This window comes from Ursus americanus, chromosome X (assembly GCF_024610735.1).
Source record: "Ursus americanus isolate L20-20 chromosome X, mUrsAme1.1.p, whole genome shotgun sequence".
In the NCBI taxonomy this organism is placed as follows: Eukaryota; Metazoa; Chordata; class Mammalia; order Carnivora; family Ursidae; genus Ursus; species Ursus americanus.
Window position 1 is genome coordinate 76384107 of NC_142164.1, and position 72089 is coordinate 76456195.

General features: G+C 39.5%; 1 pseudogene; it reads left to right on the top strand.

The window, feature by feature from the left end:
* Positions 1 to 15904: 15904 nt before the first annotated feature.
* On the top strand, positions 15905 to 16237 carry LOC123786218 (ribosomal biogenesis factor pseudogene; annotated as a pseudogene).
* Positions 16238 to 72089: the final 55852 nt, after the last annotated feature.

Consider the following 72089-nt stretch of genomic DNA (forward strand, 5'->3'; position numbering starts at 1 on the left):
CATGGTGCACTAGGTGTTCTACGCAATAAATGAATCATGGAACGCTACATCAAAAACTAATGATGTACTGTATGGTGACTAACATATCATAATAAAAAAAAGAATAATACCAGTTTTTCCCAAAGTCTTTCAGAAAAAAACATAATAAGAGGGAACATTTTTAAACTTAATATACGAGACAAGTATTACTCTAATACTAAAAGCAGATAAAGACATAAAAAAAACAAATAACAGACCATATATATCCACTATGAGTATAGACAAAAAATCTTCAACCAGACACAGCAAATCAAATCTAGGCAATATATTAAAGGGATTATATACCAAGATCAAGTGGGATATTATTCATGAATGCAAGGTTGAATTATCACATGAAAATCAACATGTTACTTTATATTAATATAAAAAAGGACAAAAACCACATGATTGCCTCAACTGATGCAGGAAAAAAACATTTGACAAAATCCAACACCCTTTTATGATAAAACCAGGCAACAAGTAGGAATAGAAAGGAGTTTCCTGAATCTGATAAAGTTCATATACAGAAAATCCACAGCTAACATCATATTTAATGGTAAAAGACTGAATGCATTCACCATAAGATCAAGAACAAAACAAGGATGTTCACTCTCATCACTTCTCCTAAACATTTCACTGGAAGTTCTGGCCAGAACATCCAGGCAAGAAAAAGAAATAAAGAACTTCAGACTGGAAGAAAAAATGAAACCAATTTTTTTGTTGTTGTTGGCTAATATGATCTTGCATATAGAAAATTGTAAGGAATTCACACATATAAACAAAATATTAGAGATAATGAACACACATGGTTGCCGGATACAAGACCAATACACATAAGCCAATTATATTTCTATTTGTTAATAACAAGCAAACTGAGAATAAAATTAAGTAAACTGTTCCAATTATGATAACATGAAAAAATAATAAAATGCACATGAATACATTTAAGAAAATAAGTAGAAGACTCTTACAGTTAAAACTATATGACATTGTTGAAAGAAATTAAGAGATTTAAATAAATAGAAAGAAGCTCCATTTTCATAGATCAGAAACTTATTGTTAAAAAGCAATAATCCATAAATTAATGTACAAATTAAACACAATTCTTATTAAAATCCCAAATTGTTTATCTACAGAAGTTGACAAGGCAACCTTAAAATTCGTATGAAAATGGAAGGGGCCCAGAATAGCCATAACAACCTTGAAAACACTTCGTATAAAGTTTTCAAGGTTCATCCATGTTGTAGAATATTTCTTTTCATGGTCAAATCATATTCCATTATTTGGAATAATATATTTGGAATAATAATATTTCCAATATATTCATATTTTGTTTACCCATTCATCAGTTGATAGACTTTTGAGTTGTTCTAACTTTGACTATTATGATTACTGCTGCTATGAGTATTCATGTACAAGTTTTTGTGAGGACTTGTTTTCATTTCTCTTGGAGTGGAATTTCTGGGTCATATGGTAACTCTATGTTTAACCTTTTGAAGAACTAACAGACTTTTCCAAAGTAGCTGCACTATTTTACGTCCCTACCAACCAACAGTGTGTGAGGGTTCCAATGTCTCCAGATCCTCACCAATACTTGTTACTCTCTGACTCTTTTTTTTTAAAGTTTTGTTTATTTATTTGACAGAGTGAGAGAGTAAAAGCAGAGGGAGTGGCAGGCAAATGGAGAAGCAGGCTCCCCACTGAGCAGAGAGCACCAGATGGGGCTCAATCCCAGGACCCTGATGTGGCTCGATCCCAGGACCTTGGGATCATGACCTGAGCTGAAGGCAGATGCTTAACCAACTAATCCACCCAGGAGCCCCTATCTGACTCTTTGATTATGACTATCTTATTGGGTATGAAATGGTGTCTCATTGCGGTTTTGATTTGTATTTCTCTGATGGCTAATGATGGGAACATCTTCTCATGTGCATATTGGCCATTTGTTTATCTTCATTAGAGAAATGTCTGATCAGATCCTTTGCTCATTTTTAAATTGTCTTTTATTTACATTCAATTAGCCAACTTTTAGTACATCATTAGTTTTTGATAAGTTGTCTTTTTATTATTGAGTTATTTAAATACTCTAGCTATAAGTCCCTTGTTAGATATATGCTTTACAAATTTTTCCCATTTAATATGGGTTGCCTTTTCACTTTATTGATGGTGTTCTTTGAAATACAAAAGTTAGAGAAAGATAAATACCATACGATTTCACTCATATGTGGAATTTAAGAAACAAAGCAAATGAGCAAAGGGGGAAAAACAGAGAGAGGCAAACCAATGAACAGACCCTTAACTATAGAGAACAAAGTGATGGTTGGTTACCAGAGGGAAGGGGGCTGGGGAGACGGGTGAAAAAGACGATGGGGATTAAGGAGTGGACTTATTTTTTTGAGCACTGAGTGTTGTATGCAAGTGTTGAATCACTATATTATACATCTGAAACTAATATTATGCTGTATGTTAACTGGCATTTAAATAAAAGTTTAAATTTTTGTTGGTGTACAAGTTTTTTGTTTTTCAACTCCCCTCTCTTTTTCTTAATATTTATTTATTTATTTTTGAGAAAAAGAGAGAGGGAAAGAAAGAGAGAGTGGGGGAGGGGCAGTGGGGGAGGGAGAGAGAAACTCAGGCAGACCCCTTACTGAGCGTGGAGCCCAATGAGGGGCTCAATCTCACCACCTTGAGATAACAACCTGAGCTGAAACCAAGAGTCAGACACTTACCAACTGTGCCATCCAGGCACCCCTAACTCCACTCTGTTTTTAAAAATAGAGTATACCTCATTTTGTTTGTATCTGAATTTCCCTTCTATTGAGATTGTGGCTTTGCATTCTTGGCCTGAGTACTGTATAGGTAATGTCATGTTCTTCTCAGTGTATGTGGAGCCACATGATGTCCTTGTGTCCTCTATTGGAGATGACAATTCTGATTTTTAAAAATATTTTGTTTATTTATTTGAAAGAGAAATAGAGAGTGCATGAGTGGGGGCAGGGCGAGAGAGAAGCAGGCTCCCTGCTGAGCCTGACATGGGGCCCAATCCCACGACCCTGGGATCATGACCTCAGCTGAAGGCAGATGCTTAACCAACCAAGTCACCCAGGTGCCCTGATAATTCTGATAATTTGATCAAGGTATTGCCTGATTTCCCTTCTGTATAATTATTAGATATTTCTTCCTCATTCATGATTTTTTAAAGTTTTTATTTTACTTCCACTTAGTTAACATACAGTGTTATATTAATTTCAGTTGTACAATATGGTGATTCAACAATTCCATGCATCACCTGGTGCTCATCAGAGGTGCACTCCTTAATCCCCACCCCTATTTAACCCATTCCCTCACTCCATCCCTTCTGGTAACCATCAGTTTGTTCTCTATAATTAAGAGTCTGTTTCTTACTTTGTCTCTTCACTTTTAACTTCACTTGATAGTGTCTTTTGAAGCAAAGAAGACTTTAATTACGACAATATCCAATTTACTCTTTTTTTTTCTGGTTGGTTGTACTTTAAAGTGAAAAGTGAAGTGAAAAGACAGAGAAAAGACAAACCACAGAATGGGAGAAAATATTTGAAAATCATATATGTGATGAGTCTAGAATTCATGATTAAAACCCTTCAGAGTGTAGGGATAGAGGGTACATTCCTCAATCTCATAAAAACCATCTATGAAAGGCCTACAGCAAATACCATTCTCAATGGGGAAAAGCTTGAAGCCTTTCCCTTAAGATCAGGAACATGACAAGGATGCCCACTCTTGCCACTGTTATTCAACATAGTACTAGAAGTCCTTGCAACAGCAATCAGACAACAAAAAGGGATAAAAGGTATCCAAATTGGCAAAGAAGAAGTCAAAATGTCTGTCTTCACAGATGACATGATACTCTATATGGAAAACCCAAAAGAATCCACTCCCAAAATATTAGAACTTATAGAGCAATTCAGTAATGTGGAGGGATACAAAATCAATGTTCAGAAATCAGTTGCATTTCTATACATGAATAATGAGACTGAAGAAAGAGAAATTAGGGAACCCATCCCATTTACAATAGCACCAAAAACCATACGTTACCTTGGAATTAACTTAACCAGAGATGTAAAGGACCTATATTCCATAAACTATAAATCACTCTTAAAAGACATTGAGGAAGACACAAAAAGATGGAAAAAGATTCCATGCTCATGGATCGGAAGAATTAACATAGTTAAAATGTCCATGCTACCCAGAGCAATCTACACTTTCAATGCTATCCCGATTAAAATACCGATGACATTTTTCAAAGAACTGGAACAAATAGTCCTTAAATTTGTATGGAACCAGAAAAGGCCCCAAATCGCCAAGGAACTGTTGAAAAGGAAAAACAAAGCTGGGGGCATCACAATGCCGGATTTTGAGCTGTACTACAAAGCTGTGATCACCAAGACAGCATGGTACTGACACAAAAACAGACACATAGACCAATGGAACAGAATAGAGAACCCAGAAATGGACCCTCAGCTCTTTGGGCAACTAATCTCTGACAAAGCAGGAAAAAATATCCAGTGGGAAAAAGACAGTCTCTTCAATAAATGGTGCTGGGAAATTGGACAGCTACATACAAAAGAATGAAACTTGACCACTCTCTCACACCATATACAAAGATAAACTCCAAATGGATGAAAGACCTGGATGTGAGACAGGAATCCATCAAAATCCTAGAGGAGAACATAGGCAGCAACCTCTACGACATCGGCCAAAGCAAACTTTTTCATGACCCACTTCCAAAGGCAAGAGAAATAAAAGATAAAATGAACTTATGGGACTTCATCAAGATAAAAAGCTTCTGCACAGCCAAGGAAACAGTCAAAAAAACTTAGAGGCAGCCCAGGGAATGGGAGGATATATTTACAAATGCTGCTACAGATAAAAGACTGGTATCCAAGATCTACAAAGAACTTCTCTCAAACTCAATATGTGAGAAACAAATAAAAAATCATAAAATGGGCAGAAGATATGAACAGACACTTTTCCAATGATGATATACAAATGGCTAACAGACACATGAAAAAATGTTCAAAATCATTAGCCATCAGGGAAATTCAAATCAAAACCACACTAAGATGCCACCTTACGCCAGTTAGAATGGCAAAAATTGACAAGGCAAGAAACAACAATATTTGGAGAGGATGTGGAGAAAGGGGATCCCTCCTACATTGTTGGTGGGAATGCAAGTTGGTACAGCCACTCTGGAAAACAGTGTGGAGGTCCCTTAAAAAGTTAAAAATTGAGCTACCCTATGACTCAGCCATTGCACTACTGGGTATTTACCCCAAAGATACAGACGTAGTGAAGAGAAGGCCATATGCACCCCAATGTTCATAGCAGCATTGTCCACAATAGCTAAATCGTGGAAGGAGCTGATCTGCCCTTCAACAGATGACTGGATTAAGAATTTGTGGTCCATATATACAGGTAACATTACTCAGCTATCAGAAAGAACGAGTTCTCAACATTTGGTGCAACATGGACGGCACTGGATGAGATAATGCTAAGTGAAATAAGTCAAGCAGAGAAACACAATTATCATATGATTTCTCTAATCTATGGAACATAAGAACTTGGAAGTTCGGTAGGGGAAGAAAGGGATAAAGAAGGGGGGTAATCAGAAGGGGGAATGAAGCATGCGAGACTATGGACTCTGAGAAACAAACTGAGGGCTTCAGAGGGGAGGGGATGGGGGAATGAGATAGACTGGTGATGGGTAGTAAGGAGGGCATGTATTGCATGGCGCACTGGGTGTTAAGCGCAACTAATGAATCATCGAACTTTACATCAGAAATTAGGGATGTACTGTATGGTGACTAACATAATATAATAAAAAGACATTAAAAAAAGAGGAGTGAATGATTTGAATAAACATTTATTCAAAGAAGATATACAAGTGCCCAATAAACATGAATAGATATTTAGGATCATTTGTCTTTGGGGGGAATTTTGGAATAAATTCAAAATTTAATTGCAATAAAATCACAATAAAATACTACTTCCAACCACTCAGTAGTATGATTATAATAAAAAAGACAGATAATGACAAAAGTTCAAAAGAATGTGAAGAAATCGGAACTTCTATACACTGAGTTTGGGAATGTAAATGATGCAGCTGCTTGGGAAGTTTGGAAGTTCCTCAAAAAATTAATAGTGTTACCGCATGGCTAGATATATACCCAAGGGAATTCAAAACACAAAATCTTCACATACAAATGCGTACATAAATGTTTATAGCACCATAAAACACAATTTATGAAATGTGAAAACAACCCAAATTTTGAATAGGTAACAATCAAGTGATAAATGGAAACACAAAAGGAATATTATTCATACAAAGTGATATTATTCAGCCATAAGAAGGAATGAAATACTAACACTAACTACAAAGTGAATGAACTTTGCAAACACCATGATCAGTGAAAGAAGCGAGACACCAAAGGCTATATATTGCCTGATTTCTTTTATAAGAATTATCCAGAATAAGCCAATCTATAGGTGCAGAAACAGATTCTCTTATTATGGGGAATGGGGAATCAATTGCTAATGAAAGTGTTTCCTTGTGGGGTGATAGAAATGTTTGTAAATTGGTTCGCAGTGATCATTGCATAATTCTCTGAAAACAGAAAAACAATTAATTTTGCACTTTAAAAAAGGCAAATTCTATGGTATGTTAATCACTTCTCAATAAAAAATAATAAGCTGGTTAGGAGTTTATTTTCTATTTTCTGTCCATCTTCATATGTGAAGTCCCTGTTCAATATCCTTTGCTGGTAGTCTGCAAAGCTCTGCTTGAAAACTCTAGCAATAGGAGCTCACTTGTATATTTTTTGGTCAACAGAAATACACCAAGATGATTGCAGTTTTATTTTTTAGTAGTTGAAAGACAAAAGGAAAATAATTCATTTTTTAAACTTTTTTCTGTACTGTTTGAATTTCATAACTATGTGAATGGCTTACCTTTTTGTCAACAGGAGTTATATGAGCCATTTCACTTGGTTTCTGGTACTTTTTGTATTAAAAAAAGATAATGCATGCTACTTTAAAATATTTATTTTTAAAGTTATGATAAAATGTACATAACATGAAATTTACCACTTTAACCATTTTTAAGTGTACAGTTCAGTGGCATTAAGTATAACCATATTGTTCTCATTTTAATTCCAGGATAACTAACATACAGTTTTGTATTAGGGTCGGGTGTACAATATAGTGATTCAACAAGTCTGTATATCACCTAGTGTTGCTCAGGACAAGTGGACTCCTTTATTCCCATCACCTACTTAAGCCATTCTCCCACCCATCTTCCCTCTGGTAACATCAGTTTGTTCTCAGTAGTTAAAAGTCTGTTTCTTGGCTTGTCTTCCTCTTTTTTTCTTTTTGGTCATTTGTTTTGCTTCTTAAATTCCACATATCAGTGAAATCTGACTGATTCGTTTCACTTAGAACTATACTCTCTAGCTCCATTGATGTCATTGCAAATGGCAAGATTTTATTCTTTTTTGTGGCTAATATTCCACTACACACACACACACACACACACACACACACACACACACACACACACATATATATATATATATATATATATATATATATATATATATATATATATATATACCACCTCTTCATTATCCATTCATCAATTGATGGACACTTGGGCTGCTTCCATAATTTGTTTATTATAAATAGTGTTGCAATAAACACAGGGGTGCATATATCTCTTTGAATTAGTGTTTTAGTATTTTTTGGGTAAATATCTATTAGCACAATTATTGATTCATAGGGTAGTTCTATTTTTAACTTTTTGAACCTCTATACTCTTTCCACAGTGGCTATACCAGTTTCCATTCCCACCAACAGTGCAAGAAGGTTCCCCTTTCTCCACATCCTTACCAACACCTGTTGTTTCTTGTGTTGCTGATTTTAGTTATTCTGACAGGTGTGAGGAAATATCTAATTGTTTTGATTTTCATTTCCCTGATGATGAGTGATATTGAGCATTTTTTCATGTCTGTTGGCCATCCATATGTCTTCTTTGGAAAGATGTCTATTCATGTCTTCTGCCCAATTTTTAGTTGGATTATTTGCTTTTGGATGTTGAGTTCTGTAAGTTCTTTCTATATTTTGAATATTAACCCTTTATAAGATATATCGTTTGCAATTATCTTCTCCCATTCAGTAGGTTGCCTTTAAGTTTTGTTGGTTTGTTTCCTTCACTGTGAAGACGCTTTTTATTTTGATGTACTCCCAATACTTTACTTTTGCTTTTTTCCCCCTTGCCTCAGGAGACATATCTATAAAGAAGTAGCTACAGTCAATGTCAAAGATGTTAATGCTTGTGTCCTTCTCTGGGATTTTAAGGTCTCACATTTAGGTCTTTAATTCATTTTCAATTTATTTTTCTGTGTGGTATAAGAAAGTGGTCTAGTTTCATTCTTTTGCATATAGTTGTCCAGTTTTCCCAACACCATTTGTTGAAAAGCCTGTCTTTTTTCCATCAGATATTCTTTCTTCCTTTTTTGAAAATTAATTGACCATATAGCTGTGGGTTAATTTCTTGGCTTTCTATTCTGGTCCTTTGATCTATGTGTCTGTTTTGGTACCAGTACCATATTGTTTTGATTACTACAGCTTTGTAATAGAACTTGAAGTCTGGAATTGTGATGTCTCCATCTTTGCTTTTGTTTTTCAAGGTTGCTTTGGCTATTTGGGGTGTTTTGTGGTTTTGGAAATTGTAAATTTTAAATTTTAGTATTGTTTGTTTTAGTTATGTGAAAAAATGCTATTGGTATATTGAGAGGGATTGCATTAAATGTGTAGACTGCTTTAGGTTGTGTAAACATTTTCACATTTGTTCTGCCAATTCATGAGCATGGAATGTCTTTCCATTTCTTTGTGTTGTCTTTAATTTCTTTCATCAGTGTTTTATAATTTTCAGAGTACAGTTCTTTCACCTTTTTGTTTAGGTTTATTCTTAGGTATCTTATTATTTTTGCTGCAATTGTAAATGGGATTATTTTCTCAGTTTCTCTTTCTGATGCTTCACTGCAATGCAACAGATTTCTGTACATTGATTTTGTATCCTGTGATTTTACTGACTTTGTTTATCAGTTCTAGCAGTGCCTTGATGGAGTCTTTCAGGTTTTCTATCTATAGCATGTCATCTACAATAGTGAAGATTTTATTTCTTCCAAAGGTATCCAATTTGGATACCTTTTGGTATACATTTAATTTTTAAGCTTTTCTTACACTAGTGAAAATTCAAGATATGGAGACTTCTGAAGATTTATGTTAATGATTTTTTATTTTCTTTTTCTTTTTGCCTTGTTTATTATTTTCATCCTCAGAAATTTAACAACTTGGGAGGAGGAGTTAAGATGGCGGAGGAGTAGGGGACCCCTTTTTCAGCCGGTCCCCTGAGTCGAGCTGGATAGGTACCAGACCAGCCTAAATAACCACGGAATCAGCCTGAGACACAGGATGATGCATCTGGATCTCTACAAATGAACATCTCCAGCGCTGAGTATTGAGGTACGAAGAGGGGAGCTGTAAACCGTGCACGGATATCGGAAGATAAAAGGAAGGGGGAGGGAGCCGCCGCGTTTGGGCTCTGGGAAGCGGCAGCCACCTGCACGAGGGAGCGGGCGGACTCACAGAGGGCACCCGCAAGAGAGCGGACTGAGACCGGTGAGCCGTGAACGCGCGCGCCACCAGGCATCTCCCGGAACACCTGAATCCCGGTGTGCTCACGGGATCCAGACTGAGACCGGGAACTCCCGGAGCGCGTGCGGGGTGGCTGGCGGCTGGCGGGCCACCTGCACGGGGGAGCGGGCGGACTCGCGGTCGGCACCCGCGAAACAGCAGACTGAGACCCTGAACCGGGTGCGCGCGCCACCAGGCTTCTCCCGAAACTCCGGAATCGAGGTGTGCTCACCGGGCATAGACTGAGACCAGGAGACCCGGGAGCGCGCGGGGCGGCCGGTGGCTGGCGGCATTAGAAACACAAAGGACAGAGACGCACAGGACTTGGAAGTGAGGGCAGGGACGCCGGGTTGGTGCGCACATCCCGGGACGCTGCAGGGTTGAGCAGCACCAACAGTAACAGAGTTAAAGTGGCCAGAACATCAGTGGAGAACGGGCCGCAATCCCTCTGTTCTGCGACAATGCAGCCTCTGCTGCTCTGACCCTCAGAAGAGGCATAGCCGGCTGCCAGGGAAAGCCGCCAGAGAACAAAAGCCTGGAAATACCTGCTCAGAGAGTGCCCATCCGCATCCTCCCTCGCAGGGGACACGGAGACTCTAACCAAACAGGGTTGCCTGAGTATCGGCGCGGCAGGCCCCTCCCCCAGAACACAGAAGGCGGGGTGAAAAATCAAGAAGCCCACAACCGGAGGCGCCTGGGTGGCGCCTTCATTGAGCACCTGTCTTCAGCTTAGGGCGTGATCCCAGCATTCCGGAAAGGAGTCCCTCATCGGGCTCCTCCGCTGGGAGCCTTCTTCTTCCTCTCTCACTCCCCTGCTTCTGTTTCGTTCTTGCTGACTGTCTGTCTCCCTCTCTCAGATAAGTAAATAAGTAAAATCTTTAAAGAAGAAGCCCACATCTCTAAGATCCCTATAAAACAAGGGGCACGGCCTGGGACCCAGTCAATAATTTTGGGCTCTGGAAACCCCGCAACCTCTCTTCATCAGATTGACAAGAAGGAGAAGCCCCCCCCCCCCCAGCAAAGAAAAGACAGTGAGTCAGTGGCCTCTGCCACAGAAGTAACGGATATGGATGTAACCAAATTATCAGAAATGGAATTCAGAGTAACAATGGTCAAGATAATGAGTAGACTTGAAAAAAGTATTCAGGAAAATATTACTGAGAATATACAATCCCTAAGGGCGGAAATGAGAGCGAATTTGACAGAAATTAAAAATTCTATGAGCCAAATGCAGGCAAAACTAGAGGCTCTGACGGCCAGGGTCATGGAAGCGGAGGAAAGGGTTAGTGAATTGGAGGATGGGTTAATAGAGGAAAAAATAAAAATATAAGATGGTCTTAAAAAAATCCACGCCCACGAATGTTTGCTACGGGAGATTACTGACTCAACGAAACGATCCAATGTTAGAATCATCGGCATCCCCGAGGGGGTGGAGAAAAACAGAGGTCTAGAAGAGATATTTGAACAAATTGTAGCTGAAAACTTCCCTAATCTAGCAAGGGAAACAAACATTCGTGTCCAAGAGGCAGAGAGGACCCCTCCCAAGCTCAACCATGACAGACCTACACCACGTCACGTCATAGTGCAATTCGCAAATATGAGATCCAAGGATACAGTATTGAAAGCGGCCAGGGCAAAGAAATTTCTCACGTACCAAGGCAAAGGCATCAGAATTACGTCAGACCTGTCTACACAGACCTGGAATGAGAGAAAGGGTTGGGGGAGCATTTTTAAAGCTCTTTCAGAGAAAAACATGCAGCCAAGGATCCTTTATCCAGCAAGGCTGTCATTCAGAATTGATGGAGAAATAAAGACATTTCAGAATCGACAGTCACTAGCCAATTTCGTAACCACGAAACCAGCCCTACAGGAGGTATTACAGGGGGTTCTATAAAAGTAAAAAGGCCCCAAGAGTGATACAAAACAGAAAGTCACAGCCAATACAAAGACGTTACTGACAACATGGCAGAATTAAAAGCATATCTCTCAGTACTCAGCCTGAACATTAATGGTTTAAATTCTGGCTTCAAACGCCACAGGGTTGCAGATTGGATAAAAAGAAATGACCCATCCATTTGCTGTCTACAAGAGACTCATTTCGAACCCAAAGATGCATTCAGACTGAGAGTAAGGGGATGGAGTACCATCTTTCACGCAAATGGACCTCAAAAGAAAGCTGGGGTAGCAATTTTCATATCAGATAAACTGGATTTTAAACTACAGACTATAGTTAGAGACACAGAAGGGCACTATATTATTCTTAAAGGAAGTATTCAACAAGTGGATATGACCATTATAAATAATATGCCCCCAACAGGGGAGCAGCAAGATACACAAGCCAACTCTTAACCAGAATAAAGAGACATATAGATAAAAATACATTAATAGTAGGGGACCTCAACACTCCACTCTCAGAAATAGACAGAACACCCTGGCAAAAACTAAGCAAAGAATCAAAGGCTTTGAATGCCATACTCGACGAGTTGGACCTCTTAGATATATATAGAACACTACACCCCAGAACCAAAGAACACTCATTCTATTCTAATGCCCATGGAACATTTTCAAGAATAGACCATGTTCTGGGACACAAAACAGGTCTCAGCCGATACCAAAAGATTGAAATTATCCCCTGCATATTCTCAGACCACAATGCTCTGAAATTGGAACTCAACCACAAGGAAAAATTTGGAAGAAACTCAAACACTTGGAGACTAAGAACCATCCTGCTCAGGAATGACTCGATAAACCAGGAAATCAAAAATCAAATTAAACAATTTATGGAGACCAATGAGAATGAAAATACAACAGTCCAAAACCTATGGGATACTGCAAAGGCAGTCCTAAGGGGGAAATACATAGCCATCCAAGCCTCACTCAAAAGAATAGAAAAATCTAAAATGCAGTTTTTATATTCTCACCTCAAGAAGCTGGAACAGCAACAGAGGGACAGGCCTAATCCACGCACAAGGAAGCAGTTGACCAAAATTAAAGCTGAAATCAATGAATCAGAAACCAGAAGTACAGTAGAGCAGATCAACAGGACTAGAAGCTGGTTCTTGGAGAGAATCAATAAAATTGACAGACCACTGGCAAGACTTATCCAAAAGAAAAGAGAAAGGACCCAGATTATTAAAATTATGAATGAAAAAGGAGAGGTCACGACGAACACCATTGAAATTGGAAGGATTATTAGAAATTTTTATCAACAGCTATATGCCAATAAACTAAGCAATCTGGAAGAGATGGAATCCTTCCTGGAAACCTATAAACTACCAAGATTGAAAAAGGAAGAAATTGATTTCTTAAACAGGCCAATTAATTATGAAGAAATTGAGTCAGTGATAAACAACCTTCCAAATCACAAAACTCCAGGCCCGGACGGTTTTCCTGGGGAATTCTACCAAACATTCAAAGAAGAAATCATACCTATTCTCCTAAAGCTATTTCAAAAAATAGAAACAGAAGGAAAGCTACCAAACTCATTCTATGAGGCCAATATTACCTTGATCCCCAAACCAGGCAAAGACCCCCTCAAAAAGGAGAATTACAGACCGATTTCCCTAATGAAGATGGACGCCAAAATCCTCAACAAGATACTTGCTAATAGAATCCAACAGTACATTAAAAGGATTATCCACCACGATCAAGTGGGATTCATACCTGGGATGCAAGCGTGGTTCAATATTCGCAAATCAATCAGCGTGATACATCATATCAACAAGAAAAGACTCAAGAACCATATGATCCTCTAAATCGATGCCGAAAAAGCATTTGACAAAATACAGCATCCTTTCCTGATTAAAACCCTTCAGAGTGTAGGAATAGAAGGTACATTTCTCAATCTCATAAAAGCCATCTATGAAAAGCCTACTGCAAATATTATTCTCAATGGGGAAAAGCTGGAAGCCTTTCCCTTAAGATCAGGAACACGACAAGGGTGCCCACTCTCGCCACTATTATTCAACATAGTACTAGAAGTCCTTGCAACAGCAATCAGACAACAAAAAGGGATCAAAGGTATTCAAATCGGCAAAGAAGAAGTCAAAATGTCTCTCTTCGCAGACGACATGATACTCTATATGGAAAACCCAAAAGAAGCCACTCCCAAACTATTAGAAGTCATAGAGCAATTCAGTAACGTGGTGGGATACAAAATCAATGCTCAGAAATCAGTTGCATTTCTGTACACGAATAACGAGAACGAAGAAAGAGAAATCAGGGAATCCATCCCATTTACAATAGCACCAAGAACCATATGTTACCTTGGAATTAACTTAACCAGAGACGTAAAGGTCCTTTATTCTAGAAACTATAAATCACTCTTAAAAGACATTGAGGAAGACATAAAAAGATGGAAAGATATTCCATGCTCATGGATCGGAAGAATTAACATAGTTAAAATGTCCATGCTACCCAGAGCAATCTACACTTTCAATGCTATCCCGATCAAAATACCGAGAACGTTTTTCAAAGAACTGGAATAGTCCTTAAATTTGTATGGAATCAGAAAAGACCCCGAATCTCCAAGGAACTGTTGAAAAGGAAAAACAAAGCTGGGGGCATCACAATGCCAGATTTCGAGCTGTACTACAAAGCTGTGATCACAAAGACAGCATGGTACTGACACAAAAACAGACACATAGACCAATGGAACAGAATAGAGAGCCCAGAAATGGACCCTCAGCTCTTTGGGCAACTAATATTTGATAAAGCAGGAAAAAACATCCGGTGGGAAAAAGACAGTCTCTTCAATAAATGGTGCTGGGAAAATTGGACAGCTACATGCAAAAGAATGAAACTTGACCACTATCTCACACCATACACAAAAATAAACTCCAAATGGATGAAAGACCTCGATGTGAGACAGGAATCCATCAAAATTCTAGAGGAGAACATAGGCAGCAACCTCTACGACATCAGCCAAAGCAACCTTTTTCATGACACATCCCCAAAGGCAAGAGAAACAAAAGATAAAATGAATTTATGGGACTTCATCAAGATTAAAAGTTTCTGCACATCCAAGGAAACAGTCAGAAAAACTAAGAGGCAGCCCACGGAATGGGAGAATATATTTGCAAATGACACTACAGATAAAGGACTGGTATCCAAGATCTACAAAGAACTTCTCAAACTCAATACACGAGAAACAAATAAACAAATCAAAAAATGGGCAGAAGATATGAACAGACACTTTTCCAATGAAGACATACAAATGGCTAACAGACACATGAAAAAATGTTCAAAATCATTAGCCATCAAGGAAATTCAAATCAAAACCACACTGAGATACCACCTTATGCCAGTTAGAATGGCAAAAATAGACAAGGCAAGAGACAACAATTGTTGGAGAGGATGTGGAGAAAGGGGATCCCTCCTACATTGTTGGTGGGAATGCAAGTTGGTACAGCCACTCTGGAAAACCGTGTGGAGGTCCCTTAAAAAGTTAAAAATTGAGCTACCCTATGATCCAGCCATTGCACTACTGGGTGTTTACCCCAAAGATACAGACGTAGTGAAGAGAAGGGCCATATGCACCCCAATGTTCATAGCAGCAATGTCCACAATAGCTAAATCGTGGAAGGAGCCGAGATGCCCTGCAACAGATGACTGGATTAAGAACTTGTGGTCCATATATACAATGGAATATTACTCAGCAATCAGAAAGAATGAGTTCTCAACATTTGCTACAACATGGACGGCACTGGAGGAGATAATGCTTAGTGAAATAAGTCAAGCAGAGAAAGACAACTATCATATGATTTCTCTCATCTATGGAACATAAGAACTAGAATGATCAGTAGGGGAAGAAAGGGATAAAGAAAGGGGGGGTAATCAGAAGGGGGAATGAAACATGAGAGACTATGGACTATGAGAAACAAACTGAGGGCTACAGAGGGGAGGGGGGTGGGGGAATGGGATAGACCGGTGATGGGTAGTAAGGAGGGCACATATTGCATGGTGCACTGGGTGTTATACACAACTAATGAATCATCGAGCCTTACATCGAAAACCGGGGATGTACTGTATGGTGACTAACATAATATAATAAAAAATCATTATTAATAAAAAAAAAGAAATTTAACAACTTTTAGAAGAATCAGGGTGTAATTTAGAAAATAAAGGCCGGGCGTGTAGATGGCGTCACTGGAGCGTGAGTTGCTGCACGAGGGTATTGAAGACAATGGCCAAGAACAAACTAAGAGGGCAGAAGTCCAGGAAAGTATTTCATATAGCCAGCCAAAAAAACCTTAAGTCTAAAAACAAAGCAAAACCAGTTACCACTAATCTTAAGAAGATAAACATTGTGAATGATGAAAAAGTTAACAGAGTGAATAAAGCTTTTGTAGATATACAAAAGGAACTTTCACATTTCTCAAAAGGCCTTTCCCTTGAACCTCTGCAGAAACAGGTGATTCCTCAGCAGTGTCATGTAAACGAACCAGTTAATGTTGATGAAGCAACAAGGTTATTGGCTCAGTTGTAATACGCTGGAGATACATCAAATACCCAAAAAAGACCAATAAATTAAATGTTTTACATAGTTTTATTTTTAAAAATCTTGTTAATGTACACGCATTGGCACATTTTTAAAGCAAACTACATAAACAGATCTTTCCTATAATCTAGGAAAATGGAATGTCAGAAGTCAACAAAATGTGATAAACAAAGTGCTAAAACAGAAGGCACTTCACAAAATCTGTTCACTGAAACAGTTAATATATCCTACTTACACCCTTCACTTTATAAGTGGCAGTGAATGTGTGTTTGAATTGGAGGACACACAGAAATACGGAGTTTCGTGGCAGTAAAAAAAATACAAGTGATGAGCCATTGGCCAACTTTTTTTGTTTTTGATAGCCTTAAGTCTACTTTAACTTTCCTCTCATAAGAGGAAAAAAAACAGAAGGATTCAGAATTGGAAGAAAAGCTGAAATCCCAGAATGTAATTACTTGAGGGTGAAGGGGATTTGTGGGTATTAAATCACCTTTTCCCCTGGAAAAAAGAAAAAAGAAAAAAAAGGCCTGCTAGATTTCTTCTTTCCCTTTTTTCTCCATCACAAACACTTTTTTAAATAAGTACTCATTTGCACTAAACAACTTTCCCTGTGTCTTTTTCTATATCCTTGTTCCAGTGTTTAGTCATTATTTTCTTAAAACTCAGTTACCTCCTTCATCATTCTTTTTCTTTCTTCATTGATTTTTTTAATGTTTTTTTTTATTATATTATGTTAGTCACCATACAGTACATCCCTGGTTTCTGATGTAAAGTTCGATGATTCATTAGTTACGTATAACACCCAGTGCACCATGCAATACATGCCATGCTTACTACCCATCACCAGTCTATCTCATTCCCCCACCCCTTCCCCTCTGAAGCCCTCAGTTTGTTTCTCAGAGTCCATAGTCTCTCATGCTTCATTCCCCATTCTGATTAAACCCCCCTTTCTTTATCCCTTTCTTCTCATACTGATCTTCCTAGATCTTATATTCCATAGATGAGAGAAATCATATGATAATTGTTTTTCTCTGCTTGACTTATTTCACTTAGCATTATCTCCTCCAGTGCCGTCCAAGTTGCAGCAAATGTTGAGAACTCGTTCTTTCTGATAGCTGAGTAATATTCTGTTGTATATATGGACCACAACTTCTTAATCCAGTCATCTGTTGAAGGGCATCTCGGTTCCTTCCACGATTTAGCTATTGTGGACAGAGCTGCTATGAACATTGGGGTGCGTATGGCCCTTCTCTTCACTACGTCTGTATCTTTGGGGTAAATACCCAGTAGTGCAATGGCGGGGTCATAGGGTAGCTCTATTTTTAACTTTTTAAGGGATCTACACACTGTTTTCCAAAGTGGGTGTACCAACTTGCATTCCCACCAGCAGTGTAAGAGGGATCCCCTTTCTCCACACCCTCTCCAACATTTGTTGTTTCCTGCCTTGTCAATTTTTGCCATTCTAACTGGCAAAAGGTGATACCTTAAGGTAGTTTTGATTTGAATTTCCCTGATGGCTAATGATTTTGAACATTTTTTCACTGTCTGTTCGCCATTTCTATGTCTTCATTGGAGAAGGGTCTGTTCATATCTTCTGCCCATTTTTAGATTTGATTATTTGTTTTTCATGTATTGAGGTTGAGTTCTTTATAGATCTTGGATACCAGTCTTTTATCTGTAGTGTCATTTGCAAATATCTTCTCCCATTCCGTGGGCTCCCTCCTAGTTTTTTTGACTGTTTCCTTGGCTGTGCAGAAGTTTTTATCTTGATGAAGACCCACAAGTTCATTTTTTCTTTTGTTTCTCTTGCCTTTGGAGAGGTGTCATGAAAGAAGTTGCTGTGGCTGATGTCAAAGAGGTTGCTGCCTATGTTCTCCTCTAGGATTTTGATGGATTCCTGTCTCACATCAAGGTCTTTCATCCATTTGGAGTTTATCTTTGTTTATGGTGTGAGAGAGTGGTCAAGTTTCATTCTTTTGCATATAGCTGTCCAATTTTCCCAGCACCATTTATTGAAGAGACTGTCTTTTTTCTACTGGATATTTTTTCCTGCTTTGTCAGAGATTAGTTGCCCATAGAGCCGAGGGTCCATTTCTTTTTTTTTTATTAAAGGTTTTATTCATTTATTTAACAGAGATAGAGACAGCCAGAGAGAGAGGGAACACAAGCAGGGGGAATGGGAGAGGAAGAAGCAGGCTCATAGCGGAGGAGCCTGATGTGGGTCTCGATCCCATAATGCCAGGATCACGCCTGAGCTAAAGCAGACGCTTAACGCCTTCGCCACCCAGGCGCCCCTGAGGGTCCATTTCTTGGTTCTCTAATCTATTCCATTGGTCTATGTGTCGTGGTTTTTGTACCAATACCATGCTGTCTTTGCGATCACACCTTTGTAGTACAGCTTGAAATCAGGCAGCGTGATGTCCCCAGCTTTGTTTTTCCTTTTCAACAATTCCTTGGTGATTCGGAGCCTTTTCTGGTTCCACACAAATTTAAGGGCTGTTCCATTTCTTTGAAAAATGTCATTGGTATTTTGATCGGGATAGCATTGAAAGTGTAGATTGCTCTGGGTAGCATGGACATTTTAACTATGTTAATTCTTCCGATCCATGAGCATGGAATATTTTTCTATCTTTTTGTGTCTTCTTCAGTGCGTTTCAAGAGTGATTTATAGTTTCTAGAATATAGGTACTTTACGTCTCTGGTTAAGTTAATTCCAAGATAACGTATGATTTTTGGTGTTAATGTAAATGGAATGGATTCCCTAATTTCTCTTTCTTCAGTCTCATTGTTAGTGTATAGAAATTCAATTGATTTCTGAGCATTTATTTTTTTATCCCACCGCATTACTGAATTGCTCTATAACTTCTAGTAGTTTGGGGGTGGATTCTTTTGGGTTTTCCATATAGAGTATCATGTCATTTATGAAGGGAGACAGTTTGACTTCTTCTTTGCTGATTTGGATACCTTTTATCCATTTTTGTTGTCTGATTGCTGTTGCAAGGACTTCTACTACTATGTTGAATATTAATAGTGAGAGTGGGCATCCTTGTCGTATTCCTGATCTTTAGGGAAAGGTTTCCAGCCTTTTGCCAATGAGAACCATATTCGCTGTAGGCTTTTCATTGATGGTTTTTATGAAATTGAGGAATGTACCCTTTATCCCTACACTCTGAAGGGTTTCAATCAGGAAAGGATGCTGTTTTTTGTCAAATGCTTTTTCTGCATCAATTGAGAGGATCATGTAGTTGTTGACTCTTTTCTTGTTGATATGATCTATCACAGTGATAAATTTGCAAATGTTGAACCACCCTTACATCACAGGGATGAATCTCACTTGGTCATGATGGATAATCCTTTGAATGTACTGTTGGATTCTATTAGCAAGGATCTTGTTGAGAATTTTGGCGTCCATATTCATCAGGGATATCAGTGTGTAATTTTCCTTTTTGATGGGGTCTTTGCCTGATTTCGGTATCAAGGTAATATTGGCCTCAGAGAATGAGATTGGTAGCTTTCCTTCTGTTTCTATTTTTTGAAATAGCTTTAGGAGAATGGGTATTTTTTCTTCTTTGAATGTTTGGTAGAATTCCACGGGAAATCCATCAGGCCCTGGCATGTTTTTTTTTTTTTTGGAAAGTTTTTAATCACCCTTTCAATCTCTTCAAAATTTATTGGCCTGTTTAAAAAATCACTTTCTTCCTGTTTCAGTTTTGGTAGTTTATAGGTTTCCAGGAAGGCCTCCATCTCTTCCAGAATGCTTAATTTATTGGCATATAGCTGTTGATAAAAGTTTCTAACAATCCTTCCAATTTCATTGGTGTTGGTGGTGACCTCTCCCTTTTCATTCATAATTTTATTAATTTGCGTCCATTCTCTATTCTTTTGGAAAAGTCTTGCCAGTGGTTTGTCAATTTTATTTATTCTTTCAAAGAACCAGCTTCTTGTTCTGTTGATCTGCTCTACTGTACTCCTGGTTTCTAATTCATTGACCTCTGCTCTAATCTTGATCAACTGCTTTCTCGTGCATGGATTAGGCCTGTTCCTCTGCTGCTGTTTCAGCTTCTTGAGGTGAGAATATAAAAACTGCATTTTAGATTTTTCTATTCTTTTGAGTGAGGTTTGGATGGCTATGTATTTCCCTCTTAGGAATGCCTTTGCTGTGTCCCGTAGGTTTTGGACCATTGTGTTTTCATTCTCGTTGGTCTCCATAAACTGTTTAAATTGATTTTTGATTTTGGTTTATTTAATCATTCTTTAGCAAGGTGGTTCTTAGTTTCCAAGTGTTTGAGTTTCTTCCAAATTTTTCCTTGTGATTGAGTTCCAATTTCAAAGCATTGTGTTCTGAGAATATGCAGGGAATAACCCTCAGACTTTTGGTATCAGTTGAGACCTGTTTTGTGACCTAGAACATCGTCTATTCTTGAGAATGTTCCATGTGCATTCCAATAGAATGAGTCTTCTTTTGTTCTGGTGTGTAGTGTTCTATATATATCTATGAGGTCCATCTTGACTAGTATGGCATTCAAAGCTCTTATTTCTTTGTTGATTTTCTGCTTAGGTGATCTATCTATTGCTGATAGTGGAGTGTTGAGATCCCCTACTATTATCGTATTTTTTACTATATGTCTTTTTATTCGGGTTAAGAGTTGGCTTGTGCATTTTGCTGCTACCCTGTTGGGGGCATAGATATTTATAATTGTCATATCCACTTGTTGGATACACCCTTTAGGAATAATATAGTGCCCTTCTGTATCTCTAACTATAGTCTTTAGTTTAAAATCCAATCTGTCTGATATGAGAATTGCTACCCCAGCTTTCTTTTGAGGTCCGTTGGCATGAAAGATGGTTTTCTATCTCTTTACTTTCAGTCTGGACGTATCTTTAAGTTCAAAATGAGTCTCTTGTAGACAGCAAATGGATGGGTTGTGTCTTTTTATAATCTGCAACCCTTTGGCTTCTTATGGGAGCATTTAGGCCATTCAAATTGAGAGTGATTACTGAGAGATATGATTTTAATGATGTCATGTTGTCTGTAAAATCTTTGTTTCTATAGATTGTAACTTTTGTTCTGTATCACTCTTGGGGCCTTTTTACTTTTATAGAAACCCCCCTTAATATCATTGGTCAGTGACTGGTGATTCTGGAAGGTCCTTCTCTCTCCATCCATTCTGAATGACAGCCTTGCTGGTTAAAGGATCCTTGGCTGCATGTTTTTCTCTGAGAGAGCTTTAAAAATGCCCACCCAACCCTTTCTCTCATTCCAGGTCTGTGTAGACAGGTCTGACGTAATCCTGATACTTTTGCCTTGGTACATGAGAAATTTCTTTGCCCTGGCAGCTTTCAATACTGTATCCTTGGATCTAATGTTTTCGAATTGCACTTTGATGTGACGTGGCATAGGTTTGTCATTGTGAGCTTGGGAGGGGTCCTCTCTGCCTCTTGGATATGAATGCTTGTTTCCTTTGCTAGATTAAGGAAGTTTTCAGCTACAATTTGTTCAAATATCTCTTCTAAACCTCTGTTTTTCTCCACCCCCTTAGGGATGTCGATGATTCTGACATTGGAACGTTTCATTGAGTCAGTAATCTTCCGTAACCTACATTTTTGAGGTTGGATTTTTTTTTGACCCAAGTTTCTGTTTTAGCTTTCTCTTCTACCAACTCATCCTCCAATTTGCTGATTTGTTCTTCTGCCTCATTTATCCTGGCTGTCAGAGCATCTCATTTTGACTGCATTTAATTCATAGAATTTTTAATTTCTGCCAGATTCGCTCTCATTTCCACCCTTAGAGATTCTATATTCTTGTTAATATTTTTGTTAATATTTTTTTCAAGTCTGCACATCATCTTGACTATTGTTACTCTGAACTCCATTTTTGATAATTTGGTTATATCCATATGCATCAGTTCTGTGGCAGAGGCCACAGACTCATTTTCTTTTTTGTGCAGGGGGGGAATTTCTCCTTCTCATCATTCTAATGAGGAGAGGTTGCGGGGTTGTCTAGAGCCAAAATTATTGACAAGGACCCATGCAGTGTGCACTTGTTTTTTAGGGACCTTAGGGATGTGGGCTTCTTGATTTTTCAGCCTGCCTTCTGGGGGAGGGGCCTGCCACGCTGATACTCAGGCAACCTTGTTTGGGTAGAGTCTCCCTATCCCCTGGAGGTGGGATGGGGATATGCACACTGTGAGCTGGTCTTTCCAGGCTTTTTTCCTCTGGTGGCTTTCCCTGATGGTTTGCCCTGCCTCTTCTGAGAGTCAGAGCAACAGTGGCTGAATCCCAGCCTCTGTCTCAGAACAGAGAGATCGCAGTCCGCTCTCCACTCAGCTCTTCTAGCCACTTTAACTCTGCTTCTGTTGGTGCTGCTCAACCCCACTGTGTCCCGGGATGTGTGCCCCACAGCCAGCGTCCCAGCCCTCACTTCCAGGGCTGGCACTTCTCTGTCCTTTGTATTTCTAATACCACCAGCTGCCAGCCACCAGCTGCCCCCGTGTGCTCCAGAACTCCATTTCAGTGTGGTTCATGGGCACTCTGGAGCTCCGGTTTTCAGACTGGTTGCACCCATTCCCAGGCTCCCAGGCTCAGTCTGCTCTGTTGCAGGTGCCGGTCCACCACTCAGCCTGCTCCCCAGTGCAGGTGGCTACCTCTTCCCAGCACCCAAGCCTGGCGGCTCCCTCCCCCTTCCATTTATCTTCCGATATCTGTGCAGGGATTCATGGCTCCCCACTTCGTACCTCAATAGTCAGTGTTGGAGATGTTCATTTGTAGAGATCCAGATGTATCTTCCTGTGTCTCAGGCTGATTCCATGAGTGTTCAGGTTGGTCTGGTACCTATCCAGCTCAACTCAGGGGATCAGCTGAAAAAGGGGACCCCTACTCATCCACCATCTTAAGTCCCAGGATGTAGTGTCTTCTAACACAGAGAACAAAATTCAATCAGGAACAAGGGGATCAGCCTGCATTGTCTACCCTGTGAGATTATAGTCTTCCCCTCGCCTTTTGTTTGTTTTTTTGTTTCATTCTTGTTCTGTTTGCTTTTCTATTGTGACCTCTGACCACTTCATATTTGTCTAGGTTGTATTTTGCTTGGGTGGTTGTTGACATTTTGGACTCTAATCATTTGTTCACCCATCCTTCTCTGGACAAAATGACTAAAAGGAGGAATTCACAACAAAATAAAGAACCAGAAGCAATGTTCTCTGCCACAGAGCTATTCGATATGGATATAAGTAAGATGTCAGAGATGGAATTCAGGATAGCAATTATAAAATGAATAGCTAGGCCTGAAAAAAGCATAAACAGCAGTACAAAATTTCTAAGGGCAGAAATGAGATCTAATCAAACTGAACTCAAAAATGCTATGAATGAGTTGCAGTCTAAATGCAGTGTAAGCTAAGGTTAATGAGACAGAAAAGAGAATAAGTGATCTAGAAGACATCCTGATGGACAGGAAGTTGAGGAAAAGAGAGAAAGACAACTAATAGCTCATGAAGAAAGGCTTCAAGAAATTAATGATGCCTTGAAATGAACCAATGTTTGAATTATTGGGGTTACTGAGGAGGTGGGAAAGAGAGAGGGTGAGAAGGTATATTTGAGTAAATCAAAGCTGAAAACTTCCCTAATCTGGGGAAGCATTCATGTCCAAGAGGCAGAGAGGAACTCTACCAAAATCAATAAACTAGATCAGCAACCTGATATATAATAGTGAAAATTGCAAATCTTGGAGAAAAAGAAGGTATACTGAGAGCTGCTGGGGAGAGGGTGTTCTGTACATATGGAGAGAGGAATATCAGAATAACATCAGACCAATCCACAGAAACCTGGCAGGCCAGAAGTTACTGGCAAGATATATTCAGCATACTAAATGAAAAGAACATGAAGCCAAGAATATTTTATCCAGCAAGACTGTCATTCAGAATAGAAGAAGAGAGAAAGAGCTTCCAGGAGAGACAGAAACAGAAAGAACATGTGACCACCAAGACAGCCCTTCAAGAAATATTAAGAGGGGGTCCTATAAATGAAGAAAGACCCCAAGAGTAACATACACAAGAAAGAAAAAGAGGCAATTTACAGAAACAGGGACTTGACAGGCAATACAATGGAACTAAATTCATATCTTTCAATAGGTACTCTGAATGTAAATGGGATGAATGCTCCAATAAAAAGACAAAGGAAATCTGATTGGATAAAAAAGCAAGAATCATCCGTATGCTGTCTACAAGAGACTCATGTTGAACCTAAAGACGCAACTAGATTGAAAGGGAAGGGGTGGAATACCACTTACCACACTAAAGGACTTCAAAAGAAAGCTGAGGTAGCAATCCTCTTATCACACAAATTAGATTTTAAACCAGAGACCATAGTAAGAGATGTAGAGGGACACTATATCATACTTAAAGTGTCTATCCAGCAAGAAGATATAAAAACAAGAAGATATGCCCCCAATGTGGGAGGAGCCAATTATATAAACCAATTAATAATCAAAGTAAAGAAACACATTGATAATGATAGATTAATAGTAGGGGACTTCAGGGGTGCCTGGGTGGCACAGCAGTTAAGCGTCTGCCTTCGGCTCAGGACATGATCCCGGCGTTGTGGGATCGAGCCCTGCATCAGGCTCCTCTGCTATGAGCCTGCTTCTTCCTCTCTCACTCCCCCTGCTTGTGTTCCCTCTCTCGCTGGCTGTCTCTATCTCTGTCAAATAAATAAGTAAAATCTTTAAAAAAAAATAGTAGGGGACTTCAACATCCCACTTACAGCAATGGACAGATCATCTAAGCAGAAGATCAACAAAGAAACAAGGGCTTTTGATGACACTCTGGACCAGATGGACCTCAGAGATATATATGGAACATTCCATCCTAAAACAACAGAATATTCATACTTCTCGAGTGCACATGGAACTTTATCAAGAATAGAAGACAAGCTGGGTCACAAATCGAGTCTCAACTGATACCAAAATATTGAGATTATCCCTTGCATATTTTCAGACCAAAGTGCTTTGAAATTTGGAAGGAACTCAAACACATGGAGTTTAAAGAGCACATTGTGAGAGGAGTTAAGATGGCGGAGGAGTGGGGGACCCCTTTTTCAGCTGGTCCCCTGAGTCGAGCTGGATAGGTACCAGAACAGCCTGAACATCCACGGAATCAGCCTGAGACGCAGGAAGATACATCTGGATCTCCACAAATGAACATCTCCAGGGCTGAGTATTGAGGTACAAAGCGGGGAGGCATGAAACCACGCACAGATATCGGAAGATAAACAGAAGGGGGAGGGAGCCGCTGCGTTCAGGCTCCAGGAAGCAGTAGCCACCTGCACGGTGGAGCAGGCAGACTCGAGGACCAGCACCCGCAAGAGAGCAGACTGAAAACGTGAGCTGGGAGCGCACGCTACCAGACTTCTCACAGAACGCTGGGACTCCGGTGTGCTCACTAGAAGCAGACTGAGACTGGGAGCTCCAGAGCACGCGGGGGCAGCTAGCGGCTGGCGGTGTTAGAAACACAAAGGACAGAGACACACCGGCCTTGGAAGTGAGTGCTGGGACGCCTGGTGTGGGGCGCATATCCTAAGACACTGCAGGGTTGAGCAGCACCAACAGAAACAGAGTTAAAGTGGTCAGAACATCAGTGGAGAACGGTCCACAATCCCTCTGTTCTAAGACAGAGGGTGAGATTCGGCCACTGCTGCTCTGACTCTCAGAAGAGGCATAGCAAGCTGCCCGGGAAAGCCGCCAGAGAACATAAGCCTGGAAATACCGGCTCACAGCGTGCCCATCCCCATCCCCCCTCGCAGGGGATGCGGAGACTCTACCCAAACAGGATTGCCTGAGTATCTGCGCGGCAGACCCCATCCCCAGAAGGCAGGCTGAAAAATCAAGAAGGCCACATCCCAGGGCACCTGGGTGGCGCAGTCATTAAGCGTCTGTCTTCAGTTCAGGGCGTGATCTCAACGTTCCAGAAAGGAGTCCCTCATTGGGCTCCTCCACTGGGAGCCTGCTTCTTCCTCTCCCACTCACCTGCTTCTGTTCCATCTCTCGCTGGTTGTCTCTCTGCCACATAAATAAATAAAATCTTTAAAGAAGAAGCCCACATCCCTAAGATCCCTATAAAACAAGGGTGCACGGCCTGGGTCCCGGTCAATAATTTGGGCTCTGGACAACCCTGCAACCTCTCCTCATCAGAATGGCGAGAAAGAGAAATCCCCCCCCAGCAAAGAAAAGAAAATGAGTCTGTGGCCTCTGCCAAAGAGCTAATGGATATGGATGCAACCAAATTATCAGAAATGGAATTCAGAGTAACAATGGTCAAGATGATGTGTACACTTGAAAAAAGTATTAACAAAAATGTTAATGAGAATATAGAATCTGTAAGGGCAGAAATGAGAGTGAATCTGGCAGAAATTAAAAATTCTATGAGCCACTGAGATACCACCTTACGCCAGTTAGAATGGCAAAAATAGACAAGGCAAGAGACAACAATTGTTGGAGAGGATGTGGAGAAAGGGGATCCCTCCTACATTGTTGGTGGGAATGCAAGTTGGTACAGCCACTCTGGAAGACAGTGTGGAGGTCCCTTAAAAAGTTAAAAATTGAGCTACCCTAGGATCCAGCCATTGCACTACTGGGTATTTACCCCAAAGATACAGACGTAGTAAAGAGAAGGGCCATATGCGCCTAAATGTTCATAGCAGCAATGTCCCCAATAGCTAAATCGTGGAAGGAGCCGAGATGCCCTTCAACAGATGACTGGATTAAGAACTTGTGGTCCATATATACAATGGAATATTACTCAGCTATCAGAAAGAACGAGTTCTCAACATTTGCTACAACATGGACGGCACTGGAGGAGATAATGCTAAGTGAAATAAGTCAAGCAGAGAAAGACAACTATCATATGATTTCTCTCATCTATGGAACATAAGAACTAGGATGATCAGTAGGGGAAGAAAGGGATAAAGAAAGGGGGGGTAATCAGAAGGGGGAATGAAACATGAGAGACTATGGACTCTGAGAAACAAACTGAGGGCCTCAGAGGGGAGGGGGGTGGGGGAATGGGATTGGCCGGTGATGGTTAGTAAGGAGGGCACGTATTGCATGGTGCACTGGGTGTTATACACAACTAATGAATCATCGAGTCTTACATCGAAAACCGGGGATGTACTGTATGGTGACTAACATAATATAATAAAAAATTATTATAAAGAAAAAAAAAAGAATTTGTGAGTTGAGACATGGAGTCTCAACAGTGTTCTTCTATAGAGTTAAGCAAAGCACTTTCTGTTGATGTGTTCACACAGACTTTTGCACATGCTTCCGTTTTCAGGACAGAATCCTGTGAGATGCAAGATGCTTTCTCTATGGTGTTCTTTCTTAGACTTCAGTCTATGGCACTTTCCTTATGTTTTCTTATACCTCTGTGCAAATGCTTTCATCTTCACGACCAAAGACGTGACCAGAAAGACGGCTTTGATACAATGTTCTGTCTTACAGATCGGTTAATGGCCCTTTCCTTATGCTTCCATTCACAATGTGAAACAGGCTTTCATCATCAAGACAGACGATGCCGTTTGGAAGACACTTTCCATACCCTGTTCTTACTGAGAGTTACGTCTATTTCAGTTTCCTTAAGATTCAATGCACTTATTTGGAACCACGTGTATATTCATGGGTCACGATGTTAGAATGATGTTGCTCTTCTATCAAAAGTCTCGGTTCTCTCCATTACTTAGATTCAACCTCTTTATGTTTTCTCTCACACTTCTGCAATTACTTCCATCTTCCGTCCCGAAGCTGTGAGTTGGAAGACCTTTCAAAAGGGTGTTCTTCTTTAAGCATACAGCACGTTCCTTATGTTTGCATACACACTACTGGAAATTATACCATCTTCATGAAGGTAGATGTGATTTGGAAAGTTGTCTCTAGATGGTGCTCTTTCTTACTCTTAAGTGTAAGGCACTTCTCTTTCAGTTCAACACTGATATTTGAAAAAGCTTCTCTCTTCATGCATCAGGATGTTTGAAGTGGCATTCTCTCTACAGAGGCTTGGTGCTCATAGTTTAGTAAACCGCACTTCTTTACACATTCCCTCACCCTGTAGCCCATGCCTCCATCTGCATGAGAGTAGATGTGAGTTTCAGATGCTTTTCGATGTAGTTCATAATGTTAAGTGCACCATAATTTCCTTATGCTGAAAAACGCTCTTTAATAATGCTTCCAACTTCATAAAAGAAGACGTGTGTTGAAGGATGGATCGGTACACTACTTTCTTGAAGCTACGTCTCTGCCACTTTCCTTTTGCTTTCAACACAACGTTGCAAATGTTTCCATCTTCATGACAGACGTTGTGGGTTGTAAGATGCTATCTATCCAGAATTCACATCTACTATTAAGTTGATGGCACTTTCCTTAAGGTTCAGCGCACAAGGAAGAAAACCCTGGTTGATTCATTCATCAGGAGGTGGGTTCGGTGTTGTATGCTCTCTGCACAGATTCGGTTGTCAGAATTTAGGAGACGGCACGTTCTTTACACGCTCCCCCGTCGCACTCTTGCCATAGCTTCCATCTTCATGACAGAAGTTGTGAGTTGAGAGAAGCCCCCCCCCCAGTAAAGAAAAGACAGTGAGTCTGTGGCCTCTGCCACAGAAATAACAGATATGGATGTAACCAAATTATCAGAAATGGAATTCAGAGTAACAATGGTCAAGATGATGAGTAGACTTGAAAAAAGTATTAAGGAAAATGTTACTGAGAATATAGAATCCCTAAGGGCGGAAATGAGAGCGAATTTGACAGAAATTAAAAATTCTATGAGCCAAATGCAGGCAAAACTAGAGGCTCTGACGGCCAGGGTCACAGAAGCAGAGGAAAGGGTTAGTGAATTGGAGGATGGGTTAATAGAGGAAAAAATGAAAATATAAGATGCTTTTAAAAAAATCCACACCCACGAATGTTGGCTACGGGAGATTACTGACTCAACGAAACGATCCAATGTTAGAATCATCGGCATCCCCGAGGGGGTGGAGAAAAACAGAGGTCTAGAAGAGATATTTGAACAAATTGTAGCTGAAAACTTCCCTGATCTAGCAAGGGAAACAAACATTCGTGTCCAAGAGGCAGAGAGGACCCCTCCCAAGCTCAACCACGACAAACCTATGCGACGTCACGTCATAGTGCAATTCGCAAATATTAGATCCAAGGATACAGTATTGAAAGCGGCCAGGGCAAAAAAAATTCTCACGTACCAAGGCAAAGGCATCAGAATTCCGTCAGACCTGTCTACACAGACGTGGAATGAGAGAAAGGGTTGGGGGAGCATTTTTAAAGCTCTTTCAGAGAAAAACATGCAGCCAAGGATCCTTTATCCAGCAAGGCTGTCATTCAGAATTGATGGAGAAATAAAGACATTTCAGAATCGCCAGTCACTAACCAATTTCGTAACCAAGAAACCAGCCCTACAGGAGGTATTATGGGGGGTTCTATAAAAGTAAAAAGGCCCCAAGAGTGATACAGAACAGAAAGTCACAGCCAATACAAACAAAGACTTTACTGACAACATGGCATCATTAAAAGCATATCTCTCAGTACTCAGTCTTAATATTAATGGCTTAAATTCTTCCTTAAAATGCCACAGGGTTGCAGATTGGATAAAAAGAAATGACCCATCCATTTGCTGTCTACAAGAAATTCATTTCAAACCCAAAGATGCATTCAGACTGAGAGTAAGGGGATGGAGTACCATCTTTCACGCAAATGGACCTCAAAAGAAAGCTGGGGTAGCAATTTTCATATCAGATAAACTGGATTTTAAACTACAGACTATAGTTAGAGACGCAGAAGGGCACTATATTATTCTTAAAGGAAGTATTCAACAAGTGGATATGACAATTATAAATATATATGCCCCCAACAGGGGAGCAGCAAGATACACAAGCCAACTCTTAACCAGAATAAAGAGACATATAAATAAAAATACATTAAAAGTAGGGGACCTCAACACTCCACTCTCAGAAATAGACAGAACACCCTGGCAAAAACTAAGCAAAGAATCAAAGGCTTTGAATGCCATACTCGACTAGTTGGACCTCATAGATATATATAGAACACTACACCCCAGAACCAAAGAATACTCATTCTATTCTAATGCCCATGGAACATTCTCAAGAATAGACCATGTTCTGGGACACAAAACAGGTCTCAGCCGATACCAAAGGATTGAAATTATCCCCTGCATATTCTCAGACCACAACACTCTGAAATTGAAACTCAACCACAAGGAAAAATTTGGAAGAAACTCAAACACTTGGAGACTAAGAACCAATCTGCTCAGGAATGACTTGATAAACCAGGAAATCAAAAATCAAATTAAACAATTTATGGAGACCAAGGAGAATGAAAATACAACTGTCCAAAATCTATGGGATACTGCAAAGGCAGTCCTAAGGGGGAAATACATAGCCATCCAAGCCTCACTCAAAAGAATAGAAAAATCTAAAATGCAGTTTTTATATTCTCACCTCAAGAAGCTGGAACAGCAACAAAGGGACAGGCCTAATCCACACACGAGGAAGCAGTTGACCAAAGTTAGAGCTGAAATCAATGAATCAGAAACCAGAAGTACAGTAGAGCAGATCAACAGGACTAGAAGCTGGTTCTTGGAGAGAATCAATAAAATTGACAGACCACTGGCAAGACTTATCCAAAAGAAAAGAGAAAGGACCCAGATTATTAAAATTATGAATGAAAAAGGAGAGGTCACAATGGATACCATTGAAATTGGAAGGATTATTAGAAATTTTTATCAACGGCTATATGCCAATAAACTAAGCAATCTGGAAGAGATGGAATCCTTCCTGGAAACCTATAAACCACCAAGATTGAAACAGGAAGAAATTGATTTCTTAAACAGGCCAATTAATTATGAAGAAATTGAGTCAGTGATAAACAACCTTCCAAATAACAAAACTCCAGGCCCGGACGGTTTTCCTGGGGAATTCTACCAAACATTCAAAGAAGAAATCATACCTATTCTCCTAAAGCTATTTCAAAAAATAGAAACAGAAGGAAAGCTACCAAACTCATTCTATGAGGCCAATATTACCTTGATCCCCAAACCAGGCAAAGACCCCCTCAAAAAGGAGAATTACAGACCGATTTCCCTAATGAATATGGACGCCAAAATCCTCAACAAGATACTTGCTAATAGAATCCAACAGTTCATTAAAAGGATTATCCACCACGATCAAGTGGGATTCATACCTGGGATGCAAGCGTGGTTCGATATTCGCAAATCAATCAGCGTGATACATCATATCAACAAGAAAAGACTCAGGAACCATATGATCCTCTCAATCGATGCCGAAAAACATTTGACAAAATACAGCATCCTTTCCTGATTAAAACCCTTCAGAGTGTAGGAATAGAAGGTACATTTCTCAATCTCATAAAAGCCATCTATGAAAAGCCTACCGCAAATATTATTCTCAATGGGGAAAAGCTGGAAGCCTTTCCCTTAAGATCAGGAACATGACAAGGATGCCCACTCTCGCCACTATTATTCAACATAGTACTAGAAGTCCTTGCAACAGCAATCAGACAACAAAAAGGGATCAAAGGTATTCAAATCGGCAAAGAAGAAGTCAAAATGTCTCTCTTCACAGATGACATGATACTCTATATGGAAAACCCAAAAGAAGCCACTCCCAAATTATTAGAAGTTATAGAGCAATTCAGTAACGTGGCGGGATACAAAATCAATGCTCAGAAATCAGTTGCATTTCTGTACACGAATAACGAGAACGAAGAAAGAGAAATTAGGGAATCCATCCCATTTACAATAGCACCAAAAACCATACGTTACCTTGGAATTAACTTAACCAGAGACGTAAAGGACCTATATTCTAGAAACTATAAATCACTCTTAAAAGACATTGAGGAAGACATAAAAAAGATGGAAAGATATTCCATGCTCATGGATCGGAAGAATTAACATAGTTAAAATGTCCATGCTACCCAGAGCAATCTACACTTTCAATGCTATCCCGATCAAAATACCGAGGACATTTTTCAAAGAACTGGAACAAATAGTCCTTAAATTTGTATGGAAACAGAAAAGGCCCCGAATCTCCAAGGAACTGTTGAAAAGGAAAAACAAAGCTGGGGGCATCACAATGCCGGATTTCGAGCTGTACTACAAAGCTGTGATCACAAAGACAGCATGGTACTGGCACAAAAACAGACACATAGACCAATGGAACAGAATAGAGAGCCCAGAAATTGACCCTTGGCTCTTTGGGCAACTAATATTTGATAAAGCAGGAAAAAACATCCGGTGGGAAAAAGACAGTCTCTTCAATAAATGGTGCTGGGAAAATTGGACAGCTACATGCAAAAGAATGAAATTTGACCACTATCTCACACCATACACAAAAATAAACTCCAAATGGATGAAAGACCTCGATGTGAGACAGGAATCCATCAAAATCCTAGAGGAGAACATAGGCAGCAACCTCTACGACATCGGCCAAAGCAACCTTTTTCATGACACATCCCCAAAGGCAAGAGAAACAAAAGACAAAATGAATTTATGGTACTTCATCGAGGTTGGGTGTTCTTATGACGCTTCTGCCTTTTGCTGATCCCCTGTCAGGAAAGCAGTTGCACTACCATGCAGTAGTTTGCAGTTTATGGCAACACAGAGCAGAAAGCCAACACCTAGACTCACTGTTTTCAGCTTGCCTCCCCCTTCTTGTGCCTGGGAACACTGCCACACTCAGGCACCCCCATTCTTCTTATGACCTGGGCATCCTGAGACCACACTGTCACACCTAGGATTCCATTTTGCTTTGCCACCCGAGCATCTTTAAGCCCGCTGTAGTAGACTTCCAGGAGTTTCCATTTTGCACTCTGCGGCTTATAATACTTTGTGGTAGACTCCTTAAGCAGGTTCCCTCCCCTCTGCCATATCAACAGATGCATTACCCCAGATTCAAATATCCGCACCACCTGCCTTCCAAAAAGGTGGCAGCTTTTCTACTTGTAGAGTTGTAACACTTCTTTCCTCAGATCTCCAATTGATTTCAGAGGTGTTCGGAATGATTTGATGACTATCTAGCTGTATTCAAAGGACCAGACAAAGTTACAGTCCCCTATTCCTCTGCCATCTTAACTTCATATAGTGTTCTTTGTCTCTTGTTACAGTCTTTGTCTTAAAGTCCATTTTTTTTCTGATATAGGTATTGGTACCCTGGCTTTTTTCTTCACATCTGTTTGCATGACAATTTTAAAAATTTTTTAAATTTAAATTCAATTAGCCAACATATAGTACATCATTAGTTTCAGATGTAGTGTTCAATAATTTATCAGTTGTGTATAACATCCAGTGCTCATCAGATCAAGTGCCCTACTTAATGCCTATCCCATAGTTACCCCTTTCCCCCACACCTCCTATCCAGCAACCCTCAGTTTGTTTCCTAGAGTTAAAAGTCTTTAATGTTTTTTCTCCCTCTCTGATGACTTCCTCTTCAGTTTTCCCTCCCTTCCCCTATGATCCTCTGTGCTATTACTTATATTCCACATATGAATGAAACCATACGATAAATTTGACAAATATTTTTCAATCACTTACTTTTTAATCTGCCTGTGTCTTTGTATCTATAATGAGTCTCTTGTAGGCAGCATATAGACGGGTCTTTTTTATGCATTCTGTCATCCTATGTCTTCATTGGAGCATTTTGTTCATTTACCATTGAAAGTAATGATTGGTAGGTATGCATTTATTGTCATTTTGTTATTTGTTTTATGATTGTATTTGTAATTCTTCGCTGTTCCTTTCTTCTCTTGCTCTCTTCTTTCATGATTACTTGGATCTCTTTAGTGATATATTTGGATTCCATTCTCTTTATGCTTTGCATATCTATTACCGGTTTCTGCTTTGTGAATTCCATTAGGTTTGCAAACAACATCTTCTGCATATAGCAGTCTATCTGAAGCTCATGGTCTCTTAAATTTGAATGCCTCCTTTACTCTTTTCACTCCTACATTTTTGGTATATGGTGCCATACTTTACATTATTTTGCAAGTCGCATGATTGATTTTTACAGATACACTTACTTTTACTGCTGCTGTGCTCCCTAAGTTTCTTACTTTTAGTTATGGTAGTTCTTTTCCACTGAAAGAGTGCCCTTTAACATTTCTTGTAAGATTGGGTTAGTGGTTATAAATTCATTTAGCTTTTCTTTTCCCATGAAATTCTGTCTCCTTATGTTCTGAATGATAACCTTCCTGGATATAGTATTCTTAGTTTCACTTTTCTTTTTCTTTTAGTACTTCGAATATATCATGCCACCCCATTCTCTTCTGCAGTTTCTGCTGAAGAATCCACTGATAGCCTTGTTCGATTTCTCTTGTATGTAACTGTCTTATTTTCTCTTGCTGCTTTTAAAATTCTTTTTCACTTCTTTTTGTAATTTTAATTACTATGTGTCTTGGTGTGGACCTCTTGAGTTCGTTTTGTTGGGGGAATTCTGTGCTTCCTATATCTTAATTTCTGTTTCCTTCACCAGATTTGGGAAGGTTTCAGCTATTATTTTCTCAAATAAATTTTCTGACCCCTTTTCCCTCACTCTTCTTCTGGGATCCCTATAAAGCAAATACTTTTTACACTTGATTGGGTCACTGAATCCCCTAAGTCTGTTTTCATTTTGCAGATTTTTTTTCTCTCACTTGTCCAGTTTGATTATTTTCTATTACTCTGACCTCCAGGTTGGTGATTTATTTTTCTGTTTCTTCTAGTCTGCTATTTGTTCCATTTAGTGTGTGTGTGTGTGTGTGTGTGTGTGTGTGTGTGTTTTATTTCATTTATTGTGTTCTTCATCTCCCATTGGTTCTTTTTTTTATCTCTTTTTAAGGGTCTCATTTATGTCCTTCACTCTTTTTTTTAAGTCCAGTGAGTATCTTTTTTATCATTACTTTATTTTTTTCATTTCTCTCTTTTTTTATTATGTTATGCTAGTCGCCATACAGTACATCATACAGTGTTTGATGTAATGTTCCATGATTCATTGTTTGTGTATAACACGCAGTGCTCCATGCAATACATGCCCTCCTTAATACCCATCACTGGCCTATCCCAATCCCCCTACCCCCTCCCCTCTGAAGCCCTCAGTTTGTTTCCCAGAGTCCATAGTCTCTCATGATCAATACTTTAAATTCTCTATCAGTCATATTATTTAACTCCATTTTGCTTAGGTCTCTTACTGTGATTTTGTCCTGTTCTTTCATTTGGGATATATTCTTCTGTCTCCTCATTTTGTTTACTTCTCTGTGTCTGTTTCTCTGCATTAGGAAAGTCATACATGTTTTCTGCTCTTTAAAATAGAGGCCTTATGAAGAATAGGTTCTGTAGTGTTCTGCAGTGAGCTATCCTCTTTTTAGTGGAAACTGCTACTTCGGGGATGTCTTCAATGTGTGTTGTGTGTGCCCTGATATTGTGGTTGAGCCACTTTCTTTTGCTGTTCAGATGTCTGAAACGGCTCTCTTTACCTGTTGTGGGCAGTGTTTGGTCCCTGTGATGTTAGTGAGTCAGTCTGGGGCTGCCTTGGGCTTGAGTTGAGTCAGACCAGACATTTGCCAGTGATGCACTAGCACCAAAATTTGGGTCACTTTCCCTGTGTTTCTCCTAAGAAACTTTTGTTGGTGGCCAGGGCCTACAATCAGACTAGGTGTCTGCCACCAGTCCAACACTGAGGCCACAGTTTTATGGTGTGTGTGAGTGTGGTTATCTTTCTGTCTCTCCAGGATATGAGTCACTTTTGAGTTGTGCTGGCCCCTGTCTGGGCTGCTCACACAGTGTTAAGCTTGTGGTCCCAGTTTGAACAGGCTTAGGCCAAAAGGGTACAGAGGAGGAGGATCTTCAACATGCTTGGGTGCAGAGTACACAGTGCCTACAATATATGTGTGCACACAAGAGGAGACATGCCACTGCCACTAGGACCAGGGCAGGTGGGCCAATCCACAAAGCATGCAGGAGTGGGTGGTGTGGTTGTAACAAAGTGTGAATTGGTCTGAAAAAGAGACCTTCCGCTTCTGCTGTTGCCTGACTGGCTTATCAGCAAAACATGTGGGGTTGGGGAAGGCAGTTTTAACATGGTGTGTGCTGGTCCTCCTTGGAAGGCCTTCCCACTGCCACCACTGGAGCCAGGATGAAGACTTTGCAAAGTGTGGATTAGGAATAATGGTGTTGGCAATGATTGGGCTGGTCTTCTGGGGAAGGCACCAACAGTGTCAGGTTTGAGGCAAGCATGACTGGATAGGGCACATCCACTGAAGCCTCAGGGTATGGGTCACAGCATAACTTGGGTAATGAATGTCTGCACCAAGCTGGTTCCCAATGATGGTTGTGTGTTTATCCTGTCGGTGGGGAGGGTAAATGGCACCTGCTAGATCCTTTTTTTCCTAAAGAAGTCCTCCAACAATCTTTGTTCCACTGGAACACTCTCTGAGATTAGTAAATATCTTTCAATCCCATATGCCCCAAGAGTTTTTCAAACTGCTGCTTCTACCTAGTATCTTCACAGGCTGTTTGTTTTGCTGTCTCTTTAAGTGTGGGTACTCAATTTCCTCTGGCTCTACCAGCTCTCCCAAAACCGAACCTGCTGATTTTGTTTGTTGGTGTGTTTCAAGTTTTTATTTAAATTCCAGTTAGTTAACATATAGTGAAATATTGGTTTCAGAAGTAAAATTTAGTTATTCATAACTTACATATAACACCCAGTGCTCACCACAAGTGCCCTCTCTAATACTCATCACCCATTTAACACATCCATCCGCCCACTTCCCCTCCAGCAATCCTCAGTTTGTTCTCTATTGTTAAGAGTCTGTTTTATGGTTTGCCTCTTTTTCCCCCTATGTTCATTTGTTTTGTTTCTTAAATTCCATAGATGAGTGAAATCACATGATATTTGTCTTCCTCTGACATTTCATTTAGCATAATACACTCTAGCTCCATCCATGACATTGCAAATGGCAAGATTTCTTTTTTTAATGGATGAATAATATTCCATTATATACACCACAACACCTTTATCCATTCATCAGCCAATGGACATTTGGATTCTTTCCATAATTTGGCTATTGTTGGTAATGCTGCTTTATGTTTCATGGTTGTAAGAATCCTAAAAATTTGGCCTCTCTAGTTTTCAAATCCAGATGTTATGGGAATTTGTCTTCCCACTGCAGGCTTCCTGGTATAACAGTCTGTTTCTATCCCTCCTCTGCATCCACAGGTTTTTTCCCCTCATTGACAGTCACATGGTCTGTTTAGTTCCCCAGCATATCTCCATCCTTTCTACCTTCTCCAATGTGGCCTCTATTTTACATTTAATTGTGGAGGTTTTTCTGCCAGTCTTTGGGTCATTTTCTGTTTTGTTTGTGTTTTTACACTGATATGAGTGTTATCTAGTTGTACCCCTGGGACAAGGTGAGCTTAGCGTCCTACTTTGCTATCTTCCAACCACTCACTTCTTTTTCACTTTGGTTATATACTAGAAATGGCACTGTCATCCTGAAACCACATACTCAGTGATTTTATGATTTGTCTTTAGTTCATTTAAATGGATCATTAGGGGGTGCCTGGGTGGCACAGTCAGGTAAGTGTCCAACTCTTGACTTTGGCTCAGGTTATGATCTCAGGGTCATGAGATCAAGCCCCATGTTGGGCTCCATGCTCAGGATGGAGTCAGCTTGAGATTTTCTCTCCCTCTTCCCCTCCCACTCATGCTCTCTCTTTCTCTCAAATAAACAAATCTTTAAAATTTGTATCATTATTTGATTTAAATCACAACAAATATTAGATTGGTCAACATATTTTTAACAAGAATCACCATGGAAAATACTCGTGATGCAATCACATGACAAGTGTATAAAAGCAATGGGAATGCATTGCATGTGTGTGTATAAATAAAGTTTATATATATGTAATATTATATATGTGTGTGTATAGCACTATATATATAACATATATGTAATATACACAATTTGGATCATATTACACCTATTCTTTATCTATATGCACATGCACATGCACATGCACACACAACACACTGGAAGGAAATAACATAATGAAAATAGCAATTTATCTTAACACCAGCAACAATGTAGAAAATCAAACAAGTGTAGGGGTGAACTATCAACTGAGTTCTGTTGGTCCAAAGTTTTAGTCCATGACAGAAATTATATAAAAATATATAATGTGGGAGGGCTCAAAAAGATGGCAGAGGAGTAGGGGACCGTATTTCAGCTGGTGCCCTGAATTGAGCTGGATATCTACCAGACAATCCTGAACACCCATGAAATCATCCTGAGACGTAAGAAGATACATCTGGATCTCTACAAATGAACATTTCTGGGGCTGGGTATCAAGGTGCGAGGTAAGAAGCAGGGAGCCAAAGATACAGACATAGTGAAGAGAAGGGCCATATGCACCCCAATGTTCATAGCAGCATTGTCCACAATAGCTAAATCGTGGAGGGAGCCAAGATGCCCCTCAACAGATGACTGGATTAAGAAGATGTGGTCCATATATACAATAGAATATTACTCAGCCATCAAAAAGAATGATTTCTTAACATTTGCTGCAATATGGACGGGACTGGAGGAGATAATGCTAAGTGAAATAAGTCAAGCAGAGAAGGACAATTTTATCGTATGGTTTCATTCATTTATGGAACATAAGAAGTAGGAAGATCAGTAGGAGAAGAAAGGGAAGAAGAAAGGGGGGGTAAACAGAAGGGGGAATGAACATGAGAGACTATGGACTCTGGGAAACAAACTGAGGGCTTCAGAGGGGAGGGGGGTGGGGCAATGGGATAGGCTGGTGATGGGTGTTAAGGAGGACACGTATTGCATGGTGCACTGGGTGTTATACACAAGTAATGAATCATGGAACTTTACATCAAAAACTAGGGATGTACTGTATGGTGACTAACATAATATAATAAAAAAATATTATTAAAAAAGAAAAAGAAGCATGGAGCCGAGAGTCTGTGCACAGATATGGGAAGATAAACAGAACGGGGAGGGAGCTGCCACGCTCATGTACTGGGAAGTAGAAGCCTCCTGTGCAAGGGAGCAGGACTGGTAGCCTCCAGGAAACCAGACTGAAAGGAGGAGATCAGCAGGTGCGTGAACCTGGTAGGCTGGCGATTTTAGAAACACAAAAGGGCAGGTGTGCTGGCCCTGGGAGCAAGGACTGGGAGAAAGGCTGTAAAGTGCACAATCTGGGACACTGCGGGTTTTTAACAACACCAACAGAAACAGAGTCAGTGTGGCCTGGAGAGCTTGGTGAAGAGCAGACTGCGATCTCTCTGTTCTGAGACAGAGGTTTGAATACATTCACTGCTGCTCTGACTCTCAGAGGAGTCACAGAAAAGCACCAGAGATAGCCCCCAGAGAACAAAAGTCCACAAAAACCAGTTATCACTGTGCTCATCACCCCACACAGGGGGCAGGACAACTCTGCCAAAAAGGGTTGCCTGAGTATCAGCACAGCAGGCCCATCCCCCAGAAGGCAGACTGAAAGAACAAGAAGACCACATCCCTAAGGTCCCTATAAAACAGGTGCATCTTGCTTGGGTCCTGGTCAATAATTTGGGCTCTGTACATCCCTGCAACCACACCTCATCAGAATGATAAGGAGGAGGAACCCCCAACAAAGGAAAGACCCAGAGACTGTGGCCTCTGCCACAGAACTAATGGATATGGATATAACCAAATAGTCAGAAATGGAATTCAGGGTAACAATTGTCAAGATGATGTATAGGCTTGAAAAAAATATTAACAAAAATATAGAATCTCTAAGGGCTGAAATGAGAACAAATCTGGTGGAAATTAAGAATGCTATGAATCAAATACAGTATAAACTGGGTGCTCTGAAGGCCAGGGTAAATGAGGCAGAAGAACGAATTAGTGAATTAGAGGATGAGATGATAGTAAAGAAGGAAAGAAAAGAAACATGGCTAAAGAAATTCCATTTTAAAGAAAAAAGGCTACGGGAGATTACTGACTCAATGAAATGTTCCAATGTCAGAATCATCAGCATTCCGAGGGGGTGGAGAAAGAGAGAGCTCTAGAAGAGATATCTGAAAAAAATTGTAGCAGAGAACTTCCCTAATCTGGCAAAGGAAACAAGCATTCATGTCCAAGAGGCAGAGGACCCCTCCCAAGATCAATGTGAACAGACCTATGCTACAATATATAAATAGTACAATTCGCAAATCTTAGATACAAGGAAACAATCTTGAAAGTGGCAGGGGGAAGAGATTCCTCATGTACAGAGGGAGGAACACCAGAATAACATCAGACCTGTCTACAGAGACCTGGCAAGCCAGAAAAGGCTGGCAACATATATTTAGAGCACTAAGTGAGAAGAACATGCAGCCAAGGATACTTTACCAAGCAAGGTTGTCATTCAGAGTAGATGGAGAGACAAGGAGCTTCCAGGACTGGCACAAACTGAAAGAATATGTGACCACCCAGCCAGCCCTACAAGAAATATTAACGGGGGGGGGGTGTCTATAAAAGTAAAAACACCCAAAGAGTGATACATAACAGAAATTTACAGAGACAGTCTACAGAAACAAGGACTTCACAGGCAACATGACAACATTAAAACCATATCTCTCAATAATCATTCTCGATATGAATGGCCTAAATGCTCCCATAAAACGTCATGGGGTTGCAGATTGGATAAAAAGACATGACCCACCCACATGCTGTCTACAAGAGACTCATTTTGAACCTAAAGATACATCCAGACTGAACATGAAGGGATGGAGAAACATTTTTCATGCCAACGAACGTCAAAAGAAAGCTGGGGTAGCAATTCTCATAACAGACAGATTAAAATTTAAGATAAAACTATAGTTAGAGTTACAGAAGGACACTATATTATTCTTAAAGGGTGTATCCAACAGGGGGATCTAACAATTATACATATCTATGCCCCCAACAGGGGAGCAGCCAGCTACATAAGCCAACTCTTAATTAGAATAATGAGACATATAGATAATAATACATAAATAGTAAGGGACCTCAACACTCCACTCTCAGCAATAGACAGATCACCTAAGCAGAAAATCAACAAAGAAACAAAAGCTTTGAATGACACACTTGACCAGATGGACTTCATAGGTATATACAGAACACTACTCCCTAGAACAACAGAACACTCATTCTTTCCTAATGCATAAGGACTTTCTCCAGAATAGACCATATTCTGGGTCACAATACAGGTCTCAACTGATACCAAAAGACTGAGATTTTTCCCTGCATATTCTCAGACCACATTGCTTTGAAACTGGAACTCAAGCACAGGGAAAAATTTGGAAGAAACTCAAACACTTGGAAACTAAGAACTATTCTGCTTAAGAATGATTGGGTATACAAGATCTACAAAGAATTCTCAAACTCAATACACAAGAAACAAATGAACAAATCATAAAATGGCAGAAGATATGAATAGACACTTTTCCAATGAAGACATACAAATGGCTAACAGACACATGAAAAAATGTTCAAAATCATTAGCCATCAGGGAAATTCAAATCAAAACCACAGTGAGATGCCATGGGCATGGTTGAAGATCTGATGAGAGTTCATTGTACTGCAGTTGACAAGGAAATTCAGTTATTTCTGTGACCCTCAACATTTCAAAAATTAGAATTTCAAGTGATGACATTATACCAGGACATATCGAAACTTTAGGAATTTCATAAAATTTCTGGAACGATAATAGCATTTACCCACACAATATAACCTAAGAAGGTTTACCATCTTCTGTTTCACAAGGCTTACCATGTAATTTAACATACCAATTAAACATGTCTAATTAGTCAAAAAGACTTTATTTAAAAATTGGAGATATGGCAAGTTGGTTTAAAATATAAGAAGGTTTAAAACGTATGTTTAAATGGGATTATAGATCATTATATGCCTTAATATTTAATTATATATTTAACCAAGGTGGCAACAAGAGATTCGGAAAGCAAATACATAGGATTGCATAGCTGTTAGCCACACTTAACTCCCTTAATATTGAGAACATTTAAGTTTCCTTAAGTAATCAAAGACCTGATAAAAACAAAACATAGAAAAATTGTTTTTCAAGGCAGATAACTTTCAGGATGAGGAAAAATGTTGGTTTATGATTTCTTATTAAATGTAGAACAATAATCAAAGGCAACTGTCATCATAATAGAGAGAAAAAACAAATGCCAATCTTATACCAATAGCATCTTACATTTTTAAAATTCGTTCCTTTCAATTTCAGTCAGCCCTGAGCACACGTAAATTTCTTTTCCAAAAATTTCCCTTCACAAACCTTCTGAATTTAAAACAAATGAACAAAGGTACAACTTTTTTCTTCATTTAGACTTTGTCCTAACCATTCCCTCTCTATTTTTTTGATACTAGGTATTTATTTATTTTAATTTGTTTTATTATGCTATGCTAGTCACCGTACAGTACTTCATTAATTCCATGATTCATTGTTTGTGTATAACACCTCCCCTCCCTAAACAAAGTTTCATTTTAGGACAAAATTAGTTCCCCTCAACAAAATCATATTCTCATTCCTCGTACCTTTCTTACCAAAAACACGTTTCTGACTTTCTCTACATACAGAGTTGCTTTCATGATCATTTCCGACAGAATCAATTACCTTTATTAGAATTTTAACTCCTAGAAATTCAGTGTCCAATGAAAACTAAGTAGTAACCAATTGTGAACTATTACACCATAATTCTTTAGAATGGCAAGTTTATGAATGTACTTCATAATTTCTAGAAATGTACTTTTTCATAACACAACTTTTAAATAAAGCATAGAAATGTTTACTAATAGACCCATGTATCTTAAGCTTCTCTGTAATATGACAAAAGCAGACAAACCTGTGTTCAGAAATTAATGTTTCTGTATTATATTTTATTTTATTTGAAAAAGACTTAGATGTACAAAGAATTCAATGCAATTTACCATTTAACCTAACAAAGCTTCACAATTCTAGGTTACCAAAGATTGGAAAGCTATTTAGAAGTTTACCTATAAACATTTATTTATTCAACCTACTTGCTCTTAATAATCACCCATGAAAATTTTAGGAGACAGAATCAACCATCATTTTAAGTCATCTTTGCTGATAAATTGCAACAGAGATAGCATGAGCTTATTCGGCCATCAGTAAAACTTGGTGGAATAAAAGTTTTATATTTGACGCTGATAACTCTAAAGACACGTCTATTTAAATTGAAGCAGAAACCTTGAATTTTAATCCACCAAAGATTATCCCTTGAAAAGCATTTGTGTTAGTTTCTGCCTTTCTGAGTTTCAGCATGCCCAAATTTTACAAGTGCTTGTCATTAAAGCAATTAAATACAGCTCTTTTACAAGTTAATTCTAGCAATACCATCCAGAGTTAGAGAAACTATCTCACATTTATAACACATATGGATACATATATACAAACAAGATGCACACAAAATCTAACCTCTATTTCATTAACATTTGTGGAGAGGACATTAAAGGTCCAATTTCTAAATATCTCCCCTTTATAAAACAAATCTAATTTCAAGATAGCATTATACTATATGGATCTGTTGATCAGTCGTTTCCCATTTTCCAAATAGAACATGACTGTTTTTAACCAAATATACCAAAAGCTGCAACAACAGACAAACCAAATGAGCATTGGTTTCTCCCCCAAAGCCAGGGGCTTCACCAACTGAACCACATGGCTTCTTACTTTTGCATTTCTGCCCAAAAGTTGGAGTTTCAGCAACAGAAGCAAACAGCCACCCAGACAAGCTAAGAGAGCCTAATCAAAACCCCCTATTTGGCGGTAACCATATGTGAGAAAGAAATCTAAGAGAGCCAAACCAAACATGAGGAAGAAATAAGCTCATGTGCCATTGCACATGAGTATTCACAAAAGAAGACATCTGTCCAAACCAAACCTAAGTTACCGAAAACTGCAGCTACAAACAAACCAAATGTGGATGAACTGGTTAACAAACAAATCAGGTAAAAGTCCAACAACTATATGTCTCTCCAACAGGGCACCCAAGACAGGAAAACAAAATGGCTTTCCCCAAGGAAAAGCCCACATGGAGGGGAAGGGAGTTGCTGGTTGTACACTCTTGAACAACTTACCCTACTTTTGAATCTGTCAACTCAAAGAGGTTATTATACCCAGCCCAAACCAAACAACAAAAACAAACAAACAGAAAAAACCCTGTTTCGTTGCTGCAAGAACTCACCATTGGACTCCCACAGCTGGCGGGGGGTGGGGAGATGATGAACCATAGACAAAGAGCGTCTGACCAAATTTGTAACGAACTCCAAGTCCAACTGCCTGATGAACAGCAAAGCCAATCACTGAGATGTCAGATTGGCAGCAAGGAAAGGGCTTATTCAAAAGGCAGCGAGATGATGAAACAGGAGGCAAAGTCTCAAATATGCCTCCTGGAAGGGGGAGAGAACAAGTTTTTCTATAATCATAAGTGTTGAGATTGCATACAAATTGATGGACAAGGCAGGGAAACTTATGACCATTCATGAGGAAAGATGGAGCATGCACCCTGAGCAAACATATACGTAACATACACCCTCCGCTTACACTGGGGGGGGGGACAATATCAGAATGAGGCAAAATTCAGCCCCTGACATCAGGAAGTTATCTTATGGCAAGGAAAATGGTCTATGGGCATGCTCTGAGAGCTAGTATAAACTGGTTGGGGCCTTGGGATCATTATCTCGGGTAAGGAATGCAGGGCCTGGCTTGTTCATAGGCTGAAACCATATCAGTTGACCATGAGTCCAGGCTTCTGCAGAGACAGTTATTGGGTTTGTTAATGGGGTCTGAAAAGGCACAATGGCTGATTGGGGGAACAGATTTCTGAAAATCAAGCTGCAAATTTTCTGCTAGTTTCAACCTCATTAATCCCATGGGGCACGGTTTCAGTTTCTTCAGCCATTTTACTTTCTTCTATGTTTTTGAAACTATTTTAAAATAGTTTATGGTCACTTTGGTTAAATAGGTAGTAAAATGCTGTTTCAAAGTAAACATGATCCTATTTAATTAAATAATCAATTATATGCCAGTGCCTATTTTGATTTTGCCTTCCCATGAGTCTATCCTACATTTAGAAAAAAAAAATCAGGATATATTTTACACTTACAACTATCTTTGAGATTTCCCAGAGGGCTTCTGAAAAAATGACAAACATTTGTTCTTTCCCCTTATAAAAAAAAAGAAGATAGAAATAACTAGTTTGGGGAAAAAAAAGGAAAAAAGAAATGAAATACCTACGTTGACTCTTCTGTGAAGACGGAAAAGTAAGAGGATCTTAGCTCACCTCGTTTCACAGACACACATAGATAACAGCCACAGAATTGCAAATAATGCAGAGCACAAACCAAAAACTGCCAGAACAGACTTTCCACAGTAAATCATAGAGAGGAGGACACATAGAAAAGGGTAAGAGGGGTGGGGATACTTTTGGGAGCCAATCTCTTGGTGAGGCTAACCATAAATGAGAGGAGCACCACAAGCACAGAGAATGGTGAGGGGCAGACCTGACACCAGGTGCCCCAGACATAGGGGACCTGCACTAAAATGAGTCCCCATGGCATTTGGCTTTGAAAACCAGAGGTGTTTAACATTGCAAGGTTTGTTTTCATTTTTGTTTTTTTAAACCAAGTGAAGCTTAACTCCGAGTACTATAAAAATCAGAAGGTTTAGCTTTAGGAGAGCCAAAGGGCAATAGAAAACTGAGTCCCTGCCCATAAAGAGAAAACATAATACACAATCTTGATGAGATACAGCATAGAAGCAGCAGTTTGAAACGTTCCTAGGGTAAACATGAAGGAGATTTATTTACTGATCCCTGAACATGTACTGTAGGGAAAGAGATTTTTAAAAGGGTTTTATTTATTTATTTATTTGGGTGTGTGTCTGTGCGTGAGAGAGAGAGAGACAAAGAGAGAGAGAGCACAAGCAGGGGGAGTGGCAGGCAAAGGGAGAAGCAGGCTCCCTGCTGAGCAAGGAACCCCATGTTGGACTTGATCGCAGGACCCTGAGATCATGACCCAAACTGAAGTCAGGTGCTTACCCAACTGAGCAGCCCAGGTGTCCAGCGAGGGGTTTTTAAAATTTATTTATTTATTTGAGAGAGAGAGAGAGTGCACGGGCTGAAGGAGCAGAGGGAGAGGGAGAGAGACAATCAAGCAGACTCTATGATGAGCACAGACCCCATGTGGAGCTCAATCTCATGACTCTGAGATCATGACCTGAGCCAAAACCAAGAGTTGGATGCCTAACCGACTGTGCCCACGCCCAGGCGCCCCCCAGGACAAGGGGTTTTTAAGAAAATTCTCCAAGAACAAAAGAGTTGTAGGGTACCAATTCTCCCACGACCCCTCAACTTAGATAGCTGGACACTTTTGGGAACCAGCATGAATGCTCTCCACCTATCTTGCTAACACCTCACACACCACCTCTGTGTCCTCCTGGGGATCCATTCCATCCAACCTGCCCCACTCAGTAGAAGTCCCCCCAAAGTGGCTCCTGCCACATCTCATCCTGCAAGCAGCCCTGGCAGTGACCAGCACCACTCCAAAGTGACCTTTGTCCAAGGGACAGAAGAGAACCACACACACACCAGTTTGAGTGCAGTCCCGGCAGCTGAATCTTATAACTGAATCTTATAACTGAAATTAAAAATACACTAGAGGGAATCTTATAACTGGTACCCTGCTGATCTATGTGGTGCAACCCAGCAGAGTGACTGAAGGTAGGCATCTGACCTGACTGCTGGCTCCACCCACCAACAAAAATCTCTCAGGGGAAACACAGGGAGAGACCCCTGCAATCTGTGGTCACTGGAACAGGGAAGATGAATTGAAGGTAGGTATCTGGTCTAAATGCTGGCCCAAGCCACCAACAAAAGTCTCTCAGAAGACAAGGAATGGAGAGGAATCTGCATTTCAGTGTGACTGGAGCCCCAGCAAATGGGCTGAAGACAGGCATCTGGTCTGACCACTCACACTGCCTAACTACAAGCCCACAATGGCTCCAGACAGGTCCCTTATGATCACAAAGACCAAACCAGGCCCATGACAGGCAAAGTGGAATGAAGGCAAACGAGGCTTAGCCACACTAGCGGTGCACACATGACTCATGTAAGAGACACCCCTGAAGCACCTGGTTCTGGTGAACAGGGGACATTGCACTACAGGACAGCACAAGACCTTTTCTTCATAAGGCCACTACTTTCAATATCAAGAGATGTAACTAACTTTCCAATACATAGAAACAAACACAGAGAGTTAGGTAAAATGACAAAACAAAATGTGTCCCAAATGAAAGAACAAAATAACACCACAGAAAAAAGAGTTAAATGAAATGGAGATAAGCAATAAAGAATTCAAATGATGGTAATGGTCATAAAGATACTCCCTGGGTTTGAGAAAAGAGTGGAGGATATCAGTGAGACCTTCAACAAGGAAAGAGATAAGGAATTAAAAAAACAATCAGAGTTGAAGTATTCAATAGCTGGAATTAAAATTACACTAGAAAGAATCAATAACATGTTAGAGGAGGCAGAGGAATGGATCAGTGAGCTGGAAGACAGAGTAATAGAAGGCAACCAAGCTGGATAGGAAAATAAAAAGAGAATAATAAGAAATGAGAATAGGTTTAAAGAACTCAGCCATATCCTCAAGAGTAATAATATTCACAGTATAGGGATCCCAGGAGAAGAGAGAGGGGGGAAAAAAGGCAGAAAATTTATTTGAAGAAATAATAGCTGAAAACTTCCCTAGTCTGGGGAAGGAAACAAGCATCCAGATCCAAGAGGCACAGAGAGCCCCAGCAAAATCAACCCTAGGAGGTCCATACCAATACACATAATAATTAACATGGCAAAAATAATGATAAAGAGAATTTTAAAAGCAGCAAGAGAAAAGAGAGCAGTTGCATACAAGGGAAAGCTCATAAAGTTATCAGTTGATTTTTCAGCAGAGATTTTCCAAGTGAGAAGGGAGTGGCATGATATATTCAAAGTGCTAAAGGGTGAGTGGGTGGGGGGGGGGACCTGCAACCAAGAATACTCTACCCAGTAAGGCTATCACTCAGAATGAAAGGAGAGATGATGAGTTTCCCAGACAAACAAAAGTTAAAGGAGTTCATCACCACTAAACCAGCCTTAGAAGAAACATTAAAGAGAGTTATTTGAATGGAGAGAAGAGGCCATAGTCAAAAGTAAAAAAATGATGAAAGGAAAAATTTTCACAGGTCAACACAAGCGTAATAAAAGTAGTGGATGAGTCACTAAGACCAGTGTGGAAGTTAAAGCACAAAAACAGAAAAAGTAATTAAATCTAATAAAGTCAGGCTAGGGGAGACACCTGGGCGCTCAGTTGTTTAAGCATCGGACTCTTGATTTCAACTCAGATCATGATCTCAGCGTTGTGGGATTGAGCCCTGTATCACGCTCCACACTCAGCATGGAGTCGGCTTGAGATTCTTTCTCTTCCTCTGCCTCTGCCACTCCCCTGGCTTGTGGGTGTTCTCTCCTCTCTCTTTTTCTCTCAATAAATATATAAAATCTTTAAAAAAATCAGTCCCGGGATTCACAAAGGTTTTAAAGTGTGACATCATAAACATAAAACGTGTGGGGTGGAGTACAAATTTAGTGCAATTAGAATGAGTTCAAACTTAATATAGACTCCTATATGAATAAGATGTGATATATGAGACTCATGGTAACCACAAATCAAAAACCTATAATAGACATACCAAAAAGGAGATAAAGTAATCCAAGCCTATCACTAAAGGAAGCCATCAAATCACAAGAGAATAGAGGAAAAGAAGAAAGGAACAGAGAAATATTACAGAAAGAACCATAAAACATGTAGCAAACTTGTGATAAGTACATACTTATCAATAATTAATTTGAATGTAAATGAACAAAACCCTCCAATCAAAAGACATGAAGTGACTGAATGGATAGAAGAGCAAAACCCATCTACATGCTGCCTACAAGAGACTCACTTGAGATTCAAAGACACATGCATATTGAAAGTGAAGGGGAAAATATAAAAATGGAAGGGAAAAGAAACTGGGATAGCAATACTTTTACAGATGAAATAGATTTTTAAAACAAAGACTGCAAGAAGAGACAAAGAAGGACCCTACATAATGATAAGGGGAACAATCCAACAAGAGGATAGAACAATTGTAAATATGTATGCACCCAGCATGGGAGCACCTAAATACATAAAGCAACTATTAAAAGACATAAAAAAGAAAATGATAGTAATACGATAATAATAAGGGAGTTTATCACCTCACTTACATCAGTGGATGGATCATTCAGGCACAAAATCAACAAAGGACATGGTGGCTCTGAATGACACATTTGACCAGAGGGACCTAACAGATATATTCAGAACATTCCATCCCAAAACAGCAAAATCCCACATTGTTTTCAAGCATGCACAGAGTGTATTCCAGAGTAGATCACCTGTCAGGCCACAAAACAAGTCTGAAGGCATTCAGAAAGATTTAACTCATATCATGCATATTTTCTGACCACAATGCTATGAAACTAGAATCAATTGCAAGAGAAAATATGGAAAAAAACACAAATATAAGGGAGGCTAAATAACATGTTAAAAATAAACGATCAGTCAATCAGGGAGGGAAAAATAACACAAGACAAAATCAGAGAGGAGACAAACCTAAGAGACTCTTAACCATAGGAAACAAACTGAGGGTTTCTGGAGGGGAGGGTGGGTGGGAGGAAGGGGTAACTGGCATGTGATGTAATGAACACTGGGCGTTATATACAACTGATGAATCACTGAACTCTACCTCTGAAACTAATAATAAACTATATGTTAATTAAAAAAAACAAAAACAAAACAAAAACACACAGTTCTTGCCCTCAGTCAATGTTTACACACAGAACAATAATAATAGTAATAGTAATAATAATAATAATAAAACATGTATACATGGCAAAAAACAAAACATGGACTCAAATGAAAATGAAAACACAATGGTCCAAATTCTTTCAGATTCAACAAAACTGTTCAAAGGGAAGATTATAGGAATACAAGCCTACCTCAAGAAGCAAGAAAAATCTCAAATAAGAAACCTAACCTTAAACCTAAAAGAGCTAGTAAAAGAAGAACAAACACATTCCAAAGCCAGTAGAAGGAAAAATAATAACAAGGATTAGATCAGCAATAAATGATATAGAGAGGTTAAAAATAAAACAAACAAACAAACAAACAAACAAACAAACAGAACAGGTCAACAAAACCAGAAGCTGGATCTTTGAAAAGATCAACAAAATTAATAAACCTTGAGCAAGACCCATCATGAAGAAAAGAAAAAGAATGATGTTTCCAATAAATAAAATCAGAGATGAAGGAGAGAAATAGCACCTGACACCACAGAAATACAAAGGATCATGAGGATATTATAACAAATTATATGCCAACAAATTGGATAACCTACAAAAAATAAATAAATTCTAAGAAGCATGTAAACTTCCCAAACTGAATCAGGAAGAAATTAAAAAAAAAAATTGAACAGGCCGGTCAATAGCAATGAAATTGAATCAGCAACCAAAAAACTCCAAAGAAACAAATGCCCAGGACTGGATGACTTCACAGGTGACTTTTGCCAAACATGCAAAGAAGAGGTAATACCTATTCACAAACTATTCCAAAAACTATAGAATAGGAAGGAAAACTTCCAAACTTATTCTATGAAGCCAACGTTACCCTGATGACAAGACCAGAAAAAGACACTACCAAAAAAATACAGACCATTGTCTCTGATGAACGTAGATTCAGAAATCCCCAAGAAAATATTATGAAACCAAATCCAACAATACATTTAAAAAAAATCATTCACCATGACAAAGTGAGATTTATTCCAAGGATGCAAGGGCGGTTCAATATTCACAAATCAATCAACATGATATATCACATTAACAAGAGAAAGGGTAAAAACCATGGGATCATCTCAATAGATACAGAAAGAGCATTTGACAAAGTGCAACATCCATTCATGATAACAACTATCAACAAGTAGGGTTAGAGGGAATATACCTTGACATAATAAAGGCCATATATGAAAAACTCACAGCCAGCATCACACTCAGTGGTGAAAAAGTGAGTTCCCCCCTGCTAAATTCAGAAACAGAGGAATGTCCACTCTCATCACTTTTATTCAACATGATACTGGAATCCCTAGTCACAGCAATCAGACAAGAGAAAGAAATAAAAGACATCCAAATTGGTAAAGAAGAAGTAAAACTTTCACTATCTGCAGGTGACAAAATAGTATATATGGAAAACCCTAAAGACTGCATCAAAACACTACAACTGATAAATGAATTCTGTAAAGTCATAGGATACAAAGTTAACATACAGAAATCAGTTGCATTTCTATACACTCATAATAGAGTATCAGAAAACGATATTAGGAAAACAAACGCATTGACAATTGCACCAAAAAGAACTAAATGCCTAGAAATAAACTTAACCAGGGAGGCGAGATATCTGTACTCTGAAAACTATAGAGTATTAATGAAAGAAAGTGAAGATGACACAAACAAATGGAAAGATATTCCATGCTCATTGATTAGAAGAAACAATATTGTTAAAATGCCCATACTACTCAAAGCAATCTACAGATCCAATGCAATCCTTATCAAAATATAAAGAACATTTTTCACAGGATTAGAACAAATGATACTAAAATTTGTATGGAACCACAAATGACCCTGAATAGGCAAAGCAATTTTTAAAGAGAAGAACAAAGCTGGAGGCATCACAATCCCAGATTTCAAGGTATACTACCAAGTTGTAGTAATCAAAACAGTATGGTACTGGCACAAAAATAGACACACATATCAGTGGAACAGAATAGAGAGTTAAGAAATGAATCCATGCTTTTATGGTCAATGAATCTATGATAAAGGAGGCAAGAACATACAATCTGAAAAAGACAGTATCTTCAGTCAATGTTGTTGGGAAAACTGAACATCTACATGCAAAAGAATAAAACTGGACCACTTTCTTACACCATACACAAAAATAAACTGAAACGGGATTAAAGACTTACATATGAGACCTGAAATGATAAAAATCCTAGAAGGAAACATAGGCAGTAACTTCTTTGACATCAACCATAGAAATATATATTTTTTTCTAGATATGTCCCCTTGGGCAAGGGAAGCAAAGACAAAATTAAATTATTGAGAGTACACCAAACTATATATATATATATATAGTATTTGCAATGGGAAGGAAACCATCAACAAAACTAAAAGGCAACCTTCTCAATGGAAAAAGATATTTGCAAATGATGTATCTGATAAGGGGTTAAGAGCCAAAATATATAAACAACTTATATAACTCATCACCAAGAAATCAAACAATTCCATTAGAAATTCGGCAGAGAACTTGAATGGGCATTTTTCCAAAGACATACAGATGGCCAACAGATGCATGAAAAGATGCTCAACACCACTAAACATCAGGGACATGCAAATTAAAATCAGAATGAGATAGCACCTTACACCTGTCAAAATGTCTGAAATCTAAAAAATAAGAGACAACAAGAGTTGGCAGTGATGTAGAGAAAATGGAACTGTCACTCACTCTTGGTAAGAATGCAAACTGGTGCAGCCACTGTGGAAAGCAATATGGAGTCTTCTCAAACAATTGAAAATAGAATTACCCTATGATCTAGTAATTCTACTACAGGGTATTTACCCAGAGAAAATGAAAACACTATTTGAAACGATATAGGCACCCCATGATTATTGCAACATTGCTTATGATGGCAAAGATATGGAAACAACTCAGTGTACCTTGATAGATGAATGGGTAAAGAAGATATGATATATAAGTGATATATCACATATATGTCATATATATGTTATAATTTATATATATATATATCTCATATAATATAAAATATGTAAAAATAAAAACATATAATATAAACATATATGTGTGTGTATATATATATATAATAAAAATGGATGAGATCTTGTCACCTGGGACAGTGCATATGGGCCTAGAGGGTATAACATTAAGTAAAATAAGTCAGTCAGAGAAGGACAAATACCATGTGGTTTCATTTATATTTGGAATTTAAGAAACAAACAAAGAAAAAAAAAGAGAAACAAACAAAAATAGACTCGTAAATACAAAGAAGAATCTGGTAAAAAAAAAAATAAACTGGTGGTTGCCAGAGGGGAGGTGGGTTGGGAGATGGGTGAAATAGATAAAGGAGATAAAGCTACACTGGAATTAAAGGAACTTTCAAAACTAAGAGAGAGAGAGAGAGAGAGAGAGAGAGAGAGAGAGAATGGACTATCTTAACAGACCAAAAATAAGTAAAGATGTAGATTTGTAGTAAAAGTACAACTCACAAAGGAAAGTCCAGGCCCAGATGGCTTCACTGATGAATTCTACCAAACTTTGAGAGGTGAACTATTACCAATTCTTCACAAAACTCCTAAAAAATAGAATAGGAGATAACACTTTCTGGCTCAATTATATGAAGCCAGTATTACCCTGATACCAAACGTAGACAATGATATCAGAGGTAAGAAAAACTACAGAGAGTTTTCTGATGAAGAAAATGCAAAAACTTCTCCACAAAATACTAGCAAATTTAAGGCCGCACCATATAGAAAGCATTACATGTCATTAACAACATTACATGCCATTAACAATGGTTTAACATTCAAAAATTAACTAATGTAATACAGCTTGTTAGTAGAAATTTTAAAAAATTCATGATCATCTAAATAAACACAGTAAAACTTTTGACAAAATCCAGCATCACTTCATACTGCATACATTCAATGGACTAGGAATAGAAGACACTTTCTTCGACCTGATTAAGGACATCTGTGAAAAGCCCACAGCTAAAATCATACTTCATGGTAAAAGACTGGATGCTATCCCCTTAAGATCAGGAAAAACACAAAGATGTCTGCTTTCAGCATGTCTCTTCAATAGTGTGTTGGAGGTTCTAGTGAGGGCAATTACACAAGAAAACAAACTAAAAAGTACCTAGATTGGGAAGAAGAAGAAAAGCAATCATTTATTTTCAGACAGCAAATCCTGTACATTGAAAACTACAGGAAATCATACATTATCTTGGAATTAACTGAACCGGAGACATAAAGGATCTATATTCTAGAAACTACAAATCACTCTTGAAAGACATCGAAGAAGACACAAAAAGATGGAAAAATATTCCATGCTCATGGATCGGGAAGAATTAGCATAGTTAAAATGTCCATGCTACCCAGAGCAATCTATACTTTCAATGCTATCCCGATCAAAACACCAATGACATTTTTCAAAGAAATGGAACAAACAGTCCTTAAATTTGTGTGGAACCAGAAAAGGCCCTGAATCGCCAAGGAACTGTTGAAAAGGAAAAACGAAGCTGGGGGCATCACAATGCTGGATTTCAAGTTGTAGTATAAAGCTGTGATCACCAAGACAGCATGGTACTGGCACAAAAACAGACACATAGACCAATGGAACAGAATAGAGAACCCAGAAATGGACCCTCGGCTCTTTGGGCAACTGATCTTTGATAAAGCAGGAAAATACATCCAGTGGATTAAAGACAGTCACTTCAATAAATGGTGCTGGGAAAATTGGACAGCTACATGCAAAAGAATGAAACTTGACGACTCTCTCACACCATACACAAAGATAAACTCCAAATGGATGAAAGACCTCGATGTGAGACAGGAATCCATCAAAATCCTAGAGGATAACATTGGCAGCAACCTCTTTGACATCGGCCACAGCAACTTTTTTCATGACACATCTCCAACGGCAAGAGAAACAAAAGATAAAATGAACTCGTGGGACTTCACCAAGATCAAAAGCTTCTGCACAGCCAAGGAAACAGTCAAAAAAATGAAGAGGCAGCCCACAGAATGGGAGAATATATTTGCAAATGATGCTACAGATAAAAGACTGGTATCCAAGATCTACAAAGCACTCCTCAAACGCAATACACAAGAAACAAATAAATCATAAAATGGGCAGAAGACATGAACAGACATTTTTCCAATGAAGACATACAAATGCCTAACAGACACATGAAAAAATGTTCAAAATCATTAGCCATCAGGGAAATTCAAATCAAAACCACACTGAGATACCACCGTACGCCAGTTAGAATGGCAAAAATTGACAAGGCAAGAAACAACAATTGTTGGAGAGGATGTAGAGAAAGGGGATCCCTCCTACATTGTTGGTGGGAATGCAAGTTCGTACAGCCACTCTGGAAAACAGTGTGGAGGTCTCATGAAAAGTTAAAAATTGAGCTACCCTATGATCCAGCAATTGCACTACTGGCAGTTTACCCCAAAGATACAGACATAGTGAAGTGAAGGGCCGTATGCACCCCAATGTTCATAGCAGCATTGTCCACAATACCTAAATCGTGGAAGGAGCCCTGATGCCCTTCAACGGATGATTGGATTAAGAAGATGTGATCCATATATACAATGGAATATTACTCAGCCATCAAAAAGAACGATTTCTCAACATTCGCTGCAACATGGACGGCACTGGAGGAGATAATACTAAGTGAAATAAGTCAAGCAGAGAAAGACAATTATCATATGGTTTCTGTCATCTATGGAACATAAGAGCTAGGAAGATTGGTAGGAGAAGAAAGGGATAAAGAAAAGGGGGCTAATCAGATGGGGAATGAAGCATGCGAGACTATGGACTCTGAGAAACAAACTGAGGGCTTCAGAGGGGAGGGGGGTGGGGAAATAGGATAGACCAGTGATGGGTAGTAAGGAGGGCACATATGGCATGGTGCACTGGGTGTTATACACAACTGATAAATCATCGAACTTTACATCAAAAACAAGAGGGACGCCTGGGTGGCACAGCAGTTAAGCGTCTGCCTTCGGCTCAGGGTGTGATCCCAGTGTTATGGGATCGAGCCCCACATCAGGCTCCTCCGCTATGAGCCTGCTTCTTCCTCTCCCACTCCCCCTGCTTGTGTTCCCTCTCTCACTGGCTGTCTGTATCTCTGTCGAATAAATAAAAAAATAAAATTAAAAATAAACAAGGGATGTACTGTATGGTGACTAACATAATATAATAAAAATGATTATAATAAAGAAAACTATAGGAAATCTGCTAAAAATTAGTAGTAGCATTAATAATCAAGTTCAGTAAGGCTGCAGGATACAAGACCAGTGTACAGAAATTAGTTGTAATGAACAATCCCAAAATGTAAAAAATAATTAGACTTATAATAGCATAAAAAATAAAATATTTAGGAATAAGCTAAGCCCAAAGTGCAAAATTTATATTCTGAAAACTACAAAATGTTGCTGAAAGAAATCAAAGAAGAACTAAATAAATGAGGAAAACATCCCAGTTTTATGGGTCATAAGGTTTAATATTGTTAAGAAGGCAATGTATACAAATTAATCTACAAATTCAATGCAATCTTTTTAAGAAAGATTTTATTTATTTTTTGAGAGGGAGAGGGAGAGACAGAGAGAGAGGATGTGTGGGGTTAGGAGCAGAGGGAGAGGGAGAAGCAGACTCCTGGCTGAGCACAGAGCCTGACATGGGGCTCCATCCCAGGACCCTGAGATCATGACTGAGCCAAAGTCAGATGCTTAACCAACTGAGCCACCCAGGTGCCCCTCAGTGCAATCTTTACCAGAATCCCAGCTGGCGTCTTTGTAGAAATCAACAAGCTGACTCTAAAATTCATGTGTAAGTGCAAGGGACTCAGAATATCCAAAATAATTTTGGCAATAAAGAACAAATGTTGGATGACTCTCACTTTCTGATTTCAAAACTTACTATGAAGAAGAGTAATAATCAAAACAGTGTAGTACCATGAGGAGTTAAGGTGGCGTAGGAGTAGGAGACATCTTTTTCAGCCAGTTCCCCGAGTCGAGCTGGATAGGTACCAGACCAGCCTAAACAACCACGGAACCAGCCCGAGACGCAGGAAGATGCATCTGGATTTCTACAAATGAACATCTCCAGCGCTGAGTATTGAGGTACGAAGCGGGGAGCCATGAAACCATGCACAGATATCGGAAGATAAACGGAAGGGGGAGGGAGCCGCTGCGTTCGGACGCCGGGAAGCAGTAGCCACTTGCACGGGAGAGCGGGCAGGGCTCACGGACGGCACCCGCAAAACAGCAGACTGAGACCATGAGCCGGGTGCGCGCGCCACCAGGCATCTCGCGGAACACTGGAATCCCAGTGCGGTCACTGGATCCAGACTGAGACCGGGAGCTTCCGGAGCGCGCGGGGTGGCTGGCGGCTAGCGGCTGGCGGCGTTAGAAACACAAAGGACAGAGACGCGCCGGCCCTGGAAGTGAGGGCTGGGATGCCTGGTGTGGGGCGTACATCCCAAGACGCTGCAGGGTTGAGCAGCACCAACAGTAACAGAGTTAAAGTGGCCAGAACATCAGTGGGGAACGGGCCGCAATCCCTCTGTTCTGTGACAGAGGCTGAAATTCAGCTGCTGCTGCTCTGACTCTCAGAAGAGGCACAGCAAACCGCCAGGGAAAGCCGCCAGAGAACAAAAGCCTGGAAATACCGGCTCACAGTGTGCCCGTCCCCATCCCCCCTCGCAGGGGACGCGGAGACTCTACCCAAACAGGGTTGCCTGAGTATCAGCGCGGCAGGCCCCTCCCCCAGCACACAGAAGGCAGGCTGAAAAATCAAGAAGCCCACAACCCCGGCGCCTGGGTGGCGCAGTCATTGAGCACCTGTCTTTGGCTTAGGGCGTGATCCCGGCGTTCCGGAAAGGAGTCCCTCATCGGGCTCCTCCGCTGGGAGCCTGCTTCTTTCTCTCCCACTCCCCTGCTTCTGTTCCCGTTCTTGCTGACTGTCTGTCTCTCTCTCTCTCAGATAAATAAATAAATAAAATCTTTAAAGAAGAAGCCCACATCCCTAAGATCTGTATAAAACAAGGGGCATGGCCTGGGACCCAGTCAATAATTTGGGCTCTGGACAACTCCGCAACCTCTCCTCATCAGAATGACAAGAAGGAGAAGCGCCCCCCCGCCCAGCAAAGAAAAGAAAGTGAGTCTGTGGCCTCTGCCACAGAAATAATGGATATGGATGTAACCAAAGTATCAGAAATGGAATTCAGAGTAACGATGGTCAAAATGATGAGTAGAATTGAAAAAAACTATTAACAAAAAGGTTACTGAGAATATAGAATCCCTAAGGACAGAAATGAGAGCGAATCTGACAGAAATTAAAAATTCTATGAGCCAAATGCAGGCAAAACTAGAGGCTCTGACGGCCAGGGTCACAGAAGCAGAGGAACGGGTTAGTGAAGTGGAGGATGGGTTAATAGAGGAAAAAACCAAAATACAAGCTGCTCTTAAAAAAATCCAAGTCCATGAATGTAGGTTACGGGAGATTACTGACTCAATGAAAAGATCCAATGTTAGAATCATCGGCATCCCCGAGGGGGTGGAGAAAAACAGAGGTCAAGAAGAGATATTTCAACAAATTGTAACTGAAAACTTCCCTAATCCAGCGAGGGAAACAAACATTCGTGTCCAAGAGGCAGAGAGGACCCCTCCCAAGCTCAACCACGACAAACGTACGCCACGTCACGTCATACTGCAATTCGCAAATATTAGATCCAAGGATACAGTATTGAAAGTGGCCAGGGCAAAGAAATCTCTCACGTACCAAGGCAAAGGCATCAGAATTACGTCAGACCTGTCTACACAGACCTGGAATGAGAGAAAGGGTTGGGGGAGCATATTTCAAGCTCTTTCAGAGAAAAACATGCAGCCAAGGATCCTTTATCCAGCAAGGCTGTCATTCAGAATGGATGGAGAAATAAAGACAACTCAGAATCGCCAGTCACTAACCAATTTCGTAACCACGAAACCAGCCCTACAGGAGATATTACGGGGGGTTCTATAAAAGTAAAAAGGCCCCAAGAGTGATACAGAACAGAAAGTCACAGCCAATACAATCAAAGACTTTACTGGCAACATGGCATCATTAAAACCATATCTCTCAGTACTCAGTCTTAATGTTAGTGGCTTAAATGCTCCCATAAAAAGCCACAGGGTTGCATATTGGCTCCAAAGAAATGACCCATCCATTTGCTGTCTACAAGAGACTCATTTCGAACCCAAAGATGCATGCAGACTGAGAGTAAGGGGATGGAGTACCATCTTTCACACAAATGGACCTCAAAAGAAAGCTGGGGTAGCAATTCTCATATCAGATAAATTGGATTTTAAGCTACAGACTATACTTAGAGACACAGAAGGGCACTATATTATTCTTAAAGGAAGTATTCAACAAGTGGATATGACAATTAAAATATATATGCCCCCAACAGGGGAGCAGCAAGACACACAAGCCAACTCTTAACCAGAATAAAGAGACATATAAATAAAAATACATTAATAGTAGGGGACCTCAACACTCCACTCTCAGAAATAGACAGAACACCCTGGCAAAAACTAAGCAAAGAATCAAAGGCTTTGAAGACCATACTCGACGAGTTGGACCTCATAGATATATATAGAACACTACATCCCAGACCCAAAGAATATTCATTCTATTCTAATGCCCATGGAACATTCTCAAGAATAGACCATGTTCTGGGACACAAAACAGGTCTCAGCCGATACCAAAAGATTGTAATCATCCCCTGCATATTCTCAGACCACAACACTCTGAAATTGGAACTCAACCACAAGGAAATATTTGGAAGAAACTCAAACACTTGGAGACTAAGAACCATCCTGTTCAGGAATGACTCGATAAACCAGGAAATCAAAAATCAAATTAAACAATTTATGGAGACCAATGAGAATGAAAATACAACGGTCCAAAACCTATGGGATACTGCAAAGGCAGTCCTAAGGAGGAAATACATAGCCATCCAAGCCTCACTCAAAAGAATAGAAAAATCTAAAATGCAGTTTTTATATTCTCCCCTCAAGAAGCTGGAACAGCAACAGAGGGACAGGCCTAATCCACGCACGAGGAAACAGTTGACCAAAATTAGAGCAGAAATCAATGAATCAGAAACCAGAAGTACAGTAGAGCAGATCAACAGGACTAGAAGCTGGTTCTTGGAGAGAATCAATAAAATTGACAGACCACTGGCAAGACTTATCCAAAAGAAAAGAGAAAGGACCCAGATTATTAAAATTATGAATGAAAAAGGAGAGGTCACGACGAACACCATTGAAATTAGAAGGATTATTAGAAATTTTTATCAACAACTATATGCCAATAAACTAAGCAATCTGGAAGAGATGGAATCCCTCCTGGAAACCTATGAACTACCAAGATTGAAACCGGAAGAAATTGATTTCTTAAACAGGCCAATTAATTATGAAGAAATTGAGTCAGTGATAAACAACCTTCCAAATAACAAAACTCCAGGCCCGGACGGTTTTCCTGGGGAATTCTAACAAACATTCAAAGAAGAAATCATACCTATTCTCCTAAAGCTATTTCAAAAAATAGAAACAGAAGGAAAGGTACCAAACTCATTCTATGAGGCCAATATTACCTTGATCCCCAAGCCAGGCAAAGACCCCCTCAAAAAGGAGAATTACAGACCGATCTCCCTAATGAATATGGATGCCAAAATCCTCAACAAGATACTTGCTAATAGAATCCAACAGTACATTAAAAGGATTATCCATCACGATCAAGTGGAATTCATACCTGGGATGCAAGCGTGGTTCAATATTCGCAAATCAATCAGCGTGATACATCATATCAACAAGAAAAGACTCAGGAACCATATGATCCTCTCAATCGATGCCAAAAAAGCATTTGACAAAATACAGCATCCTTTCCTGATTAAAACCCTTCAGAGTGTAGGAATAGAAGGTACATTTCTCAATCTCATAAAAGCATCTATGAAAAGCCTACTGCAAATATTGTTCTAAATGGGGAAAAGCTGGAAGCCTTTCCCTTAAGATCAGGAACTCGACAAGGATGCCAACTCTCACCACTATTATTCAACATAGTACTAGAAGTCCTTGCAACAGCAATCAGATGACAAAAAGGGATCAAAGGTATTCAAATCGGCAAAGAAGAAGTCAAGATGTCTCTCTTCGCAGATGACATGATACTCTATATGGAAAACCCAAAAGAAGCCACTCCCAAATTATTAGAAGTTATAGAGCAATTCAGTAACGTGGCGGGATACAAAATCAATGCTCAGAAATCAGTTGCATTTCTATACACGAATAATGAGACCGAAGAAAGAGGAATTTGGGAATCCATCCCATTTACAATAGCACCAAAAACCCTACGTTACCTTGGAATTAACTTAACCAGAGACGTAAAGGACCTATATTCTAGAAACTATAAATCACTCTTAAAAGACATTGAGGAAGACATAAAAAGATGGAAAGATATTCCATGCTCATGGATCGGAAGAATTAACATAGTTAAAATGTCCATGCTACCCAGAGCAATCTACACTTTCAATGCTATCCCGATCAAAATACCGAGGACATTTTTCAAAGAACTGGAACAAATAGTCCTTAAATTTGTATGGAAACAGAAAAGGCCCCGAATCTCCAAGGAACTGTTGAAAAGGAAAAACAAAGCTGGGGGCATCACAATGCCGGATTTTGAGCTGTACTACAAAGCTGTGATCACAAAGACAGCATGGTACTGGCACAAAAACAGACACATAGACCAATGGAACAGAACAGAGAGCCCAGAAATGGACCCTCGGCTCTTTGGGCAACTAATATTTGATAAAGCAGGAAAAAACATCTGGTGGGAAAAAGACAGTCTCTTCAATAAATGGTGCTGGGAAAATTGGACAGCTACATGCAAAAGAATGAAACTTGACCACTCTCTCACACCATACCCAAAAATAAACTCCAAATGGATGAAAGACCTCGATGTGACGCATTAATCCATCAAAATTCTAGCGGAGAACATAGGCAGCAACCTCTACGACATCGGCCAAAGCAACCTTTTTCATGTCACATCCCCGAAGGCAAGAGAAACAAAAGATAAAATGAATTTATGGGACTTCATCAAGATTAAAAGTTTCTGCACAGCCAAGGAAACAGTCAGAAAAACTAAGAGGAAGCCCACGGAATGGGAGAATACAGTTGCAAATGACACTACAGATAAGGGACTGGTATCCAAGATCTACAAAGAACTTCTCAAACTCAATACACGAGAAACAAATAAACAAATCAAAAAATGGGCAGAAGATATGAACAGACACTTTTCCAATGAAGACATACAAATGGCTAACAGACACATGAAAAAATGTTCAAAATCATCAGCCATCAAGGACATTCAAACCAAAACCACACTGAGATACCACCTTACGCCAGTTAGAATGGCAAAAATAGACAAGGCAAGAGACAACAATTGTTGGAGAGGATGTGGAGAAAGGGGATCCCTCCTACATTGTTGCTGGGAATGCAAGTTGGTACAGCCACTCTGGAAAACAGTGTGGAGGTCCCTTAAAAAGTTAAAAATTGAGCTACCCTATGATCCAGCCATTGCACTACTGGGTGTTTACCCCAAAGATACAGACGGAGTGAAGAGAAGGGCCATATGCACCCCAATGTTCATAGCAGCAATGTCCACAATAGCTAAATCGTGGAAGGAGCCAAGATGCCCTTCAACAGATGACTGGATTAAGAACTTGTGGTCCATATATACAATGGAATATTACTCAGCAATCAGAAAGAACGAGTTCTCAGCATTTGCTGCAACATGGATGGCACTGGAGGAGATAATGCTAAGTGAAATAAGTCAAGCAGAGAAAGACAACTATCATATGATTTCTCTCATCTATGGAACATAAGAACTAGGATGATCGGTAGGGGGAGAAAGGGATAAAGAAAGGGGGGTAATCAGAAGGGGGAATGAAACATGAGGGACTATGTACTGTGAGAAACAAACTGAGGGCTACAGAGGGGAGGGGGGTGGGGGAATGGGATAGGCTGGTGATGGGTAGTAAGGAGGGCACGTATTGCATGGTGCACTGGGTGTTATACACAACTAATGAATCATCGAGCCTTACATCGGAAACCAGGGATGTACTGTGTGGTGACTAACATAATATAATAAAAAATAATTAAAAAACAAAACAAAACAAAACAGTGTAGTACCAGAATAAGAATAGACATATGGATTAATGGAAGAGTATTAAGAGTCTAGAAACAAAGCCAAGTGTCTCTGGTCAATAATTGTATCAAGGGCATCAAGACCATTTAACAGATGGTGTTCGGACAACTGGATATCCATGCAAAAGAATAAAGTTGAGCCTGAGTATGAGATAACTCATACTATATACAAAATTTAATACAAAAGTTAGTTCAAAATATATTAAAGACGTAAATATATGAGCTAAAAGTATAAAACTCCTGGAAAATAACATAAGGATACATCTTCAAGATCTCAAATGTGGCAATGGATTCTCATACATGACAACAAAAGCACAAGTCACGAAAGAAAAAAAATAGATAAATTGAACTTCACCAGAATTAAAAAATGTTTATAGTTCAAAGGTCAATATCAAGAAAGTGAAAACACAACCACAGAATGGGATACAATATTTGTAAATCATATCTCTATTAAGGGTCTTGTATCTGGAATATATGAAGAAGCTTTTCAATTCAATAACATAAAGACAAATGATCCAATGTAAAAATGGGCAAATAACTTGCAAAAACATTTCCCCAAAGAACATGTAAAAATGCCCAACAAGCACATGAAAAGATGCCCTATATTAGTCATCAGGAAAATGAAAATCATAGTCCCAATGAGATGCCACTTTACATCCCTTGGGATGGCTAGAGTCAAAATATCAGGTAATAATGAACGTTGGCCAGGATGTGGAGAAATCAGAAACCTCATGAGCTGCTGGTAACTTTTACTGTAAGGAAAAAAGAAACAGACAAATACATTATATAGATAGATAGGTGATAGCTAGCTAGCTAGCTAGCTTGCTACAGATAGATAGATAGATGATAGATAGATAGATAGATAGATAGATAGATAGATAGATAGATAGATAGATAGATAGATGATAGATAGATGATAGATAGATAGATGATAGATAGATAGATAGATAGATAGATAGATAGATAGATAGATAGATAGATAGATGATAGATAGATCTCCTCACCTTTCCTAACTGCCCACATTTTCTGTCTTCCCTTTGAGTGTCTTCTCATTTAACACTCTGAATCAATGATCAGGGGATGTGTGGGAAATAGCAGAAATCAACAGTATTTCCCTGACTTTCGGCTTGTCCGGAATTGAGTGAGCTTAGCTCAATGAAAGCATTGCAACCAAAGTCAACATAACCTAAGGATCTCTGCACTGCAGAGGACATCATCTGTTTGTTTGTTTGTCTATTTATTTATTTATTTATTTATTTATTTATTTATTTATTTATTTAACCATTTAGTTTATTGTCAAGGTGGGAATATATCGGAGCTTGTAAATCTATGGGCAACATGCAACTCCCTTCGTAGAGCCCTTCCACTGGGGAGAGAAAGAAGAAGTGTCCAGTGTTTTATAAGAAGTCATCAAAATATTGGTATCAGAACAAGACAAAGAGAGTTTAAGTGGTTAAGCCATATATTTGCGTTTTAGGCATTAACTAGTTGAGGGAAATAGGAGAGTAAATTGTAAATGTATCCTGGAATTCAAGTAGCTGATAAAAAGCACTCACAGGGACATTTAAAAAAAGGTTGAGCAGGGGCGCCTGGGTGGCACAGCGATTAAGCGTCTGCCTTCGGCTCAGGGCGTGATCCCGGTGTTATGGGATCAAGCCCTGCATCAGGCTCCTCCGCTATGAGCCTGCTTCTTCCTCTCCCACTCCCCCTGCTTGTATTCCCTCTCTCGCTGGCTGTCTCTTTCTCTGTCGAATAAATAAAAATAAAATCTTAAAAAAAAAGGTTGAGCAAATGTCCAAAAAGTTGAATAAATTAAAAAAAAAAGGGATAAAGAAAGGTGGGGTAATCAGAAGGGGGAATGAAGCATGAGAGACTATGGACTCTGACAAACAAACTGAGGGCTTCAGAGGGGAGGGGGTGGGGGAATGGGATAGGCTGGTGATGGGTAGTAAGGAGGGCATGTATTGCATCGTGCACTGGGTGTTATATGCAACTAATGAATCATCGAACTTTACATCAGAAACCAGGGATGTACTGTATGGTGACTAACATAATATAATAAAAAAGCATTAAAGTAAAAAAAAAAGAAGTAAAACAATAGCCAATATGAAGTTTTTATTTTTTATTATTTTTCTTATGTTTAGGTACCATATTAGTTTTTGATGTAGTGTTCAAGGATTCATTAGTTTAGTGTAACAATCACAACACGTGCCCTCCTTAATACCCATTACATGGTTACCCCATCCCCCAATCCCCTCACTTCTGTAACCCTGTTTGTTTCCCAGAGTCCAGAGTCTCTCATGGTTTGTCTCCCTCTCTGATTTCTTACCATTCGGTTTTCCCTCCCTTCCCTGTGGTCCCTTGTTCTATTCCTTATGTTCCACATATGAGTGAAACCATATGATAATTGTCTTTCTCTGCTTGACTTATTTCACTTTGCATAATACCCTCCAGTTCTATCCATGTCGATGCAAATGGAAGGTATTCATCTTTTCCGATGGCTGAGTAACATTCCATTGTATATAGGAACCACATCTTCTTTACCCATTCATCTGCTGAGGGACATCTTGGCTCCTTCCACAGGTTGGCTATTGTGGACGTCGCTCTGCTATGAACATTGGGGTGCATGTGCCCCTTCTTTTCACGACATCTGTATCTTTGGGGTAAATACCAAGTAACGCAATCAATGGGTCATGAGGTAGCTCTATTTTTAAATCTTGAGGAACCTCCATACTGTTTTCCAGAGTGGCTGTAGCAGATTGCATTCCCACCAACAGTGTGAGAGGGTTCCCCTTTCTCCACAACCTCACCAACATTTGCTGTTTCCTGACTTGTTAATTTTTGCCATTCTAACTGGTGTAAGGTGGTATCTCATTGTAGTTTTGATTTGAATTTCCATGATGGCTAGTGATGTTGAACATTTTTTCATGTGCCTGTTAGCCATTTGGGTGTCTTCTTTGGAGAAGTGTCTGTCCATGCCTTCTGCCCATTTTTTACTGGATTATTTGTTCTTTGGTTGTTGAGTTTGAGAAGTTCTTTATAGATCTTGGATACCAGCCCTTTATCTGAAATGTCTTTTACAATTATCTTCTCCCATTCTGTGGGTTGCCTGTTAGTTTTGTTGACTGTTTCCTTTGCTGTACAGAAGCTTTTTATCCTGAAGAAGTCCCAAAAGTTCATTTTTGCTTTTGTTTCCCTTGCCTTTGGGGATGTGTCTTGAGAGAAATTGCTGTGGCTGATGGCAAAGAGGTTACTGCCTATGTTCTCCTCTAGGATTTTGATGGATTCCTGTCTCACGTGGAGGTCTTTCATCCATTTTGAGTTTATCTTTGTGTACGTGTAAGAGAATGGTCCAGCTTCATTCTTCTGCATGTGGCTGTCCACTTTTCCCAGCACCATTTATTGAAGCACCATTTCCTTTTTCCATTGGATATTTTTTTTCTGATTTGTCAAAAATTAGTTGACCGTAGAGTTGAGGGTCCATTTCTGGGGTCTCTATTCTGTTCCATTGATCTGTGTGTCACTTTTTCTGCCAATACCATGCTGTCTTGATGATCACAGCTTTGTAATACGGCTTGAAGTCAAGCATCGTGATGGCCCCAGCTTTATTTTTCTTTTTCAAGATTCCCCTGGTGATTCGGGGTCTTTCCTGGTTCCATACAAATTTTAGGATTGTTGGTTCCAGCTCTGGGAAAAAATGGCAATGGTATGTTGATAAGGATGACATTAAAAGTGTAGATTGCTCTGGGAAGTGTGGACATTTTCACAATGTTTATTCTTCCAATCCAGGAGCATGGAAACTTTTCCATTTCTTTATGTCTTCCTCAATTTCTTTCATAAGCGTTCTGTAGTTTTTAGAGTATAGACCCTTTACCTCTTTGGTTAGGTTTATTCCTAGGTATCTTATGGTTTTTGGTGCTACTGTAAATGGAATCGATTCCTTATATTCTCCTTCTTCAGTGACATTGTTAGTGTATAGAAATGCAACTGATTTCTGTGCATTGATTTTGTATCTGCCGCATTGCTGAATTGCTGAGTGAGTTCTAGTAATTTGGGGGTGAAGTCTTTGGGGTTTTCCACATACAGTATCATGCCATCTGCAAAGAGAGAGCGTTTGACTTCTTCTTTGCCAATTTAAATGCTTTTTATTTATTTTTGTTGTCTGATTGCTGATGCTAGGAATTCTAGTACTGTGTTGAACAATAGTGGTAAGAGTGGGCAACCCTGTTGTATTCCTGACCTTAATGGAAAAGCTTTCAGTTTTCCCTCATTGAGAATGATATTCACTGTGGGCTTTTCATAGATGATTTTGATGATATTGTGGTAGGATCCCTCTCTCCCTATAATTTGGGTTTTTTTATTAATAATATTTTTTATTATATTATGTTAGTCACCATACAGTACATCCCTAATTTTTGATATAAAGTTCCATGATTCATTATTGCGTATAACACCCAGTGCACCATGCAATACGTGCCCTCCTTAATACCCATAACCAGCCGATCGCATCCCCCCCCCCCTCGAAGCCCTCAGTTTCTTTCCCAGAGTCCATAGTCTCTCGTGGTCCATTCCCCCTTCTGTTTACCACTCTTTCTTCTTCCCTTTGTTCTCCTACAGATCGTCCTACATCTTATGTTCTATAAATGAGTGAAACCATATGATAATTGTCTTTCTCTGCTTGACTTATTTCGCTTAGCAATATATCCTCCAGGCCCGTCCATGTTGCAGCAAATGTTGAGAAATCATTTTTTTTGATGGCTGAGTAATATTCCATTCTATATATCGACCACATCTTCTTAATCCAGTCATCTGTAGAAGGGCATCTCAGCTCCTTCCATGATTTAGCTATTGTGGACAGTGCTGCTATGAACACTGAGGTGCATATGGCCCTTCACTTCACTATGTCTGTTTCTTTGGGGTAAATACCCAGTAGTGCAAATGCTGGATCATAGGCTAGCTCTCTTTTTAACTTTTGAAGGGACTTCCACACTGTTTTCCTGAGTGGCTGCACCAGCGTGCATCCCACCAACAATGTAGGAGGGATCCCCTTTTTCCATATCCTCTCCAACATTGTTGTTTCCTGCCTTGTCAATTTTTGCCATTCTAACTGGCATAAGGTGGTATCTCAGTGGGGTTTTGATTTGAATTTCCCTGATGGCTAATGATTTTGAACACTTTATCATGTGTCTGTTACCCATTTGTATGTCTTCATTAGAAAAGTGTTCATATGTTTTGTCCATTTCATGATTTGTTTATTTGTTTCTTGTGTATTGAGTTTGAGGAGTTCTTTGTAGATCATGCATACCAGTCTTTTACCTGTAGTATCATTTTCAAATATCTTCTCCCATTCCATGGGCTGCCTCTTAGTTTTTTTTGACTTTTTCCTTGGCTGTGCAGACTTTTTATCTTTATGAAGTCCCACAAGTTCATTTTCTCTTTTGTTTCTCTTGCCTTTGGAGATGTGTCATGGAAAAAGTTGCTGTGGCCAATGTCATAGAGGTTGCTGCCTACAATCTCCTCTAGGATTTTGATGGATTCCTGTCTCACATCTAGGCCTTTCATCCATTTGGAGTTTTTGTGTATGGTGTGAGTGAGTCGTCAAGTTTCATTCTTTTGCAAGTAGCTGTCCAATTTTCCCAGCACCATTTATTGAAGAGACTGTATTCCACTGGATGTTTTTTCCTGCTTTGTCAATGATTAGTTGCCCAAAGAGCCAAGGGTCCATTTCTGGGTTCTCTATTCTGTTCCAATGGTGTATGTGTCTGTTTTTGTGCCAGTACCATGCTGTCTTTGTGATCACAGCTTTGTAGTATAGCTTGAAATATGGCAACGTGATGCCCCCACCTTTGTTTGTCCTTTTCAATAATTCCTTGGCGATTCGTGGCCTTTGCTGGTTCCACACAAATTTAAGGGCTGTTTGTTCCTGTTCTTTGAAAAATGTCACTGGTATTTTGATCGGGATGGCACTGAAAGTGTAGACTGCACTGGGTAGCATAGACATTTGAACTATGTTAATTCATCCGATCCATTAGCACGGAATATTTTTCCATCTTTTTGTGTCTTTTTCAATGTCTTTCAAGAGTGATTTGTAGTTTCTAGAATATAGATCCTTTACATCTGTGGTTAAGTTAATTCCTAGATAATGTATGATTTTTGGTGCTATTGTAAAAGGAATGGATTCCCTAATTTCTCTTTATTCAGTCTCATTGTTCGTGTATAGAAATGCAACTGATTTCCTAGCATTGATTTTTGTATACCGCCACATTACTGAATTGCTCTATAACTTCTAGCAGTTTGGGGATGGATTCTTTTGGGTTTTCCATATAAAGTATCATGGCATCTGCAAAGGGAGACAGTTTGAACTCTTCCTTGCCAATTTGAATACCTTTTATCCCTTTTTGTTGTCTGATTGATGTTGCAAGGACTTCTACTATGTTGAATATTAATGGCAAGAGTGGGCATCCTTGTCGTGTTCCTGATCTTTAGGGAATGGCTTCCACCCTTTCTCCAATGAGAATCATATTCGCTGTAGGCTTTTCATTGATGGTTTTTATGAAATTGAGGAATGTACCCTCTATCCCTACGCTCTGAAGGGTTTTAATCAGGAAAGGATGCTGTTTTTTTGTCAAATGCTTTTTCTGCATCAATTGAGAGGATCATGTAGTTCTTGACTCTTTTCTTGTTGATATGATCTATCACAGTGATAGATTTGCGAATGTTGAACCACCCGTGCATCCCGGGGATGAACCCCACTTGGTCATGATGGATAATCCTTTTAATGTCCTGTTGGATCCTATTAGCTTGGATCTTGTTGAGAATTTTGGCGTCCATATTCATCAGGGATATCGGTCTGTAATTCTCCTTTTGGGTGGGGTCTCTGCCTGGTTTGGGGATCAAGGTAATACTGGCCTCATAGAATGAGTTTCGTGGTTTTCCTTCTGTTTCTATTTGTTGAAACAGCTTCAGGAGAATAGGTATTATTTCTTCTTTGAATGTTTGGTAGAATTCCCTGGGGAATCCGTCAGGCCCTGGAGTCTTGTGTTTGGGGAGGTTTTTCATCACTGCTTCAATCTCCTCATAATTAATCGGTCTGTTTGAAAAATCAATTTCTTCCTGTTTCAGTCATGGTAGTTTATAGGTTTCCAGAAAGGCATCTGTTTCTTCCAGGTTGTTTAATTTATTGGCATAAAGCTGTTGATAAAAGTTTCTAATGATCCTTCCTATTTCATTGGTGTTGGTGGTGACCTCTCCCTTTTCATTCATAATTTTGTTAATTTGGGTCCTTTCTCTATTCTTTTGAATAAGTCTGGCCAGTGGCTTATCGGTCTTATTTATTCTTTCAAAGAACCAGCTTCTATTTCTGTTGATCTGCTCTACTGTGCTCCTGGTTTCTAATTCATTGATCTCTTCTCTAATCTTGATCAACTGCTTTCTCGTGAGTGGATTAGGCCTATTCTTCTATTCCTATTCCAGCTTCTTGAGGTGAGAATAAAAAAAACTTCTTTTTAGATTTTTATCTTCTTTTGAGTGAGGCTTGGATGGCTATGTATTTTCCCCTTAGGACTGCCTTTGCAATGTCCCATAGGTTTTGGACCATTGTGTTTTCATTCTCGTTGGTCTCCATAAATTGTTTAAATTGATTTTTGATTTCCTGGTTTATCAAATCATTCTTGAGCAGGATGGTTCTTAGTTTCCTAGTGTTTGAGTTTCTTCCAAACTATTCCTTGTCATTGAGTTCCAAATTCAAAGCATTGTGGTCTGAGAATATGCAGGGAAAATTTTCAATCTTTTGGTATCAGTTGAGACCTGTTTTGTGACCCAGCATATGGTCTATTCTGAAGAACGTTCCATGAGCATTCGAAAAGAATGAGTATTCTTTTGTTCTGGGGTGTAGTGTTCTATATATATCTATGAGGTCCATCTGGTCTAGTATGGCATTCAAAGCTCTTGTTTCTTTGTTGATTTTCTGCTTAGGTGATCTGTCTATTGCTGATAGGGGAGTGTTAAGGTCCTCTACTATTAACATATGTTTTTAAAGATTTTATTTATTTATTTGATAGAGATAGAGACAGCCAGAGAGAGAGGGAACACAAGCAGGGGGAGTGGGAGAGGAAGAAGCAGGCTCATAGCAGAAGAGCCTGATGTGGGGCTTGATCCCATAACACCGGGATCACGCCCTGAGCCGAAGGCAGACGCTTAACCTCTGTGCCACCCAGGCGCCCCATACTATTAACATATTTTTATCTATATGTCTCTTTATTCTGGTTAAGAGTTGGCTTGTGTATCTTGCTGCTTCCCTGTTGGGGGCATAGATATTTATAATTGTCACGTCCACTTATTGGATACACCCTTTAAGAATAATATAGTGTCCTTCTGTATTTCTAACTACAGTCTTTAGTCTAAAATCCAATCTGTCTGATATGAGAATTGCTACCCCAGCTTTCTTTTGACGTCCTTTGGCATGAAAAATGGTTTTCCATCCCTTCACTTTCACTCTGGATGTAACTTTAGGTTCAAGATGAGTCTGTTGTAGACAGCAAATGGATGGGTCATGCCTTTTTAT